The following is a 72,089-nucleotide window of genomic DNA, read 5'->3' as shown; positions in this document are numbered from 1 at the left end:
GAGAAACAGGTAATTAATTTTGCAACATACATATTTACTTATAAAAGAATTTTTCGAAGTTTAGAAAAAAATTTATTTAGTAGGAATTTATTGATATGTTTTTTGAATTACAGCTGATGCCATGGTGTCAACGGGTCTTGCGGATTTAGGGTACAAATATATCAATTTAGGTATGATAATGTAATTTGATAAATAATTAATTATTTAATTACGTTTTCTCTTTTACATAAAAAACAATTCTAATTGTTTTTTAATTTCAGATGATTGTTGGGCCGAACTAAATCGAGACTCTGATGTAGGCATACACACACACACACACGCATTGGCTTTTTTGTTATTTTTATTTTGAATTGTATTCATTATTTCCATTTGTTTGTTTATTTGTTGAAAATCTAAAATAAATATCCAAACTATGACAGGGAAATATGGCTCCTAAAGCTTCAAAATTTCCATCAGGAATTAAGGCTGTGGCTGATTATGTTCACAGCAAAGGATTGAAGTTTGGGATTTATTCTGATGCTGGGTATATCCACATTTTAATTACAATTCTATGACTTTGATCATTAATTATCATTAAATATTCATGGTACATATATGCACGCATGTTTTCTGCAGAGTTCAAACGTGCAGTAAGCAAATGCCTGGATCACTAGGACATGAAGAGCAAGATGCGATAACATTTGCTTCCTGGGTACATAGACACACGCGCGTATATATATATATTTACATTTATTTCAAACTCATTTGCCACTTGTGCAAAACTTGGTATCAAATTCTGACTATCTATGCTTTTTAAAATATTATTCAGGGTGTTGATTTCTTGAAGTATGATAATTGTGAGAATCTTAATATAAGGCCTTCAGAGAGGTAATCGCTAGCCTACAAGTCTCTAGCTGCTAATTATATCTAAAACTAAAAGTCAGAGATTGATATATTTAATTGTAACAAACATATATAAATATCCTGCAGGTACCCAAAAATGTCTGAAGCTTTATTAAATTCTGGAAGGCCAATTTTCTTTTCCATGTGTGAATGGTGAGTTTTTGCTCATATGCTCGTATATTGCTAATGAAGTAGTTATGTCTTTTTGCTAATTACCAGGTTTAGTGCATTTATCTTAATTAAAGACGTATTAAGAGCTAAATTGTTGATCATTACAGGGGACAAGAAGATCCAGCACTTTGGGCAAAAAGTGTAGCCAATAGTTGGAGAACAACAGGAGATATTGAAGATAAGTGGGAGAGGTATGGTATAGTATATAATCAACCTTAATATGAATATTTAATTATTGCCTGATTCATCGGATAAGGCTTGCTGTTATTGTTGTTGTTGTAGTAGTAGTAGTTGATTAGCATTAATGGATGGATTTATCGCAATATGATGAATTATATTACTTTCTTGTCAGTATTACAAGCATTGCAGATCAAAATGACAAATGGGCATCTTATGCAGGACCTGGAGGATGGAATGGTAATTAGCTTCCCTAGTAGTTAATAGTTAATTATCTCTTTTGTTAAATCATTAAGAGGAACCAATTGAGAATTGACATCGTCAAATTGTGAGAACAGATCCAGATATGCTGGAAGTTGGAAATGGAGGCATGACCACTGAAGAATATCGTTCTCATTACAGCATTTGGGCATTAGCTAAGGTACGTACCACGATAAAAAAGAAAAACAAAACATTACTTGACAATTAGATTCTTAACCGGCCTTGTGCTTCACACGATGTCTGAAGTAAGCCTCATTATTATTTGCTTATGAACAGTTCAGCCTCATATAGACTTTGTGTTTTTATTTGTACAAACGTTGTTATTTATGCGTGTTGTGTGTGTGCAGGCTCCTTTGCTTATTGGTTGTGACGTTCGGGCAATGGATAAGACAACATTCGAATTACTATCTAACAAGGAAGTTATTGCTGTCAACCAAGGCATGACACCATAACAACCACCTCTTCTACACTTATCAATTTCCTCATGTGTGTGAGTCTATATATATATATATATATGTTGTGATCTTGCAGACAGTCTAGGAGTTCAAGGAAGAAAGGTGAAAAGTGATGCTGGTTTGGAGGTAGCATCTTATTCCCCACTGCGACTATAAATAATAGTTAAATAATATATATGCTGGACGCATAAAGTTTTAATAACCCTATTGTACGTGATCTTTATGGCTGTAAACAAATGTACAACTTTCTCAAAGATGACTTGTTAATCGAGGAAGGAAAATTTTGGCAGGTATGGGCTGGTCCTCTAAGTGAAAATAGAGTTGCAGTGGTTCTGTGGAACAGAAGTTCCTCAAAAGCAACTGTGACAGCATCGTGGTCTGATCTAGGCTTGGAACAAGAAAAAGTTGTAGATGCACGAGATCTTTGGGAGGTGAGAGCGCACACACACATATATATATATAGTTCACGTTATAATCATTTCTATTATAAATATTTACTTGTTGCAGCACTCAACACAACCATCAGTTTCGGGACATATTTCTGCTGATTTGGATTCACATGCTTGCAAGATGTATGTTCTTACTCCCCGTTAAGCTTCAAATTTTCAAGGTCGATCAAAGAAGAAGAAGATGACGATAATGATGCACGAGAGTTAGATACCATATTCAAGGATTCCTAGGTAACAGAAGATAGCTAGGCTGGGAATTTATTTTACAATAAGAAATATACATATAAATACATACATACATACATATATATAGAAATACTTGAATAAGACTCAAGTTATCAAAGGTTTCTGATATTATTATTTTGTATTATTGAAGCATTGAAGTATGTCTGTTGATCAGTTCAATGCAATGATAATGGTTCCAACTGTTTCTCTATTTTTGGGTATTGCAGTATTAAATTATACTATTGTTCAATTTGCTTACGGATAATTTTTCTATCCATCTGGTTTAAATTAGTTTGGAATGTTTAATTATCTAGAACTAATTAGAAGTTTACGTTCGTACGTGCACTTCTAATCCTAAAAGGAAACAAAGAAACTAACACATCTACATAGTCACATCCAAACAAAGAAAGAATCACCAAACTATCACTCAAACTTTTCCTCTCTTGACTCAACTTAAGCACCGGTTATGAAAAATACATCAGTAATTTAAACTTGAATGAAGCTGATGACTCCGAAATAGCTACGAAAAACACACGAATTAATGCAAAATACGGTGACTTATCAGATATCTTGATTTATTGTATCTTTTTTATCCTAGAAATTAACCAGCTTTATAGGACCGATTAAGCCGCAGAAACCAAACCGATAGACTGGCTTGAGAGCGATACTTGTAGAATTCCGATGAACTATCGAGGCAAGGATTAAGCTAAAATAACTAAAATATAGGGAGAAAAAAATTGAAGAATAAGTTTTCTTACGTTGTCGGGATAAATCTGTTGAAACTCCTTCGCGAGGTGCAAGATGATGATTCGCTCTTGTGAATAAGCTAAGAAGTCCATCGTCCGTTGCTTGATGGCGGCGCTGATAAGCATGCTCCATTTTCTCTTCCCTCTCCCTTTCGTCTTCAAATCCCTAATGTTTATGTAAAATTTCAAAATATACAGCAGAAGTATCTTTTTATTATTTTTTTGATGAACCCCCTATTTGAAATTATTAACATGTCACCAAAATAATTTTTAAAAATAACCGATTTGATTTGATCAACATCTATTGTACTGTTATAAATGTATTAATTATCAAAAACTGCAAATTTAATTCATTTCATTTTTGAAAAGTTCATTATTTTCACATTAAGTAAACATATATTTAGTAATATGATATAATAATTTAATCAGAATGAATATGCTTAGGTACTATTTTTTTTTTTACTGCAAAAAGGGGTCATTTTAGGATATATATTAAGTTTAGTAGGGAAGAAATTAAGTTGTTTCCAGTTAACACAAATTTAAACAGATAAAGAACTAATTCAAGGATCATATAACAACTAATTATGGATGGTAATGAAAGTTTAGTGACTTGATTAATAAAGATTAAATGTTAAGAAATTGCAAGATCATTAATTAAGACAAATTTAATTTGACGGATGAGCTCACTGTACTTTCTACATATCAAATTAGAGGATATTTTTGGATAAAATTTTACAAATCAATAAAAATTATTAAATACATTTAGCAATTTTATTTTTTTAAAAAAATATAAACTTTAAAAGATAGAAGGACAAAAATTAAATAGAGAGAGAAATGATAATATTGAAATAAGCATAGTTAATGAAATCTTAATATTTTTAAAGCCTTTTAATTTTTGGGATGCCAAATTTTTCATAAAAGTGTTTTATAATTTGAGAACAAAAGGAATATATTTTAATAATAAAGGCCGAAAATTTCCTATTTCAAAATAAGAAGGATTTTTAAATTGAATCAAGTCTTAGCTTCCTATTTTCATAACTAAGCTGATGATCGATTCCGATTTCCATTAGGATATATTTCTTCAGTAATCAGTACATAAATACACACAGTGAAATCCTCCTATATTGCAACTTAATTACTTTAATTTTCCTTCGAGTTATATCAACCATGTCGACGACGTCGGAGCAGCAGCAAGATGATGATGCAGAAACTCAAGAGAAGCTGACAACGGAAGAATCAGAGATACTGAAAGATACCGATAAGGTTATGGATGAGAAGACGATCAATGAACTGTGTAAAACTCCAACAAGGCCAGAAAACCAGATACATCTTCGAGGCTGTCCACATGCACCCAGGACAGTAAGAAAAGACCAACTCGTTCTCCAACTTTGTCGTTGCACTCAATTAAGAGGTCCTTGATTACTGGCTCAGTATGATTAACTATCTCTGAACAGAAACGTATCAAAGTTTTGATCTTTCTGGTAATTATAATGCTTTCAGCTAGCTAGCGGTTTTGTGAAAGATATTATATTTTGTGTATTTCTTATCGGTTCCATGCATGTTATTTCTTTTAGTATTTTCGTGCTTCTACATGGTTGTTCCCTTATGTCATGTCTTGGGTTGAGTATGTTATTGATGTTGGTAATTAGTTGTGTTACAGTTTAGAGATTGTTTATTAAGAAATCTGCTGAGCTATATATGTGTATATATATATTACTCGTTTTCATCTACACGTCATTTTTTTTATTTTCTTTCATGAGACGACATGATCGATACACAATACGTTCGAGGTTATATATATATATATATATATATATAACCTCTTTTATTTTATATATATATAATTTTAGTTGGTAACTGATTCTGCAATTTGAGCCACTATTGTTGACTCTTTGATTCATGTTTTGGACTTCCTTCAAGTATCATTTTGTCTTTATATGTTTGGTACATTTTTTTTAAAAGAAATATATTTAGAAAAAAAATGAGACAAGTGTATTTATTATTTCTTTTTATGTATAAAAAATATTTTTCTACAAACTAAACATTGTAGAAATGCACACTGCAATCCGATCAACTATTTTTTTAAGACACTAGAATGATTCACTAAAATAATTATGAAATATCTCATTTTCGTCTAGAGATCAGAAATAAGGTTTTGCCCTTGTAGTTTTGAGCTAAAGATTGCAAAATAAGAAGCAGAATTACGTGGTAGGTGATGTTGTTTATCCTGATTCATTATAACATGCATGTTCCCAAAATCAAAATATATATGATAAGTTATGCATAATATTTCGAGAATAACATTATATAGTACTCTAGCTTTTTCATTAAAAGAAAGATATATTTTTGTGAAAAAACAATAATATACAATAATATCATGAACAACATGATCTATGTTTAATTTAATTGAAACATATATTTGTTGACATTTTCCTACTAATTGTCATATATTATTTTTTAGAAAAATCATAATTGACTTATATATTATTTTTAGATAAAAGTACATTTTTTCTTCTTTAATTTTACATTAAATTTTAATTTAAACCTGTAATATCATTAGGCTTTTTCTTAATCTCTTATTCTTTTATTCCTATTTATAAATCACTTCTAATATGTTTTATTAGAATAAAAAACCTTAAAATTCATTTATTTTGTCTAAAAATTTAATAAATTCTCAACTTTATTTCTATTAAATATATATACTTCAACAACCTATTTTCTTTCTCCAACATTTAAATGGGGGATAAAAATTTCTCTCTTTCTACCTTATAAATAGTATGAAATAGCAGTTTGAAAATTATTTTTACTTAAAAAAACTCATAGATAAAAATTAATTTATTTAAAATGAATTTAGTTTTCTCGTGCCAACAAAAAAAATAGAAAACTATAACATTTTTTCAACTATTGGATTTCTTCGTTGGCAAAAGAAAAAAAACTATTGGATTTTTTTCATGGTTAAATGATAAATTTATTCCTAAACTATAGGTTCAGGCATTCAGTAGCATTTGAAATCTTAAATTTATTTTTGATAAATGTTCCCCCTTGACATTTTAAAACAATGGAATCTTGCCCCTATTGTTAATAAATGTCAATTTTGACCATTTGTTGAAAAAAAAAACTACAAAAAAGAAGTTCAAAAATTACAAAAAAGAATTAAAAAATTACAGGCAATGAATCCAAAATATTATATAAAAGAATCTTTTATAAAAAAATTTTAGGTTCTTTTTGATAATTTTTTAATCAACTAATAATTAAAGTTAACTTTTATTAATGTATGATAGAGGCAACATTATACCATTTTTAAAAGTTAAAGAGAAATATTGCATAAAAAAATAAATTTAAAATCCAAGACACACTTTCACACTTATAATTTAAGGATGAACTTGCCCTTCAACCTTTCTTTAATTAGAAGAAAAAACTCAGGACGATTATGCATTTATGCTGAATCTAGTTCCACCTCAATCCGCAATTTAATCAATTTTTATACTATGAAAGTATACTCTTCCTTCCCCTATCCGAAAATTCAGGGAGAAAGTACATCACGTCTTTGATTCTATTTCAACCAAATCCTCCAACTTGAGTTTTCCTTTAAATTCGGAAAAGAATTAAAAATTGGACAAATATTGTGCAGACATCATATCATTCATATCGATTGTATTTCCTCCAAAATGATTTCATGTTTTTTTTTGTTGGAATACATATTAAATTTTATTTTTTCTTGATCGACAAGTTGTTGCGTATAAATAAGATACGGAGGGTGCCCTGCTTGAGAAATCAAAGTTGAGTTGTACTATTTACAATTTATAAAAAATTTCTCTTTATAAATTATATACATATTAAATTTATATTTGTCAAGACAGAAATTAATAATATTATTGATTTACATAACAGAAATAAACATTAAATATTCTCGATATATATATGTTCTGTTATATTGGATTTCAAAATATGCAAAAGTCTTTCTAAACCCATATGTTTATAGTTAGCATCTCTAAGTCAACACACAATCAAATTGGTGGTCATATTACAAGTGACATCAGTGAATTGCAAGTTTTATGAATCATTACGAGTTTCTACCTAAAAAAGGCTAACAAACGCAACTGATTCGTTTTTTTTTTTTTGAACAGGTTATGAAAGCAGCAAGTTGATGTTCAATTTAAAGTATGTTTTCTTAATAAAAAAAGGAGGAAAAAAGAAAAAGAGAGAAAGAACAGAGAAGAGAAGAGAAGAGAAGAGAAGAGTGTACATGCATGTGTATGTTGAATACATAGAAATGATTACGTAGGTCGACATGAACTATCTAACTAATTCGCCCATCCTTTGGGAAAAGCCATACAATCTTCTCTTTTGAAAACCCCTCTATAAATATCCCTCGAATCCTTTCTTTTATTCATCATTCACATCATATCTTGTTTCTAAACCTTACTCTCAATCTTTCTTCTTCTTCTTCTTCTTCTTCGTGAAGTACTACTTTGATTCTCTTGGACACAAATGGCACTTCAAGATTCTGCAACAAGAATGGTCACAGGGCTTGCCTTGTGCTTCATGTTTCTGCTATTCAATGCTTCTTCTTCATGTGCTGCTCGTTTCTTGAACACTAACATAGACACGCCAATCCAACATCACAAGCTCAGAAGACAGCTTGTTGAAAATGGTCTTGGTCGTACTCCTCCTATGGGGTAAGTTAATATTCATGCCCTAAACTCTTTCTTGTATTTGTAGCTAGTAAAGCACATGTTTATGAGTCATAAACAATGTAACTCGTTTTGGAAACACCATGTAATGCACGAGATACACATACCATTTGTGCTCATGACTATCAAATGTTAGAAATTTGTCTGATTCATCAAAGGATCGTGTATATATAATGCATTATTTGTGTTAGGTGGAATAGTTGGAACCATTTTCAGTGTGACCTTAATGAGGAGATGATTCGAGAAACAGGTAATTTTTTTCATATAAATACGTTACCAGAGATTAAAAAGAAATTATATTTCCTAGTCTTTAATGTGAATCTTACAAATAATTTTTTTTTTGAATTACAGCTGATGCAATGATATCAACTGGCCTTGCTGCTTTAGGGTACCAATATATTAATTTAGGTAAGTATATATAATTTTCTTATCACCAATTTATTCACTTTTCCGCATACAAATTTTCTGCAGACAAATTATTTTTCATTTTTAAGAATTAAATATTATTTGAACTTAATGTTAGATGACTGCTGGGCTGAACTTGATCGAGATTCTGAGGTATAGAAACTCCCTAGTACTCCTTTTTTTTCCTTTTCTTTTCACTTGAACTTAATATCTAGTTGAGCTAGTTATTTCATCATCTGATGAAAACTTAAATTGAAAACCAAATTTGTGGCAGGGAAATATGGTTCCGAAAGCTTCAAAATTTCCCTCAGGAATTAAGGCTCTGGCTGATTATGTACACAACAAAGGATTGAAGCTTGGGATTTATTCCGATGCTGGGTATCCAAATCTTAACCCTAACGCTTTGATTCATGTACAAAAAGTTCATCATCAATATTTTATATTGAAGTATTAATGATCTTTTGAATGATTTTTTCTGCAGAAATCAAACTTGCAGTAAGCAAATGCCTGGATCACTAGGACATGAAGAACAAGATGCAAAAACATTTGCTTCCTGGGTATACAAACGCCTACTAAAATATACATTTACTTCTAACTCATCTAGTGCACTAACGACGAAATTCTGACAATCTCATATTTAAAAATATGTCCCAGGGTATTGATTTCTTGAAGTATGATAACTGTGAGAACCTTAATATAAGCCCAAAAGAAAGGTATTTGTATCCTTCAAGTGATTTCTCTACTAGTAATCTAAAAATTAAAGACTGATAATACAACATACTGCTTATTGCATGAACACACAAACAGGTACCCTAAAATGTCTGAAGCATTATTGAACTCTGGAAGGCCAATCTTCTTCTCCATGTGTGAATGGTCAGTCCTCTCACTGGTTATTTTTCTGTCACATGGTATCTTATGCTTGCTTATGTTACTAATGGAGTCATATCCTTCTGTTCAAGGAGCTTAAATGTGCATTTTTATATGATGAGCTGGTTTATAAATTTACAGGGGGCAAGAAGACCCAGAACTTTGGGCCAAAAACGTAGGAAATAGTTGGAGAACAACAGGAGATATTGAAGATAAATGGGAAAGGTATGGAATGAACATTAAGAAATGATTACATATATCCATAAACATATATACATGTTACTAGAATTAATTAATAAAATAGCTCTCTTTGTATTCATGGATTATACTAATGATATGAATTACTCTGTTTCCAGCATGACAAATATTGCAGATGCAAATGACAGATGGGCTTCTTATGCTGGACCTGGAGGATGGAATGGTAATTAATTAACTTCACTTGTTGAGATATTACTTAGTTAAATAATTAATAAAAATTATATAATTAAGAGCTGGCATTCTCAAAATGTGAGAACAGATCCAGATATGCTTGAAGTTGGAAATGGAGGAATGACCACTGAAGAATATCGTTCCCATTACAGCATTTGGGCATTGGCTAAGGTACGTACCATGAGAAAACAAAAAAAGAACATTTACTCTCCCTTACCATATATATATATGGCAGTAAATTAATTAAGGAAGATGTGGTATATGCATATAAACAGGCTCCTTTGTTAATTGGTTGTGATGTTCGAGCAATGGATAACACAACATTCGAGCTACTAACAAACAAAGAAGTTATTGCTGTCAACCAAGGTATGATGCATATGTATAACAAACCGTCCCTCTTCTACATACCTTTGTTTGTCAAAAATGATGATGATGAATCTCTAACTTCTGCTAGAAATCTTCTTGTGATATTGCAGACAGCTTGGGAGTTCAGGGAAAGAAGGTGAAAAGTGAAGATGGTTTAGAAGTAGTATCTTCTTTCTCACTTTTTCTTCCTTTAGTCAGTAATTAATTTATGAAGTATATATATGTATACGGCCTCTTTAAATGGAGCCACATATCTTAAGTTATATATGTAGGCACTTTAAATTATCAATTTTTTATTTTTTGAGGGTGCAAAGTGTTAGCTTTCTGGAAGATAAATTATTGAAAAATAAAAAATGTGACAGGTTTGGGCAGGTCCTCTCAGTGATAACCGAGTGGCAGTAATTTTGTGGAACAGAAGTTCATCAAAAGCAAATGTGACTGCATCTTGGTCTGATGTTGGATTAGAATCAGAAAAAGTTGTAGATGCTCGAGATTTATGGGAGGTGAGATATTGTATATATAGTTCAAAAGTTAATTATTATCATTATTACTATTACTATTATTTTAGTTCAAAGACTCAAGTTATACTAATTAAAGAACTTCTCTTATGTTTCTATGAATTATTCAGCATTCTACGCAAGCTTCAGTTTCGGGACAAATTTCTGCTGAACTTGATTCACATGCTTGCAAGATGTTTGTTTTCACTCCCAATTAGGCATCAAATTTTCGAACAAGACGAGGAAGCGGATGCATAAGTTAGCTAACATTCAAGGATTCGAGCAGAAGAAAAATAATATGTGGCTTATTCTACAATAAAACTATTTATAGACATAATTGAATAAGACATAGATTTATCAAAATGTTTATGATACTATTTGTATTGTCCAACCATTGAGTTGTATCGGTTTTATACCATAAAATAATATAATGAAAATGATTTCAAATGCTTCCCTATTATTCAATTTACATGATACTCTATAAAACTGTGGATGAATTTGTGTATATATTTTTATGGCTCATGTGTGACTGTGAAAGAGAGAAATAGAAACAGCCAAGAGAATTCCTCATGTGTCCAGAGTGTAATTAGTTTCGTAGTTAGAGGTTGTGACACTTAGTTACAACTAATCATAACTACCTCAACATTCCTAAAAATGTTAATCGTGGACTTGGTTTTAAAACCATTGACTTATGTTTTCCTAAACGAAAAAAACTAAAACCATTGACTTATTCAACAAGGCTTTAATAGACTTGGAGTTTATTCATATATTGTGAACAATTCTTACAAAAATTCAAATGTCAGTCTACAAAAGGATGGGTAAATGGGAATAAGATTTTAAAAATAAATATTTGATAAGTTTGTGTACCCTAACTTTTGGCTTCGTGATAGGTTTATGTAAGCTTAAAAAAAAATGACAAGTAGAAGTATCTGTACATAAGGCAAGTTATAGGAGAGATATTTTATCCCATTTTAAATTACTAATATGTCACCAAAACAGTTTTAAAAATAACAATGATTTCATTTGACAATAATCATTTCTTTTATTTTTATTCATATTTATTAAATTTAACCTATTTCACAGAGAAGTTCATACTTTTCAAGTTAATTAATCATATATTTAGTACTATTATATAGTGCCTTGATCAAAATAAGTATGCTTAGATCATCTTACTTTTTTAATGCATTAAACAAGTTATTTTATAGCGCGCGCACTATATATATACATAGAGTTTTGATAAGGAAAAGAGTGTTGTATGCAAAATTAACGTAACTTAACGTGTAAACTGAAAGTCTGAAACAGATAAAATGACTCATCAAAAAAAGATAAAATGAATCGGTATATATTAATTATATGAAGTGTTGTTATAAGTTTTGTTGGGCCAAAATTGTTATAAGTTTTATACTATACAAATAATAATTGTTCATAAAACTTCAAATATTATAAAAGTTGTCTTTCTGAATAAATTTTGCATAAATTTCTATTTCAGAATATAACAAATTTTTACATTAAAGTATCAATAAAATTATTTAAAATTATAATATAATTTTTGGGCTTAAGGAAAATTTGTATATATTTTAGAAATAATAAATATATGTTATCATCATACATATAGATCTTTACTAGAAACAATTTCAAATAAAGTTTTGATATTTCCGTTAATTAATCATGCTAGCTTTTAGCTGCTTATGACGGACATCCTTTGTGTGTTTCTTTTCCATTCCATGTTATTTCTTCGTACTTTTCAGGTTCTATATATTGTGAAGTATATTCTACTCCGCTAATTAAACAATCGAAGGATGAACAGAGTGAAAAGTTTAGCATCTGAGATATTGTGTCTGTGTGTATTACATTGTCAACTGAGTCTGCAGTATGAGCCAATATTGTTGTCACTTTTTGAAAAAATGAACAGTTGGTGGATGTATTTTGGTTGCATTTTGTTCTTAGTTTCTACAGATTTTTATATATCGTTGTTCTTTATCTTCTTAATTTATATTATCTGCAAGATTAGTTCCTATTATTTTAAAAATGCACATAAGGACTTTGAGTGGATACCAGCAAAGTAATAGGGATGCAAAAGTGAAATCATGCTAGTTATGAATGGAATCCTGCAAAGCAAACACAAGAAACAAAAAGGAAAGAGACAAAATATGGAGGAAAAAGAATAAAGGAAGAAAACAAAGTAGCAAAGGAAAGATACAGATTAAGGAAAAGATTCTCTAAAAATCACATGCCTTTAGCAATCTTAACTTTACCACAAGAGTTAGTCAAGTTCTTGACCATGTCTATACTTATCATGAAACGCCACCATAAATATTAAGACTCACAAGAGTTATAAACTCTATCAATAAAAATAATCTTATTATTCAAATTTAACTTAAGTTACAAAATAGAAATCCACACCTATATATAGGCAACTCAAGAAGGCTCAAAAACCCTAATTCAAAAATCCTAATTTGGATGAAAATAATAATAAAATAATAAAATTCAGCCACATAATCTAAGGATTGTATCTCCTAAAATCATAGGATTACATTATTAGATAAAATCCTAATCTAGAAATAGGAAACAAAACTTAAATAAAATATTAAACTAATATCTAAATTATTAAGCTAATTAATTTGGAGCAATCAAGGGATGTGTCACCGTCCATGCAATCATTCATGTGATCTTTTTATGTTTTGGCCCACTAGTTGATTGTTGGCTTTTTGGCCTTATTTCAGCATTTTTGCATTGTAAGCCTCCTAGCCTTGTTGGACTCATTGGACATGCGGGACCCATACTCGATCATTCCTTTCCTCTTTGGAAAGATTCATCCTCAAATCTATACTTTATAAATTTTTTTTAATGTGCTTTGAATAAAAAATATTTTCTTTCTCACATGTACCCAAATATAAATAACAAATTTAATCCCTTAATTACCATTAAAATATTTCTCGATACTACTTGAAGAAGATAAATGCCCAATGATTCTTGAGGACAAAAATTCAATTGATGGCTCCTTAAAGTAGGATTCTCAAAAAACTTGCAACTTACTAGAAACGATAAGGAATGATTAAAATGGTTAACAATCAAAGATCCTTACAATCACTCTCAACCTCACTTTTATCACAATTCTTTTGATGATTCTTTTCTCTCTTTCCTTTTTGTACACTCAACTCAACGTTCTCATTTTTATTCTCAATATTTTCAATCTCATTTTTGAGTCTTGAGTTCTATAGCCAACCAAACAACAGCTAGAGAAATCAAGTTGTTCTTTAAAACCATAAATGATGGCATTTGAGCTGATTTGGAAGACCACCAAGAGCCAAGGACGTCTCTTCTTCAAGAAGGAGAGAATGATGAGAGCATAGGTGGTGTTGAATGTGGCATTCAACAAGGCTTTCAAGGTGGTATCCATGATGACATCAAGAGTGGCAGAGTCAAGAAGTTAAAGATGATGTTTGGGCTATTAGAATTCATTTAGTTTAATTTAGTCAAGATTTTTCATTTTTATTGAATTTTCATATTTAATTTTCAAGTATTTTATTTATTTATTATTTTTAAAGTTTAATAGCCTATTGTGGGCTTTTGGACTTAAGTTATCCATTAGGGTTTTCATATTAGGGTTTTTAGGGAGTCCTAGTTGAGTTATGAGTCTTTATATTTCTTCAAATACTACTCATGCAGACAGCATAAGGAGAGCATATAGAATAAAAAAGTTATATCTTTTTTTAACAAGCTTTGCTTGTTTATTGGTGTTCAAGGTTGAATACCATGTGGTTTTTTGAGTAATCATGGCGTTGAGAGTTCTTTGTTTGAAAGATCTTAGGCATGGTTCCAACTCTTCATTGGGTATTTCAATTAGTGTGTTCTTCATAAGATAACACATTGTAGGATTCAATTTATTGTGTGAGCTTCTGTATCACAAAGTTAATTTTATTGACATATACTTAACTCTATTAACTCTTAATTAATTGTGAGGGATAACTCTACCAAAGGTACTATGCTCACTTTCAAATCATGGATTCCTCCATCTTGAATTTTAGGATGTCGTGAGTCCTACACTCACTCCAAGGTGATTATGAGGAGTCACAAACACTAGGGCTACCCATGATACCGATAGTGACCACATGGATAATAATCATTAATCTCCCCTCACCCATCACTATGATCATGCCACATAGTCAATGCTCCTGTTAGAAACAATTTTCAATATCACATTTCCAAATCACAACGTTGAGTTAAGACAACCATTATCATCGTTACTCATAGCATATTCACAAGTTAATCCCACTTGCATATAATTTTCCAAAACACATAACATTTCATAGTTATATCAAAATACATTTCTAATTTCACAAAAGCTACAAATTAATCAAACAAAAGAAAATACAAGAAATATATAGTTTTCCCTAACTACCTCAAATCTTTAATTACCAAAAATTTACTCTTCAAATGATTTTCTTCCTCGAACTCAAATGGTGCATAACACTGTCAATATTTATAAAAGCTAGTGAAACATTTATGACGCTTTCTTTCTTTCTTTTTTTTCTAAAAAAAAGAAACAATCATATCTCTTTCACTTTTGGCTTAAATAATGGCCTTTCTACCGCCTCCTTCATCTTTTCAATAAATTACACCAATCAAAGGGTAAATTTAAAAAATGTGTAGTACAATTTTTTTTAACATTTAACTAATTTTAATTATTTTTTAAAAATGTCATTAAAGCAATTAATAATTAATAATACCTTATAAAAAATGTTAGAATATCTTATTTCAGTAAAATCATATATATTTGAAATTTTTTGAATTGATTTGTTACATTATTTTTAGTGAAAAAATTATATACTTAATGCGTGTTTGGTTTCACGATGAAAGTCTATATAATCTCGTTTATTCCATTATAAGTGATTATGAAGCCTATTTGCGCTGCTTGAATAATATTTTGAAAATCTTGATCAACCGTGGTACGAATTCTTTACTGCACGTTGAGTAAAAGTTACCAGGAGATACTTCTATGTTCAAAAAATTATGACTGGGCTTTTATTAAATTTACTTTAATTATAGAAAATTAAACAACTTTATCAAAATTACACCCTTTTAGATAATTATATATCCAAACATGATTTTGATTTTGATGAATACAATCTAAACAAATTTAACTTTCTCATTAATCACATATAAAAAAGTATTCAAACAAAAATCAAAACTTATGAACATCACTTTCGATTAATCTCACTTATTAAAATCATGATTATATGTAATCTCGTTTATTCAATTTCAATCGGAAAGGGCACTTAATGTGTTTCCTTTTAATTAAATCAAGACATGTTGATATTTTATTTATTATTTATTCTATAAATTTTTTTATTTATATTATTAATACATTAAAATCTGATTTAATTGAATAAAAATATATAAAATTAAATGCCTAAATCTTATCTTTTTAATTATCGCTTGTCAAACACGGATACCCGCCCCAAAAATTAATTAACTTTTGGATACTCTCCCCATGTCCCATAAGTCATGGGGAAAGTAATATCTTATCACGTCACGTCTTGCGATACTGTTTCATTCAAAATCCTACAACTTCATTTTTTTTTTCAATACAATAAAATAGGACTGTATAAAACTTTGATTATTCTATCCAACTTAATCTCTGAACAAACTCAGTTTGGTCCGGTCCAATGAAAAAATTAGTTTAAAGGACTAAAAAGATAAAAAAAAATCATCCTAACTTTTCAAATTAGATCAGACAGGAGACTAAGTTTTTAGATCACATAGTTCAATCTAGTCCGATCCCGTGAAATTATATCAATATAATTTTATTTGTTTTTAATATATTTAAATAGTTTAAAATTTAAACTCGACGCTTGCCCTTCTATTTAATATAATTTTAATTTAATTTGTTACCAAGTTGTTATTGTAATGTATATTAGACATATTGTTAAAATTTGTGAAATGCTATTGTTGTTGAAGTTATGAATTTAAATAATTTAGATTGTATTTGAAATATTTTGTTGTTGTTGCTAAGATTGTTATGAATTTTTTATGATTATAAATATTTTTATTATTTTAATTAAGTTTATCATGATAAAATAAATTGTTATCTCTCATACAGGAAAAAAGGAGAAAAAAAGCTAAATAAATATTGAACTATTGGGATTAGTCTCCTAATCTTATGAATCAAGTTTGATCCTGTTAATTTTTGAATTATAACTAAACCAGACTGAATTACAAATTGACTAACTTGATCCTTTTTTATGAAAGAGGTTAAATTTTATGTTAGATTTTAGTTCATTCTTATCCAATCATTTGTACAGCCTACCATAAAAAGAGTGAGAGGAAAAGTAGAACTATCCGATTTGAGTCGTGTGTGTGTATCCTTTAAATTTAAAAATGAATTTAAAATTGGACACATATTATGCTGGCATCATTTATATCTTTCGTCCTAAAAGATTTATGATATACCAAAGTTAATATAGGAGATAGAGAATATTGTCCTTATTTTAGTTGTAAGAGGTCTTCCTATGGCTCCTAGTCTCTTGTGAGAGCTAGCACTTAGCAGAGCCTACTTTTATTCTTAGAAAGTAAAAGAAGATTTATGGTAGTTAATTTGTTGAAATAGTACTTCATTTTTTCTTCTTGGTCCATTGTCACTTGTTATTTATAAATAATACAATGACAAGGTGCCATACTGTCATGCTTTGGATGAAATCCAAGTTGTATTATACTATTATTTATAATTGGATAATAACTTATCAAAATTGTTACTTTCGATAAATATTACATGTGTGTGTGTGTGTGTGTGTGTAATCTTAAAATTTATGTTTTAAGGAAAATATAGACATTAAAAAAAATATGAAACACGAAAATATATGTCAATATGCCAATTAATAAAACTAATTAATTTACATAACAGCAAAACGAAATATCAAATATCCTCGAAATATATTCTAATATATTTGACACTTAGAATATGCAATAATCTTTCTGAAATTATATGTTTATATACATAGTTAGCATGTCGAAGTCAACACAAACAAATTTACGTTCAACAAACGAGCGATGACATCAGTTCAATGCAATTTTTATGGGTTACATACTGAGTTCGGCTAAAAAATTAACTGATTTGCTTGTTTTTTAATACAAGTTGTGAAAGCAGCAAGTTGAAGTTCAATTTAAAATAATTTTTTTCTTGAAAAAAGGAAATAAATTAAGAATGAAGGAATAAAGAGAAGAGAACAGATTGGTAGGCACGTCCACACAGCTTCTGATCTATAAATACCCTTCAAATCCTTTCATTCATCACTCACATCGTATTCTTCTTCTTCTTCTTTACATATATATCATCAGTATTCGTAGCTTGCAATTCATCAGACTCACCACATGGCGCTTCTTGTGTTGTGTTTCATGTTTCTAATATTGAATGCTTCTTCTTCTTCCTCATGTGAAGCTCGTTTGTTGAGTACAAGCGGTGACATATCAACACAACACCACAAGTTCAGAAGATAGCTTCTTGAAAATGGACTTGGTCGCACTCCTCCCATGGGGTAAATTAATAACCTCACTTTTCAATTTTTTTACATGCACCATTTTCACTGGCAATTTAAAAAATGAAATATAATTATATATATATATATATATAAAGTATATTAAACTCATTTGTCTCTTCTTTACGTATAAGATTCATATTCATGACAAGTCATAAATAGTACTGTCACTCTTTTTTTTTTTCCATCTTTATGAATAAGACTCACATTAATTTTTGGCTTAAATACAGAAAACCTCTTTGAACTTTGAGACAGTTGCATATGATCTATCTCACTTTTAAAAGTTTAAAATTAACCCCCTAATCTTTAATTTTTTTTTTCCTTTAACTTTTAGACAAGCATTGATGATAAAAAAAATGTTATTATCACTATATAAAATTTTAAATATTTTAACCATGTGCATTATATTAATCTAACATGGAAAATAAATAAAAATTTATGTTTTAAAATAATAAAATCATACACCATTGATAACAAAAAAACCTGGATAAAACTAATATAAACATAAATATATAAAATTTTATACAATGATAATAACATTTTTTTTTTGTTATCAATGCCTCAACTATCCAAAAAATATAAGAAATTTAGTATCAATAGTTATACAATATAATATTTTTGTTTAATAATATTTTTTAATTGAATGAAATTTTAGCCCTCATGAAAAATAACATAATTAACAATAGGGGATTTTAAAAAATAAAATTAAAGGTTATGGGGGTTAATTTTAAACTTTTAAAGATGAGGAGGGATATATGCAATTGTCTCAAAGTTCAAGAGAGTTTTATACATTTTAGCCCTAGTTTTTATCTCATGAGTATTTTATGTTAGAAATTTGTTTAAATCATTAAATATGATATGTAAAATGAATTATTGATGTCAGGTGGAATAGTTGGAATCATTTTCAGTGTGACATTAATGAAGAGATTATACGAAAAACAGGTAGTTTTTCTTTTTAAACATGTTACTCATGATCGGAGGAGTTTGTGTCTCCAAGTGATCTTTAATATGTATGAATTTTATAATTAATGTTTTTTTTTGAAATTACAGCTGATGCAATGGTCTCAACCGGCCTTGCTGCTTTAGGGTACAAATATATCAATTTAGGTAATTAAATATTGTTTCCTTACCAATTAATTCATCATCATCAGTTTTATGAATACCAATTTTTTGCAAGCAAATTATTTTTCATCTTTGAGAATTAAATAATATTACTTGAATTTTAGATGACTGTTGGGCTGAACTTAATCGAGATTCCAAGGTATATAATGACTCTATATTTCTTTTGTCTTTTGTTAATTTCACTTTAAATTAAAATTTTGTGGATTTATTTACTTGTTTCTTTGTTTAAAATCTAAAATTAAAATTAAAATTGTGGCAGGGAAATATGGTTCCTGAAGCTTCAAAATTTCCATCAGGAATTAAGGCTCTAGCTCGCTATGTACACAGAAAAGGATTGAAGCTTGGAATTTATTCTGATGCTGGGTATCCAAATCATAACCCTAAATATAATTTGATCCATTGCACTGGAGTTCATCATCAATATTATGAAGCATCTATAATATCTTCAATATTTTTTCCTGCAGAAATCAAACATGTAGTAAGCAAATGCCTGGCTCACTAGGACATGAAGTTCAAGATGCCAAAACTTTTTCTTCTTGGGTATACACAATATGCCTTTAAGTTACATTTGCTTCAAACTCATTCAAAGAACTTTTAAAATCCGGCAACCTCATGTGTTTAAAAATATGTCGCAGGGTGTTGATTTCTTGAAGTATGACAATTGCGAGAATCTTAATATAAGCCCAAAAGAAAGGTATTTGTATCCTTCAAGTCTCTCCACTTGCAATCCAAAAATCAGAGACGGATAATATATACAACATATTATTTGTTGCATGAACACACAAATAGGTACCCTAAAATGTCTGAAGCTTTATTGAACTCTGGAAGGCCAATCTTCTTCTCCATGTGTGAATGGTGAGTCCTCTTGGTTATTATTTTTGTGACAGATAAAGTAGGTTTTTGATGCTCAACGGGATTCATATCCTTGTGTTTAAGGAGCTAGAATGTACACTTATTTATGAAGAGCTGGGTTTATGAGCTTACAGGGGACAAGAAGACCCAGAACTTTGGGCCAAAAACGTAGGGAATAGTTGGAGAACAACAGGAGATATTGAAGATAAATGGGAAAGGTATGGCATAGACATTAAGAAATGATTATATATATGTTACTGGCATTAATTAATAAAACAGGTCTTTATATTCGTCGGTTACTAATAACATGAATGATTTTGTTGCCAGCATGACAAATATTGCAGATGCAAATGACAGATGGGCATCTTATGCTGAACCTGGAGGATGGAATGGTAATTAATTACCTTCACTTGTTAAGATATTACTTAGTTAAATCATTACTACAGAGTATGTAATTAAGAGTTGACATTACTCAAATCCTCAAATGTGGGAACAGATCCAGATATGCTTGAAGTTGGAAATGGAGGCATGACCACAGAAGAATATCGTTCCCATTATAGCATTTGGGCATTGGCTAAGGTACGTACGTACAACGAGAGAAAACAAAAGAAAAATATTACTACACATTACCATATATATGTGTATATATTAATCAATTAATATGTGTTATGTATATGAACAGGCTCCTTTGTTGATTGGTTGTGATGTTCGAGCAATGGATAACATAACATTCGAACTACTAACAAACAAGGAAGTTATTGCTGTCAACCAAGGCATGACACACATACTTAAAAGCTATCTCTTCTATGTACCTGTCTTCATCGATCGACATAAAAAAAATATATATATATATCTCTAACTTTTGACATAAATCTTGTGATATATGTTGCAGACAGTTTAGGAGTTCAAGGAAGGAAGGTGAAAAGTGAAAATGACTTGGAAGTAATATCTTCTTTCCAACCTTTATATTCTGATGATAATTAATTTATGAAGCTACGTGAACTCTAAAATTAAATAAGTTGTGCCACATATAGATCTTAAATTATATATGTAGGCACTTTCAATTGTCACACTTTTTGTGCTCGCGCGCAAATGTTAGCTTTCTGGAAGACAATTTTATTGAAAAAGAAAAATAAATTGGCAGGTATGGGCAGGTCCTCTCAGTAATAATAGAGTGGCCGTGGTATTGTGGAATAGAAGTTCATCAAAGTCGAATGTGACTGCATCTTGGTCTGACATTGGTTTAGAATCAGAAAAAGTTGTAGATGCTCGAGATTTATGGGAGGTCAGAGATTAATTATATATAATCCAAGTTAATTATTATTATTATTTTAATGCAAATACTTATAGTTATATTAAATAATTTTTTTCTTATTTTTCTATGAATTATTCAGCATTCTACACAAGGTTCGGTTTCGGGACAAATTTCTGCAGAACTAGATTCACATGCTTGCAAGATGTATGTTCTCACTCCCAATTAAAGGACAAATTTTCCAAGAAGAAGATGACGAAGGGGATGCAGAAGAAGTTAGCTATAACATTCAAGGATTCGAGCAGAAGAAAATAATTTTACGATATTTTATAATAAAAAATATTTATAGACATCATCGAATAAAACAAATGGTCATATGTTTCTCATATTATTTGTATTATTGGAGCATTGAATTGTGTTGATTTTAGTACGATGTAATAATGATAATGGTTTCAAATGCTTCTCTGTTAATCAATTTATACACCCGATGTATAAAACTATAAATGATTTTATGAACTTAAGTTTTATGATTCGTGCATGTGAATGTGCAAATCATTTTGCCTCGTGAAATGTAAAGTAAATTAACTATGCAAGTATTAGATAGAGAACGAGAGAAACAAAAGCAGCCAAGAAGACTTAGCTTAATTGACAAGCTAGTATTAGTAGACTCAATTCTAATTAATTATACCTAATCCTAAGTATTCAATTCCAAGGCCTCTTGTACTCCTAGCCTTTTCTTAAAATCCAAGAAGACAGAGCTTGACACTAGTTGAAGGAATGTGCAAATTACTCCAATAATCTCTCTCTCTTGACAACTCCAAGTGCTTTGTTCTGTGGCCTGTAAAATTGGATAGTTTTCTGATTTCTCTTGACGCTACAAGGCATCATAAGAGGCCTTTCTCATTAATTGCTCGGATAACCAAATTCGGTCAAACCCAACCCTTCCGTTGACTTGGTCCAAACCTTTGTTTTTTTTTTTTAAGATGACAGTTTTTATAAAGCCCAATACTCGCAGGTCCAAAATTTTTTTGTTAATGGGTTATTGGGCATGCCAACCAAAACAAAAGCGCCTTTTTCTATTGCCCAGAACTAACAAAACTTCTTTTTTGTCTGGTTGGAATGACATTATTTTGAGTCATCTTCAACCTCTTGTTGGGCCATGTTGACCCGGTTGTTTGTCAGGTCAAGTCTACTGCACTTGAAATTTTGGAGAGACATCTTTTCCATCCAATGTCCTTTTCACACATCCTTGGTATCGTTTTATATATTAGAGTGAAAAAAGAATAGTAAATACACACACACACACTAGTACAGATGGGCTAGTCTATATCGACTAAAATTGATTCTCTAAATTGGTTTTATTATTGGTGTTGATAAGATCAATGTAAAAATCTTGTCATTATCTACACCGGTTATGTAACTTGTGTAGATATTGACTATTCTACACTAGTTATGGGAAAGTAATTAGTGTAGATATAGAGATAATATCATCTATTGATATTTAAAAATAAATTTCAATTTCAGGTATTTCATTATAAATATCAATTGGTTTGAGTTTCCCCCTTATTTTGTATATATTATATTATGTTTAGAATAGTGACATATTGATAATATTAAAAAGAAAGAAAAGGATAAGATGGCAAAGGACTACCAGGCAATTGGCAAAATAAGGGCATTGGTTTCTTGTGCCCTACCGTACATACACCGTCCGATAAACTGTCTCAATGTATATACTTTTTAAAAATATACAAAAAAATATTAATTTGTATAATTTATATTTTATAGGTCATGAACAATAGTTTTATTAATAAGAGGAAAACATGTTTTATTATATCAAAGTAAAATTGAAATAAATTGAAACTAGTTCATGTGATAAATTAAAGGACAGTAGCTAGAATTGGATAGGTTTCGAGCCGCATGAGACTTGTGGTATTAGAGCCAAGGGTATATTATTGATAGAAGTAGGATATTATTGATGAAAATAAGTAAAGAGAACCTATAAAGTATGAATGAAACACCAAAAACATTAGCTATCTTCTATAAACGTGTTCATCTTTCTTTAGCCTTATCTTTCAATCACCTTCCATCCTTTATAAAAAGAACTCTTTTTGATAAAATAGAGAACCTTATAGAATTCTCCACCCTACCAAAAAATGCTGCATTCAAAGCACAGACTTTCCTTTTCTCAATCCTTGCAAGCTATAACATAGAACCAATCCCTTTACTAGGGGTATCAGATCCTTGATTTCTACCCAACACCCTCTACCAAAAGAAGTGGTACAAACTTTTAAGCTCGACTAGTGTGGCCTCCCAGCCACAACTACTGAACAATATGTTTCCCTTGAAATTGCTCAATCATTGATAAATATTTAGATTAACCAAGGGTATACACATCTGTATGTCAAAGCTGTTCTCTTAATTTTGACCCTTTATTGGAGAAAATGTATTTCTACTATAGCTAAGATAGCTTTGCTAGATACCACTTACAAGTTATATAGTAATGTCTCAATTGGAACTCTGTTGACAAACCCTTAGTCAAGGGAGTGTGATTCTTACTAGAGCCCCTGATTTCAATTTCAAGCTCATAAACTCTACTCTTTTCACCAGACTAAAAGTTCATATCTAGATCTTTAGAGCTAAACAAGAACCTTCTGCCACCATGGCCACCCTTCACCACTAAATCATTTACAAACTTCAAGATCATTCACTTGAACTTATCTTCCCTAACTCAACCAGGGATTCCTTATACATGGTTACTGATAGACCTGGTGAATCTTCAATCATCTAGATCCCAAGACATCTACATAGAGAAGAACTTACCTAGTTAATGTCATTAGAATGGATCAATAACTATGAAAAGGAATTCCATAGTAACCAGAAAGCTATTCACACAATAAAATTCCTTATTCTATGCATACAGATTAGGAGATGGGACTATTAAATCAGTCTTTAAAAGACCTGAATCTTAATATCTAACCCATATCTCTAGTAGGATTTTAACAATTACACCAGCTTATATTTAGCACAAGAAGGACCCTCGTATTAAGTGGTTTACTAGGGAAGCCAAACCAATTTGTCTCCCATATCAATGATGACTTTATCTAGGATTGTACCCTAAAAATATGCAATCCCAATTGTGATGACGACTTTTGGGACAATTCTGATAGTAATGAGGGCATGTATGATTTCAGAAGGATTTTTAGGAAGCCTAAGAAACCTAGATCTCCCTGCAGACATAAGCATCCTTATAAGATGATCATCATCATCATGGCCCTAAATAAACTAAAAAAAGATAGGTAGGACTTTCAAATCCTCCTATTGAAAGAAGCAATTTCTTTAAACTTCTTAAAGAATTAGGCCATAATGACCTCCTTCTTTTAGAAAAACCTAAACCTATAATTCCAACATTCCTACCTTCTTAAACACAAGCTTTGCCTTGTATAGCTATAATAAGGCCATATGAAAAAGAGCTTCCTCCTTTAGAACTTATGACTGATGAAAGATCTAAGGTCACCAGTAGATCCTTTGTTGCAACAACAGAAGTATACCCTCAAAGGGCTCTTAAGCCTGTTTCTTCTACAAAAGAAGTTATCAACTGGTAGTTTGAAAATACTATCAGCCAAAACAAAGTTCTTTATATAATTGATTCCAAGTTCGACCATCTGACAAGTAGACTTTTCTCTCAAATAAGCCAGGTGGATGAGCAAGTGACAGGCTTGTATACTAAACTTTGTTAGATAGTCAAACTTAGAAATACGAAAAGTCTACTGGATGCAAGAATAACAACTGGATGCATATCTCAAAAGATATATCAATAAGAGATAGTGTGGGCCTAATTTCTACAAGAAAGAAAAATAAATTTTAGAAATACGAAAATAATTATAGCAAATAGAAGCAGATCTAGCAAAAGACCAATCCAGAGCCATTTATGAATCCTATCCCACCTATCCTACCATGACAAGATAATTTCCTTCATATACTTCTTTGCATCCTCTCTACCTAGTAGAAAGTGATTATAGTAAGGCATTTAAGATGTCTTACCTAGTTCTTAAACAAGCTTGAAAAAAACTAGTCTAGAAACCACCTTTGCCTCCTCCACATCTAGAACAACCACAGTTTGTCCAAAAGCCTACCCATACTAGACCTCAAGATTATTAAGCCTCACCTTCCTTTACTAAACCACCTAAAAAATCCTTAATAATCAAGACACCTCCTTATTCACTACCTAAATAAACACCTCTTCTACTTACTAGAAAAGCTAAATGCATAGAAGAGATAGATCCCTTAAAAACTATTACTTCTATCGCAAAAGTTGTTTTTGATCAAGCTCATATTGATGAAGATTTTGATTCAATTGAATTCCTAAAAGTGCAAACTTTAAGGATGATTAACATCTAGTTGATATAATCAAGATTGCAATGGTTCAACCTCATCCAGAACCAATTGTTGAAGACCCTGAAGATAACCTAAAAATCATTGGAGATGCATGGTTGTAACGTCATCCCTGACATTACCAAACATGAAAACACCGTTATGATAATTAGGATTAGTCTAATCTCAAGACAAATAGTCATCATAACACAAGGGTTAAAGAATATTTAAGAAAAATAGGATCTTGAGAAAAGTCTTTTAAAAGATCGTTTGAGCTCAAACTATGGTTTAAAATCAAGTAAATAAGACAATAGAAGCATAGCAAGTTTATCATGCTACAAAAAGAATACAACATAATATTTTTAGTCACATAGGCACAGTGTGCTATGGTTGACTGCATAGAGGGGAACACCTCCTCTCTGTGCCTCATGCCACGGCACAATGGACAATATGCCCCAACGTACATGCCCTATCATGACAACAAACTCCTGTCATGATAGCTTTCCAGGCCAACTTTTGGAGTATGCCATTTCACCGTCTGACATTCGATTCAAGCGATTCAAGCTTCAACACGTAGCTTTTAGTGCCACCTAGCTATTGGCACCAGTCTCATACCCAAACAATGAGTCAAATGAAATTCAAACACCTGAACCTAAAATGGCTCATTTTCTTTCAAAATCACAACCAAGGTGCCTAAAACCTCAAACCAAGTGCTAATAATAGTGAGATTACTTGAACCAACACAAATAAACCATAAACAACCTGTTCAAACAGTCAAATTATAACCACAACAATCCAGACAAGATTTAGCCATCAAAACTCCATTTTCAACATAAATTTCATAAGGGGTAATAATCTCTCATAAACTATCCAATGGCCAATCAAACACATAAATCAATACCAAACTAACATTTTCACTAGTATCTCGACCTCTCATAGCCTTTACAACACAGATATAACAAACCTAGGTTGAGATACCTATAGTCACAACAGAAATCACATAAGTGCGTCACAAAATTATATACATATATATATATATATATGTCCTAAGTTGGCATACGCATTCAATATTTGTTATAAACCAAAAAAAATAAATGAAAGAACTATACAATTGAGAGCTAGTCCCCTCGATGCTTGGTTGCATCTTCTTTTCCCTTGCCCTTATTGGAGCCTTCATTTATAAAATATAACCAAGAGGTGAGTTGATGACTCAATAACTAAATAGTCTAATCAACTACTCATGTGTGAAAATAGTTTGTGCATATGTAAAGTGGCATAGTAAATCATATAACATGTCTCATAAATTCACATATATAGTTATAGATGATATGCATGATCAACATATCACATTATACCCTCCTTATGTCTTCCAACTGAATTTGTGGGCTGACAATTTGATAGGATCAAATTCATATGACTGGACTGGCCCAAGCTCACTATTAGTAGGAGGTAACCCTAGCCAAAAGTGTCGTTGCCTACTATAGGCCACATTCCCCCTGTCCACAATTACTAAGGGTGTCGATGCCCAATCTACCACTTGTAATAATGAGACTTCTAAATAATATAATATTGAGCACCAAGCCTTCATAGTGCTACTATACCATATGAATTTTTAAAAAATGTCTCGATAATACACTAAGGTGAACTCCCACCCTCTCACAATGATCATGTTAAACATGCTTAATGCATCCAACATATATTCATAACAAGTCATTTAGCACAATTTCTCATTTTCACGTAAACTATAGAATTTCATAAGTAATTATACGTAAAAATAACCTTTAGCTTTCCAAATACAAAAGTATTAAAACATGTTTTTATTTCACTTCACATAACTTCCCAATCATAATTTCATATTATTACTATATTAATATTAAACCAAAACATTAACTTTAAAATTTACACACTACCATCTAAACACACAAAAAGAAAGATTAGACAATCTAGTTACCTCAACCCTTTTGTCACAAAAAGGGTTACTGTGGTCAACTAATGGCTCCACACGTCCACTAGCACCATAATGCTCGACCAAAGGTTAATCTACAGAATTAAACCCTTAATTGTCAAATCCTCTCACTAATCACCCAATTTAATAGTACAACTAAGGTTACTCATTATGCTCAAAACCTCAATTTAGCCCCAATAATCCTTCCATCACACTACATTAACCCTATTTAACATTCCAACACATAAACAATACCATTACATTACCCACATTACTTTTAATCATCTAATTTCTACCTAGGGTTCGTCCAAACCCTAATCAAAAAATCCAAATCACTATAAAACCTATAAAATTAGAGTTAAAGGCTTGATTTAACTCCCCAAGGCCTTAACTGAGGCAATAGGTTCAGTCATTACCCAAGAAAACACAAAATCATAACCCTAAAATACCCAAATCATCAAAAAACTTGCATAAAGGGAGAGGGAGAAGTGAAGGAAGCTTACCTAAATCTAAATCTTGCTCCAAATGCTTCCAAAGTGTTCCCAAGGTTGTGCCCTAGCAGACCACGAGCTCCCTTTGTCACCCTCTCAATATCTATCTTTCTTTCTTTGATTTTTTTCCATTTCATCACATATATGATAAATGCAAAAATTTATAAATGTGTCACAACGCATGGCACAGAGAACTCCATACTTGTTTTGAATCTCTCTCCATGCCATAACTCGCTTGTACTTCAATCTAGCCCTCTTTTAAGACTATCCAAGGATCCATTAGCTACATTAATCTCCTTAAAACATTATTAACTAAAAATCCACTCAATTTAACTAAAATACCCTTATAAATAGTAGAAATTTCTAAAGTTCAAATCCAGGATGTTACAATGGTTTAATTATACCAAACAACTATAGTTCCAAACCATCTTCTGGACTATGATTCACTTTTGATGATCTACCTCTATATAAGTGGAGGGATAAATTTCATGAATTTGGTGCATGGATTGATCTACAGGTGACAAGACCAGAGGTAACACTATAGGAAGTACTTCTAGAATTTCTCTCAAGAATGATTGGAAATTTGAAAGAATGGTTTTAAAACCTTAGTGAGTACGAGAAGATTTAAGTGGCATAACTTCTTAATGCATCACCATTCCTTGAAATGATTCACAAATAATTCCTTGAAGACTTTAGTCTCATTGATAAAGAAATAAATAGGAGTTCTTTGAGATGAAGTGTTGTTCACTTAATAGAAAAGATTTACAGAAGTTTCCAATGGATGTCTTCTAAATACTACATGATGAATGGTCTTAATGATGTTAATCTTAGGCATATGTACATTGTTGCTTCACCAGATGAGTTATAACTAAAGTTACATAGAAATATTAATGCCTTATGAAGAGATTGTCACAAATATCACTTGGAGAAATCTATCAGTTGGCTTTATCTACCTTAGATAAGCTCTGTGAACAACAAGAGCTTCTTAAGTCCATGCTCAAAGGAAAAATAAAGTTACAGTCTGTTGGATTAAGAGGCATAGTGAAAGATTATAATTTTAAATCCCTATCCCAATATGGACCGAACTAACTCATTTAAGTCAAGGTAGATAGAAAAGTTACCTTTTGAATTTTTAATTCTCACGTGCGTTCTCTTCAAAAGTTTGGATCTTAGGAGCTAACAATGTAGATCTTCTCCCTCTATTGGTATCCACATGAATAACTCTCTAAGTTAAATAACGTGCTAGTGCTCCCAACGTCCGTTCTTTTTTTAATGTTAGTTTACTTTTCTTTAAGGTGTTTCATAGCTCTCAAAGTGTTTGGCCGTCAGAACTTTTTTAACTCCTAAAAAACCCATCAAGCAAATCCTTTTTCTATCTTATTTATAGATTAAGGTTTTTCTTTCCTTTAATGAGCTAACAAAAATATTAGATTAAATTTATCTTATAAATAAAATCTATAATATCATATCTAATTTGAATTTATCTCATAAATTCAAATTATAAAACTGACATGATAGTTTCTCATATCATGTTAGTTATTTAATTTAATCTATCATATAAAATTAAATTTAAAACTAACACAATATAATATAATATAATATATATATATATATCACATATACATATTATATTATATATATACATGAATATATATTCATATATATTTCAAAAATACAAACACACATATATAATTATATTTTGAATTTTATATTTCATATATATATATATATTTATCAAATATATTCAAACTGGTCACAACTTTCTGGGAGTGAGTTCAATATCAAATCTGTAGCTAACTTCTAGCTTAGGGGAAATTCGAGCCTCTCACGGTGATCAATATAAATCTTCATCTCTAAAACATGAGTGTTAACTGATGTACCCTCAACCATCTTACAAGAGTGTAAGATCTTTGTGGTCTCATACCGCTCTTACCTTGCCTGTTGCTGGAATATTTCCTTAAAATATACAATCATCTCATAAGCCTCTATGTGTTCTAAATCTCTTTGAAGTTCTGAAACCATGATAGCTAGCATTAGCCATCCTACATCCACTGAGTCATTGGTGTGGTTCGCACAAGCATCCCTTTGAGCTCTTGGAGCATTGGCCGCAAGCTCCTCAAGAATGGGTTCATCCAAGATATATGCCTTTCTTTCTTGCTTGAGAACAATTCTTAAGTTCCAGAACTAGTTAAGAAAGTTTATCCTATTGAGTTTGTCCTTCTCAAGGACCAATCATAATGATAGTGTAGCAGTGTTATTAGTTGACATGATTTTACAATAAAATATACAAAGTTAATTTTATATCTCCCACTAAAGCTAACAACCTCAAATTTAATTAGTGGGCTAAGACCCATATTTTACTTAAATTTAAGTTTGCTTTAGCAAGATGCTTAAAAATTAAGTTATGTAGGTAGGTAATATATTTACCAATTACATCATATGTAACTCTTAGATCCTTATGGGATTTAATTATCATATGTTTTGACATGTTCAATCCCATCTAATGCCTTGAGATCCAAAATCATTTTGATGATCTCAATTAAGTCAAACACTAATGAATCTTTGTGAGTAGCACTATTACTCATGCTTGTCTCACCAAGATAACCTAGATGTATCCACTTTGATGGAACCTACATTTAAGTAATCTAGGTTTTGACAAGTATTCATTAATTGATGGCATTATGACTTAAGATTTTGATTAGAGGGTTTGATTTATCAATTTAATAACTGTGTAAAGAGAAAGCAATTGTATCTCATATAAAATCATGCATATTATGATCTAATCAAAAACATAATTAAATGTGACACAATATGGCTCACCTAACCTATGTCCTTCTTAAGCCAATGAGAGGACCGCTCTAAGAAAATAAATTACATCAAGAAACCTTGTTTATACATACGAGGGGATTGAGATGGGATGAGAATGTACATTCAGAGTTTGTAAAGAGAAGCACAACATGCAGATCATATTTAAAAATTACAATCCTTGTAAAACTAGAGCTATATTTGTCACATACCCAAACAAATTCATGTAAAGGAAAGCATAATTAAAAAATCATATAAAATATGAAGAGTTACAAATTGTGGATTAAGTTGAATGAGTTGCTGCCTCGGACCCTTCAGATTCATCAAACATATTGATAATCTAGCTAAATGGTTTACATATCAAATGCACATCATATGTACAAAAATATGCATCACAATAAACTCAATTATATTCGTACAAATTTTGAATGTATAAAACGAGTTTATATATATATATAAATGTTTTGAAAACATCACATGAAAAACATATATAGATTTCAAAAAATATCACATATTAATTTTGAAAATACATGTTCACCTAAAGAAGTTCATCACATGAAGATTCAAGAACGTATTCAACCAAAACTCAACGTAAATGAAAATTTAACCTAGCTATGATACCACTGTTAAATAGGAAGGCATAATAGAAGATTAAAATTTTAAATCCCTATCTTAATGTAGACTGAATGAACTCATTTAAGTCATGGTAGATATAAAGGTTATCTTTTGAATTTCAAATTCTCACGTGCGTTCTCTTCAAAAGTTTAGATCTCAATAGCTGACAATTTAGATTTGCTCCCTCTACCAATATCTACACGAATAACTCTCTAACTTGAACAGAGTACTAGTGCTCCCAACATCTGTTCTTTTTTAAATGTTAGTTTACTTTTCTTCAGGGTGTTTTGTGACTCTCAAAGTGTTTGGCTATCAGAACTTTTTTAACTCTCTAAAAACCCATCAAGCACATCCCTTTTCTATCCTATTTATAGATGAGGATCTTACTTTCCTTTAATGAGTCAACGAAAATATTAGATTAAATTTATCTCATAAATAAAATATATAATATCATATCTAATTTGAATTTATCTTATAAATTCAAATTATAAAACTAACATGATATTCTCTCATATCATGTTAGTTATTAAATTTAATCTATCACATAAAATTAAATTTAAAAATAACATGATATAATATAATATAATATAATATAATATATATCACATATACATATTATATGTATGCATGAATATACATATATATTTGAATATTTATTTGATATATATATATATATATAATTATATTTAGAATTTTATGTTTCATATAAATATATATATATATATATATCAAATAAATATTCAAATATATATATAATTCATTCACCCTATATTACATTCATTGAATCTAGACATATTCCAGATTCAATGAACTTAGATATTATAACTCAAGTTGAGCTATTCTTGTGCATGACCCTGTAGGCCTATATGAAGTTGGATATAAGCTAATTATGCTATTAGTCCATATGTCACAAGTGGCCTCTAGATAAATATTGCAACTATCCAATTTATATAGGGATCGATGATCCAATACAACTTATCATATAACTATATTACATCCCTTTTATCACACAATATTTCGGTCAAGTGTGAGATATAAAATTGTCATTCTCCTTTACCTAACTATTACTTTCTCGATCTTTAAGTAAACTAACATAATAATGAAAAAACCCTTTCCACTGTACTATGGCCATGCATTTTCTCAGTCTTACTCATCAAGGAGCCTAGTAATATCTCTCAATTAACATGAAGGACAAATTTCATCTTGACCACTTATATTTCTCTACATGAATATCACTAAACTCAACCTTAGCCTTTATGATCACCTAGTCAAAGGTGACTTTTGACTAGGTCAAAGTTCAGTGGTCATCATGTAGGAATCTATAATGATCTTAGGTTAAAGAGCTTTAGTGATATGATTACATATGAGATAAGCTTATGACTTGTACTATGCAGCTTTCTCATAGCGGGTCAATCCAACACCTTGTTCTCTTTCAAGTGCCTATGACTTTGATTTATATATCTATAATTAAACAAAGTCATACTAGTCTTGTTTCATTTATGATCCCTCATAGATGATCGACTAGGGACATTTAAGACAATCATTATAGTTTGTCTAAAGATACAGTTATCATAGTGAACATGCAGTTGATATGATAATAAAAAAAATTCATTAAATAACAATGTGCATAATATAATGATTGGACCTAGGGCATAATTTCCAACACATTCAACCTATAAGAAGCTGTTTCTAAAGATTAAATGCAAGGACCATGATCACTATTCTTATAAAAAGAAGAATCATTTTCACAAATACAAGCATAAATCTTTTAGCAAGAGAAAGAAACCTCCTCTGTTTTACTTTAAGAGAAGAACTTCAAAGTTAAAGAAATTAGACAAATGCTTCATTTGTGGACAAAAAGGGCATTTTGCAAAGAGGTGTCTCAACAAGTCCAAGAAAGATATGAAACAACTTCAATCCCTTAAGACTGTTGTTTCTTTTGATGATGACTGAGATGTTGAATATGTCCTTGAAGAACAATATGAAAGAGATGAAGAGAGGCAATATCTCCTTCCCATATCAAGTTTTAATGATGAACAGTATCCATAATAATATCCATGGCTCTATACTATTGGACCCCCTACGTAGGCCAATCTAGAGCCTTAGTCCATCTCCTTCTAGGCTTATAAATCTCAAACAAACTAACGACCTACAGATAAGCCCAAAAGGGTATCAAATTCAAACATTTTTTTAAAGAATACATTGATATCCCAAGCATCATGGAAATTCAATAAGCTCATCTAGGATATGAGCAAATCAGAGATCATCTCCTTCAATTTTGTTGTGAAAGTTATAATCAATTCTAGCATCCATTTCCTCTATGGAAAAATAAAGAGTTCTTCCTCAAGCTTCCCTTCAAGAAGAATAAAGATATCAATCCAACAAAAGCATCCCGCTCTAGGATGAATCTTGAAGACCTTGTGTTAGCAAGAGAAGAATGTGCAGCTCTGCTTAAATAAGTACTTATTGAATCCACTAAATTAGATTGAGCTTGCCAAGCATTTTATATTGAGAAAGATCATAGAAATAAAGAAGAAAGAAGAGATTGGTAATTAATTATAAGCCTCTTAATACCTTTCTACAAGATGACAAATTTGCTCTTCCAAAAATCAACACTCAACTATTCCATCTCAAGAGGGCCAATATATTTTCCAAGTTTGATCTCAAAGTAGGATTTTGGAAATTAGGAATTGATCCAACAGAATGTTAAAAGATAGCCTTTTGCATTCCTAATGTTCAATATCAGTAGATAGTTATGCCCTTTAAGCTTAAGACAGCTCCATTACTATTTCAAAAAGTCATCATTCATATCTTTGAGCCTATCATCAACAACACTTTGGTCTACATTGATAATACACTACTATTCTTAGAATCTAAGCAAGAATATAAAGGCCTTTTGGACCAATTCTTCAGGATAATTCAACAATATGAGATTATGCTCTCAGCTCGTAAAGGTCATATTAGTGTAACCTAGATAGAAAATGAGATTATGCTCTCAGCCCGTAAAGGTCATATTGGTATAACCTAGATAGAATTTCTGGAAATCATTATCCAAGATGGACAATACCACCCTTACCCATATATTGCTTAGGAACTATTAAACTTTCCAAATAAGACCTTATCCAGAATTTAAATTCAACAATTCTTTAGAATTGTGAACTATATAATAGACTTTATCCCTCAGGTGTCAAATCATACTAGCCAGTTGTCTAAATTATTATGGAAAAATACGCCATCGTAGAGAATCAATCAAACTAAAGCTATCCAATACCAAAAGCAAATTTGTCAACATCATCCACCACTAAGGATTCCTAATAAAAGATAAAGGATTTTACAAACCAATGCAAGAGAAGATTATTAGGGAGTGGTACTTATTAAAGAAGAGAATAGGAAAAGATATTATTGTGGTCATATTAGAGAAGAATTCAAACCCTTTGAAGATCGTTATCACTTAGCTTATAAAGAAGTTATAACTGTGAAACGTGGCATTGAAAAGTTCAGCTTTTATCTCAGCCTTTACTACTTTATGGTAGAAATGGACAACATGTCTTTCCTAAAGATTCTTGATCAAAACAAAAACAACACTCTCTAAAGCTCAACTTCTATGATGGAAAGGTTGGTTTTCTAGATGTAAATTTACAATCTGTCACATTAAAAGAAATCAAAACACTATTGCAAACTACCTTACCAGGCCTAAAAAAAGATCAACTTCATAACACCCTCATGCAATCAACCTCTCTTCATTCTTAACATCATGCTCAGACAACTAGTTTTTCCACCTATATTTAGTCCTAATATTGTCCCTAAAGTCCACTAACTAGCTAAAAGAAGTTTGTTCTTTTGGATCCACCTTCTCTTTCTAAAAAAAACCTAAATTCAACCATAGCTTAAATTCTTTAATATTCAAACCTCATACTTAGCCATACCTTACATTAGAGACCTCATACCAGATAAAGCCATATGGTATCTCTAGTCCCTCTTAACTCTTTATGCATGTGCATTAGCTTTCCCACATTTAATCATTTATCATTACTTTTGTGACTCTGTTAATGAAGGTATTAATCTTTAGAATTTTCTTAAATAGTTTTCACCACTATCTCGTTAGTGCAAGGAACTCTTTAAGGTAATTGAAAACTATGGCTTATGGAAGATACCTTTGAATTAAAAGAAGGCTTACTCCTTTTTTGTTGTTTATCACCCTTATCATTTAGACAGCCATGGAAATCTTTATGTTGCCAGCCAAGCTTACTTGTAAAAAACCTTAACTAACTGGCCATCACATAAAGACTTAGTTTTATCTGAGTTAAAAGATTTTTTATGTGAGATGAACAATTTCTCAAGCATAGATCCTAACATCATATGCACATATCTTGGTCCTATTCCTCATCAACTTGTTATTCCTGATGATCCATCACCATTTGTATAATACTAGTATTCATAATGGCTTGCCAGCATTGCTGTTCAACATGGTTATTCAACATGGATGGATTCATATGGAACACCATCTTCCCAAAATCAAGAAACTCCTTGAAGACTCCCTCCTCCATACAATATCAAGACCTTTATGAGCTTGAGTCCCAGTACTATCAATAAAGACAAAAGACTTTCTTACCCTTAGACCATCTGAGCAACAAGAGGATATAGATGAAGACTTTGATAAAGAACAAGTAGAAAGTCTTTTAGCCTAGTGGTTTAGAAAAGAAGAAAAGAGATGCCTCAATTGTCTTCTGATGAAGAGTACATACATAAAAGTTTGAGGTGATTGAAATCCTATCATCAATCACATGGGGAATATGCTTTTGCTTTAATAAAGTTTATCTTTGTGTCATGAGTAGGGAATCTATTAATGTCATCTTTACTTTTGAGTCACACAAAAGTAACTTTTTCTTTTTGACAAAGTAGTCTTTTACTTTTTCTTTTAGTCATGTCTATCTTTACTTTTTAAAAAACATGTACTAGTGTCATGATGTAAAGATTACTAGTATGCCCCTCCCTTCTCCTATAAAAGGGAGTGTCATTTGTATTGTAAGGTAGAACTAATTAAGAACTTGTTTAGTACTCATTTGAAGTAATAAGAGTGTGTTCTATGTCATTTCTTTCTAAACTCTCTCCTTTCTACTGAGAGTTTAATTTAATAATACCTTGCTTCTGTTATACCAAGATTTAAATATGCTTTGCACTTACCTCTCTGAGGAGCCTGTGTACCAAAATGAATATGATCATGATCCATAAGTGTGAGCCCATGTTACTATACTTAGAAATCCAGGGGTTGAAGTGTTAAGGGGTTGAGGATCCTAAAGTGGCCCAGTTTGTCTAGGAGAGACATTGAGAAGCCGTACTTGAATCAATGTGCCCTGAGATACATAGACACAAGGATCTATAAGTCTAGTTGTGCATGAAACCCATCCCTGTATAGTAGCATTGATAATTATTTTATAGTTTTATAAGTTTTTTAATAATGATATTTCAAATTTCAATGCACTAGTTTTTCAAAAAAAAAATAAATAGAGTAAGAGAATAGTCGAAAAATAATTATAAAAATTATCTAAAGTTTTATATTTTAAAGTACATCGAGCTTTTAAGAAAATGTTCTATATATATTATAGTTGGGAGGGAGTATTTAGAATTAAAGCCTTCTAATAATATTTAGAATTAAAAGAGAGAGAAAAACAGAAGAATAACTGCCAACTGGTACACTAAATGGGGTGTTTGAAATTTTTTCTTTTAAATGAAAAGGGACATTACAAAGGTAAACATTTTATAAAACCCAATAATACCAATAGCACATAACATGAAAATGAATTCAAATCATCTAATAAAACAGGGAAAATAAATCCTCTCTTAATAGACCGACCTCAATCTTATTAGTAAATATCATCTTAAACTTCATTGCAAGTATACCAGACACACCATTTAATTATATCCATCAGATAATAGTAATAGATCAACGTGATATATGTAGAAATTAAAAACTTTTAAATAGGACAAACCAAAAGGTTATAAAAAGACAAATGAGAAATAGTCTGGAAGATTTAGGCAATATGCCAATCAATGTAACACTAATAAATTAGATAATTACAAATAAGTGAAGAAAATAAGAAAATTCATTGAAGGTTATGATAGACAGTGATTCTGATTCAGAAGAAAAATATTCTTCTAAAAAAAGAATGAGATTAGAGCAAGTTTTTTATATACATGAAGAAATTAATAGTAAAAGTCAATAGAAGAAGAATGTCTATATGTACGAGAATATGTAATTGCGAAAGATGTGTAATAAAGAAAGAAATAAACACTAAACACCATAGAATATATATATATCAAATAATCAATATAGACATGTTAAATCTTGCAAGAAAAACAATGTTAATTAAATCTTGGAAGAAATCAAATAATCAACATTAAATCTTGCAAGAAAAACAATGTTAATTAGAATGACAGACAACACGAAGTTCCTACCTATATAAAACAAAATAACATTTCATCAAAATAAAATAACACGGAAATATATGAAACATTTAGATCCAAATGTCAAACAATTAAGATAACAAAGTATCCTTATAACATACACTAAGGCAGCTGTAGATAAAATATATGATGCATTTCAAGAAGACAAACTTTCACAAACGTACACAAAATAGTAGACTAATTTTGGTTTTATCTTTCTTCTAGCACAATACTACAAGACGATCGAGAGAAAGAGATATATAGAACCATTCACCTCATGTATATCTATCTCTTTTCTTAAGATCTAAATCTTCGAAAATTGATATTCATGAATTTATATGTAAATTTTTTTTTTGTATTTTTCCACATTTTATTATTTTTATAAAACATAAAATATTCTCACTTTTCTTTTTAAAAGGTAAACTTCATGAGATTTACGAATTCTCAATTTCAGGTATTCCCCTTTTAGCCTTTCTTAATGCATCATGCTACTATAATAGAGAATTAGCGTTTATAGATTTCATGTCATCTACACAAAATCTATATTATTTTTTTATAAAGCACAAAATCTATATTATAATTCTTGATCAATGATAGAGAATCAGGGTTTATAGATTTCATGCCATCTACGCAAAATACATATTAATTAATTAATTCTTGATCGATGATAGAGAATTAGGATTTATAGATTTCACGCCATCTATGCAAAATACGTATTATTAATTCTTGATCAATGATAGAGAATTAGGGTTTATAGATTTTATGCCATTCACACAAAATAAGTATTACTACATGTAGATGAATTTTTCTTTGCGCCAAACATGTGATCTCAAGTATCTCGGAAGTATTGTAAGATTATCTAATTAGCAACATTGTTAAATAAAAAAAATATTTAGACATAAGTGCACCCTCAAGCATACATAAAATGAATGGGAAAATATATCAACTAAAGTTGGCTTAAGTAGTGAGGGTTCTCATCACTTAAACAAGTAGTGACTGGAGGTTTGAATCCCAACTCTTGTATATATAGCAATTTAGTTGGGAGAGATCTACCTTTCTCCTTCCATACCTCGAGGGAGATATATTAAACTATGTATTTTGATGATAACAAAACTAAAAGAAAGGTGTTTGTTTTTTGTACATATCATACATATTAATAAAGTAACAAAACCTCTAAAAGCATGAAGATCAATATAAGATTTAGTGTTCTTCTAAATTCAAACGTGAAGACTAATAAGAGCTACGCCACATGTTTTGAAAATGGTAAGAATGCATCATATTATAACTATCCTTAGGCTCATAAGTCATTTGAACTTAAGTGTCAAATTCTTAGAATGCACCCTTGTTTGTTTATTCAATCCACGCTTGATTTGCCATAGGTCCACACATGTTTTGGCAATCCCTTGTGCATGTTAGGACTTAGTGTATCCAATTTAAGCTTGAACTAAAACTGAAACTTACTTGAATTAGACTTCAAAAGTGAAGTTCAACATTATGGTCCAATCCACGCTTGATCCAAAAATAGTTCATGTGTGTTTTGGCAATCAGTGTAACTAGGCAAATGTCTTGGACATGCTTCTGTATTTTGATTCATACTTGAGTACATTTAGTGTCCACTCTTGAATTGTCCCTATGTGTCAACTTAAAGTGTTCTTTAGTTCCCATCCATGCGTGACTCTGGATTGAATCACGCTTGAATGGGTTTTACACTTGGAAACTTTAAAGCTTGACTTAGAGAGCCTTAAACTGAACAAGCTAGATCAATCTTGTTTCAAAAGTGAGTTAAGCATGTTTTAGCCAATAGAGAAGCAAGGTTCTTCTACAATCCTTTCCATGCTTGATCCCTTAGTGTACCCATACTTGTTTTGAGTCACATAGAAGCTAAGTGCTTTTGTCTTCCAAAAAGCGCTTGAACTCATTATAGCCTCACGCTTGATTTAGCTAAAGTGAATCAAAACCTTTGCCTTAATGTCATTCCATGAGTGACACCTTCCAAATCACACTTGATTTGGCCTCTCACAAGCATTTAATTGAACACGAAAAAAGTGGCTTTTTTATTTTTCACTTCTGTACGTCTTCAATAGCTATAAACATTTCCCTAATGTTCCTAATTATCTTAACAAACTTAAAACTATATATAGGACCTTATTTAAGAGAGTGGTAACACATTCATTGAGAATTAAAGTGATTTGCATTCAATTCTCACTAATTTTCTGTTAAATTTAGTGAAAAAGCTCTCAAAAGTTTATAACTTTTTATTGTTATTACATCTACTCTTTCATAATGTTATTATTGTGGAAGGCTTTTTCATTTATTGATTGAAATTGTAGAAAGCAATTTTCTAAGTATCTCGTAACAGCTTACTGGTTTAGTAAGAGGTGTTGTGTTAAATTAAAATCAATGTAATCTTATAAGTTGTACTGTGGTGGCTAATACTCACTTAAACTTGTGTTTTTAGTGATAAATCTCAAAGGTGATTTTGAAAACTAGATGTAAGCCGAGTGGTTGAGCTTAACTAGAATAAATATCTTGTGTCAAGCTTTTCAACTATTATTCTTCTTAGTTTTCAAGAGTTTTTTGCATTAAAAATTTTCTTATGTGTTTTGTATCTTTTTGGTTGGGAAAAATATTTGTGAAATTTTCGAACATCCAGAGATGAATCTATATCCCCATAATCAAATGGTCTCAAATCACAAATCATGATCAGGAGTGACAAAACGTGATAAAATATAAAATCATTGTTGTCAAATCTTTGAGTTAACTCTCTCAATTTCCTATTTTATATTTTCAGCTTACAAAATCATGCAACGTGCTCATAAACTTAAACCAAATACAAACTCATTAATTTTTTACCAGTTAAGTGAGTTAGACATATACTGTATAGAACTCAGTTTATCGAAACAGTAGGACCTGATTCAAAGAAAAAAAAATTCAAGAAAGCAAAACTTGAATATTAATAAAAAAGAAAAAAAGAAATACAAAAAATAATGGCTTGTTTGGTTTCATTTCTCATTTTTTATTTTTAAAAAATTGTTTTGTAATATAGTTTTCAAAATTATTTTTAAAACAAAATAAAATGAAAATTTGTTTCATTATGCCAATTAAAAAATAGTTTAAAATTAAAAAATAGACTAATAGTGATTGTTATAGAAATTTAATGGTGGTGATTTATGATAGAATTAATTAAGGTAACTATAATTTTTAATAATTAAATGTAGTGTATTTTAAAAATAAAAAATAAAATGAAAACAACTTGAAGTTGCTTCTATTTTTTTGTTTTTCAAAGCAAAAAATGAAAGCAGTTTTGGAAATAACCAAATGAAAAACACTTATTCAAAAAAAAATTAAAATTTTCTATTTTCAAAAACAAAAAACAGATTTTAAAAACAGAAAACAAACATGCTCTAAGTTTCCTGATTTTAAAATTTGTGTGTTAAGTATGATAAATCTATCAATTATATATGGATTTAATTTCAATGATTTATATTTAAAATATATTTAAATCAAATTATGTCCATATTTTATATTTTAAATATAAATTTTTAATAGATATTCATTAATAGAGGTAAACTCTTACAACTTTACAATCCAAATTTACGATTCAAATTTACATTCTCATTATGAGTTTGCTTAAATTTATGAGTTTGACAACTTTATATAAAACATTTCACTAGCATTCAAATTCACAATATATTTTCATTAATTTTCACCCTCAACATCCATCTTAAATGCCCTAGAAGTTTCTAACAAATCTAACTTCTGTATTAAAACAACTATTCACCATAATAGAATGATTACCAATGGAGGTGACAAAGTACCCTAATTTCTTTCATTAATTGGGATTGAAGATAGCATACAATAATTTGAATGGAAGAAAACAAAATAAAATTAAACTTCCACTTGTCTCCTTACTATATAACTACGGACAAGATTTGGACACTTAACCTTATATACTTAATATATTTTTATTTAATCAAATCAAGATAAGTAAATTTAATGTGTTGATTAAATTAATAATAAGAGTTTGTTATAGAATAAATAATATATAAAAAGATTCACATGTTTTAATTTAATTTAATTTAAAATAAGTACTTTAAGTATATAAGTTTTTTCTATTTACTGATACTAATTATTAAGCCATTTTATATGAGACAATATATAAAAAGCGTGGGTGTTGCAGTGCCCTAATTCCAGAGAGTTACGATCAATTATGAGAATATAATCTCACTTTTTTCTATTTGAAACTAAACCATTAGAAACCTTTCGGAACATTCATGGTCATGATGTCAAACCATTAAAACAATTTCGAGGCCATTAGTTATGTATGTATCAGTATAATATCCTTATATACTAAAATCCAACCAGCTGTACTTTGCATGCCTTATTATACTTGCTGTAAATGCAGCTAGTGCAGAAATTCAATTTGAAAAATAAATAGGGAAAGAAAGAAAGAAAATAACTCAGCTTTTGTCTGTTGACATAAATCGATGTTGATGAGGATAGAAATAGATTAAATATGTGCGTCAACAAAAACTATCAAACCGCTAGCTGCTTCTACGTACGTATACACATACACATATACATTATGCATGTACATGTACATACAAACATATGTACATACATACATACATACGTATATGTGTGTATATATACATGTGTGTGTGTGTGTGTGAGAGAGATCCTAAACCTAATACTTATAGCTATCTCCCAACCTTTCTTCTTCTTCTTAGATCTTCTGAACACATAGATCAGACAGAAATGGAAGGGCTTAGCCTGTGCTTCTTCATGTTTGTGGTATTGAACGCCTCTTGTTCATGTGGCGGTCGTTTGTTGGACACAAACAGAGAAGAAGAAATAATACTTTTTGAAAATGGAGCTGGTCAGGCTCCTCCTATGGGGTAAGTTATATTATTGATGTATAATAATTATAAGTCTCTCTTTCCGTTTTCTTCAATTATAATTAATCTCAACCCAAACTTCTCTTCTTCATCCATCAATATATCTCTTCTCTGATTTCATTTTCAGGAATCTATTGATAATCTAGTGGCCTGTCAATATTAATAATTGATGATAATATCACTGTTTTTATTTTGCTCTCTCTCTCTCCCCCTATATATATATATATCAACTGTTTATATTAAGGTTGATGCAGATGCAAGGGGCTTATTTCTAGTTGATACTTAGTTATTTTGCTTTTTTAATGTTAGTATTATATCTAATATATTATTAATTTCTTAAATCAATATATAATCATATTAGATAGAACTAGACTGGGTTTTATGTGTTTGGATGAAGTTTAAGAAATGAGCCTATTATTGATGAATTATAAATAACGCAATTTTCTTTATATTCTACATGTTGATTTATAATAATTTGATATGTAATTTATGAACAATATGAGTCTCTGTGTGTGTGTGTGTGGAAAAATTAAAGCTCGTTTCATGGGAGAAAACATGTATTGTGGCGAGTTTTGATTAACTCTTCATTTCAATTTTGAACATGAAAATAAAAATTAATTAAAGCCCTCGGGTTTTGCCACGTACTTACTGAATATAGCATGACATGCCCCATGTGGTGGCATTTGTCTGTATGTGTATAAACTACATGAACAGACAAATTAAACTACACGCATTACGCAAATGAATGCATTTTCGTCCCAAGTTGGACGTCCACCGATTAATTTCTTTATATATACATACATACATATATATATATATATATATAACTATATAATTTTTTATTGACAAAAGGAAGAACCCAAAAAATAAGGAACTAGCCACCTACGGGCATGTATGAGGCAGACGCACTCTGAATTTTATTGCAAAATTCAACGAACTAAATTAATTACCTTCAAGCAAAGACATTTGAATATTGCATGCTTTTTGAAATTGATCTAACCGTTGAAAATTACTTAATTATTTGATATCATTTTACTTTCTCTCTTTAATTGTATTGTAAATCTTTAGTTTTATAACTTTAATTTTGTCTTAATATAAAAGAAAGTGATATATTTGAGACTCTTAGTAATCATATTCCAAGACTATATATATTGATATATTATTTTGCGGATGTATAAATAAGCAAAATGGTTTACCCCCCAATATTTCAAAAAAAAAATTATGTACTCCTCTAATCCTAGTTGTAGAACAGAGAAAAAAATTAATTTTAATTCTATTTATAAGAAATTTCATTATTTTTCTATGTTCATTTTTACATTTCTATGTACCCTTATTAAATGCTATAGGAAAAGGTATTAAAAATAATTATTTTTGTTCTTATTAGAGTAAAAGTATAAACTTATTAAAGTTTATTAAGACAGAGTTAACAATATTTAAGAATTTTTTTTAATTTCAATGAAATATACTATAATTAATTTATAAAATAGGACCGGAGGGAGTATGTGTGTGTGACTGTTAATCAACAATTATTCAACTTTTATATATCAGTCCTCTTACATTATCAAAAGATGATATACACAACAAATAATTAATGAATTAATGGTGATCAGATGGAATAGCTGGAACCATTTTCAGTGTGACATTAACGAGGAGATGGTTAGAGAAACAGGTAAGTAATTTTGTAATATAAATATTTACGCAAAAAAATATTCAAAGTTTAGACCAAAAAAAAATTGTACTACGATGTTTTCTGAATTACAGCTGATGCAGTGGTGTCAACGGGCCTTGCAGATTTAGGATACCAATATATTAATTTAGGTATGGTAATATAAGTTTCTAAATAATTAATTACATAATTACATTATCTGAATGCAAATATGACATTTTTATTGATACAAAACTATTTCTAAATATCTTTTTCTTGTTGGACTTCAGATGATTGCTGGGCTGAACTACATCGAGACTCGGAGGTATAAGTACATTGACTTTTTTTTTTGTTAGCTTAAATTTTATTTTATTTTATATATTTTTTTGTTTATTTATTATATCTAAAATTAAAATTAAAATATGGCAGGGAAATATGGTTCCAAAAGCTTCAAAATTTCCATCCGGAATTAAGGCTTTGGCTGATTATGTTCATAGCAAAGGACTGAAGTTTGGCATTTATTCAGACGCTGGGTATCTGCATTTAATTATAACCTTAAAATAACTTTGGTCCATAATTGCAAGCAAGTTCATCATCATTAGTGTTGCTAAATATCTATAATATATATCTAAAAATAATTAACTTTTCTGCAGCACTCAAACGTGTAGTAAGCAAATGCCTGGATCACTAGGACATGAAGAGCAAGATGCAAAAACATTTGCTTCCTGGGTATTCACACACACAAAAACAGCACATGACCTAAATATAATATATAGAGATATATATATATATATATATGCACTTCCTCAAATCCTATTTATAAAACTTGTTAGTTCTCTTTAATAAGTTTTCAACTTTACCCCTATTAAATATACAAACTTTAATAGCTTACTCCATCCGTTTCTATTTGTAGAAGAAAAAAACTGTATCACACAATTTAAGAACATCAGTTAACTATGTTAATTATGTCTAAAAATAAAAGAATTGGACTACAATATCCTTTATTAATTGTGTTAATTAGGTCTTCATTAATTATTTCTTTATTAAATTATGAGAGATAATTAAAAAAGTTTCTAATAAGTGCCTATTGAAAAATGTGATTTTGCTTATAAAAAAACAGACTAAAAGTGATATTTTCTCCTATGAATAAAAACGGGAGTATTTTTTTCCTCACTAACATTTAATAGGGGTAAAAGAAGATATTTGTAATAAAAAGTTAATGACATTTCTTAAAATAAACCAAAAAAAAAATTCTTATATACCTTATAAATAGATATATAGTTTCGAACTCTTTTATTTAATCAGCTTCTTGTTTAAATATATAAAAATTTAAGTAGATTCTCTTTGAATGTTTTTTAGGGTGTGGATTTCTTGAAGTACGACAATTGTGAGAATAGTAATATAACAGCAAAAGAGAGGTGTATATTTTTGGCCATCAAATCCATACATGTTTCTCTTGACACTATCTATGAATCTGAGACTCAGGAAATTATTGTATGGATGAACATAACACATATACAGGTACCCTAAAATGTCTGAAGCTTTATTAAACTCTGGGAGGAGGCAAATCTACTTCTCCATGTGTGAATGGTAAGTCCATTAATCAGTGACTATGTTTCTGACAGACAAACAAGCTAGTACTGGTTTTCATATGTTGACATATATAATGTCACTCTTCTGAAATAACTTTCAGGACAAGCATGTCTAGAATTTAAAATAATATATATTAGAGCAAGTTTAAGAATGTGCATTATTTATTTATCTATGATAAGCTTGTTTTTTATGAACTTGCAGGGGATCAGAGGGCCCAGCACTTTGGGCCAAAAGTGTAGGCAATAGCTGGAGAACAACAGGAGATATTGAAGATAAATGGGAAAGGCACAATATTAACATTAGTAAATATTCATTTTAAATTAATTTTTTTCATAGATAATTAAAAATATAAATTACTTTCTTGCCAGTATGACAACTATTGCGGATGCAAATGACAAATGGGCATCTTATGCTGGACCTAGAGGTTGGAATGGTAATTAACCTCAATTATTAATTATATGTTGTTGTTGTTGTTGTTGTTAAATCAATAAGAGTAAATATATAATTAAGAGGTGACATTATATCTACAAAATATGGGAACAGATCCAGATATGCTAGAAGTTGGAAATGGAGGAATGACAACTGAAGAATATCGATCTCATTACAGCATTTGGGCATTAGCTAAAGTAAGCAAAATACAATATTAGATATTAAGACATATTACCAATCATTATAGTCTTACATTCAAGAGAGAATGTGTTTTCTAGTATAAACATCCTTGTTAATGCATGTTTTTATGTCTATATATATGAAGGCTCCTTTGTTGATTGGCTGTGACGTTCGAACTATGGATTCTACAACATTGGAACTGCTATCCAATAAGGAAGTTATTGCTGTCAACCAAGGCATGAAGCCATATGACAACCTACCTTTCTTCATAAGCCCAATAAAAAAGCTCAAAAACTTACACATATCTTCTTGTGATATTGCAGACAACCTAGGAGTTCAAGGAAGGAAAATAAAAAGTGAAGCTGGTTTGGAGGTAACATCTTTTTGTTTATCTTAAATATAATATAATTATATGTACACACTTCAAGTTTTGGCATATTGTAGATTCAACTGAACTAGGAAAAATGTGATGATAGGTTTGGGCTGGTCCTCTCAGTAATAACAAAATAGCAGTGGTTTTATGGAACAGAAGTTCATCAAAAGCAACTGTGACTGCATATTGGTCTGACTTAAGCTTGGAACCACAAAAAGTTGTAGATGCTCGAGATTTATGGCAGGTCAGAGATGTATGGCTCATGGTTAATTTTTATTATAATTAGACTGAATGCTTTGCTTTTTGTATGGAACTTAACAGTAAGTCGTAATTTTGCTCGTTGAATATATATATATATATATATATTTATTTATATTAGTATTGATGATTTTAGGTCTATTATATAGGTAGATTGTGATTTTCCCTGTTTTGTTATGAATATGTTGCAGCACTCAACACAAACATCAGTTTCTGGACAAATTTCTGCTGAATTGGATTCACATGCTTGCAAGATGTATGTTCTTACTCCCAGCTAATTAACCCATTTCCAAAGCAATGAAGGAGATGCACAAGTTAGCTGGCATTCAAGGGTTCAAGAAGAAGAAAATAAACTGGAATTTATTTTACAAGAAAAAAAATATACATATATAGAAATACATGAATAAAAAAGACATTATCATATGTTTCTGTATTATTTGTATCATCTGAACATCGAAATCTCTTGAATATTTCAATACAATAATGATTTCAAATGTTTCTCTATTTTCCATGATTCTATAGATTTATAATTTTCAGTTCACTGAATCAGCATGATCCCCAATGTTTGAATCAACTTGAATCCTTTGATGCAGCTGGTTAACTATAAATTCAGACCTATAAACAAATGAAATCCTCAAGGGGAAGATAACAGTTATATTCACATTAAAAACCAAAGAGCAGACAAGAGGAGAAATTTTCGTAAAATAGGCTATAGACATTAATTAGAATACGACTAATACAACAACAACAACAAGCCTTTATCCCACTAGGTGAGGTTGGCTACATAGATTGCAAGACGCCATTGTGCTCTATCATTTATTAAGCTTTTAGGAATATTATTAATTAAGAGATCGTGTTCAATAATTTTTAAAAGTGTTTTCTTAGACCTTCCTCTACCTCTCTTAATCGGACTCAAAGTTATATGTTCCACTCTTCTCACTGGTGCCTCCCTTGGTCTTTTTTATACATGCCCAAACTATCTCAACCGATTTTCTACCATTTTTTCCTCAATAGGTGCCACCCTCACTTTTTCGCGTACGTACTCATTTCGAATTTTATCTTTACATGTATGTCCGCACATTCAATTTTTGAACTGGATTCAAAGTCAAGTTAAAAACATGTAAGATCTACCCAAGTGTTTCACAATCAAGAAATGAATCCAAAAGACAAAAAGTCAGCCGATGATCCTTTGTCAATAGTTGTTGTTTATGAAAGTCTACATTAATTTTGAATTAAATAAAATTTAAGTTGCTCACAGTGCTGACGTATACACAAATCTGAGAAACTAAGTTTCAAGATTTTGTATCTTGACTGTAATTAACAGAATTTGACTGCATACAGTACTTAGACTTCGAATTTTTGAAGATTCCAATTTAAGTCAGCAAAATTCACAGAACATAAACCCACAAAAGCGACAACTGCTTGTATGGTCCTTATAGCTGCTAAATAAAAAATGAAAGTGAATATGAAAGCTAACGTGCTGAACATATATCATATCATCTCTAAGCACACATGAAATTCAATATGACTTCTCTGGCATTTCCAGGGTCAAGAATATTGTATAGTCAATAAATGAACATATAATGCGAAATTTATTTAATGTTTTCTAAGCACCTAGAAATATACAGCTTAGCAATGAAATTCATCATGATCTATCTGAGCATAAACACGTATACGCATTCTGTTCATGGGATCAATATCAATATCTCTCACGCTCCCGCATCTTGTCGACAAAGTTCCGACCCTTCTCTTCAATATGACGCTTCTTTTCTTCAAATTTCTCACTCATCTTCTTCCTCAAATCAAGCATCTTTTCTCGTGTCCCCATTTTCTTTCGCCTTGAGTCATCCCGCTCAATGGCATGGGATACTCCTTCCACATTCCTTGCTAGCTGGGGATCTTCCCCACCCTGTTCACTAGTTTCACGGGGTTTGTAATCATCCCCCAACAAAGGTGTTGTCAAATCATCTAAACTTCTGCTTCTTGGTAAATTAGTGGAACTGGATGGAATTGTTAAAGAATCTGCTGATTTCCGACATGGCACTTCAATGCTATCTGGTTTTTTCTGTTTGTGCTCTGAACTATCACTTGCATTATCCGGATGCTGAGTTGGGGCATCACTTGAAGTGGAAGTCTCCTTTCTGGATTCTTGGTTAACCCATTTGAATGGAGCAACCTCCTGGGGTACCCAATCATCTTTTTCTGCAAGCATCCACGAAACGCATATGCTTTCACAATTTGGAAGCACTAAAGTTTCCCGAATTAGTGCCTGCAACGGCGGATAAGACTTCAGTTTGCAAGGGTCACTGGAATTGAAAGTTAAAATTCTCCCTTTGCAATTCCAGAGAAAAATTCCTCCCTGCACATCCTTATAGATACTTTTGCAACATGTGATGTTTTTGTAAAGAGATCAAATGCAAAGGACATGGCAATGAGCAAAACATGTACACCCTGAATAAAAACTAAATAAAAGTCGCAAGAGTGATATTTAACTTAGAACCGTGTCATATGTTATAAAAAAAATGGGAAGATCCATCATACCTTAATTCGATTGATCAGGAACAAAGCTAAATGTCCAGTAGTTATCTTATGTTCTCCAATAGATGACTCCAAGTTAAATTCTATGTCTGGCATAGACGTGAAACTATACCACAATTGATCAGAGGGAGGAGGCTTTATTTGTAGACGTAGGGTTCCCCTGAGTGATGTTATTCTTATTGTCAAAGAGAAAGGAACCTTTCAACAAGAAACAGTTGAAGGAAAAAAGTTAGACTCGAAAAAGAAAAAAAAAAACTAATTCTCCTATATTTACTTCCCTTAGACTACAAAAGCCATTAAGAAAAAGTTAACATGAACAAACTGATTACAACCAATAGAGGCTTGTTCAGCTCCATATTTGATTGGAAAGGACAAGAGCTTAACTGAACTATCATCACATAACGGGGTTGGACAGTTCAAGTATGTAATGTATGCAATTTAACTAATGTGAGAGGGAAAAGGAGAGAGATCAGAGTGGAGCCATTTCAAACAACCAAATTACAATGTTAAGGAGTCTTGACTATTATAGTTAATGGTGAACCTAAACCGTGGTTTTGACTATCAACCATTCTTCTTGGAATTTTCTGTATGTCCTCTTTGTTGGTTTCTGCAAATGGCTTTTCTAGGCGAGTATCAAACTTTGTTAGAAGCATGACTCTGAAAAAGTTTTTCTAAAGATCAACAAATTCTGTTACAGACTTCATAAATGGCTTTTCTAGGCAATTATCAAACTTTGGATTCCTTGTCTTTTGTTTTCTAACTTTGTTCTATCCTCTCTTCTAATCAATAATTTTTTTTATTGAAAGAAAAAACAAGAGACTGATGAAAATAAGGACGGGAAAAAACTAAAAAAGAAAGACAGTACCTGTGAAACCTGTCTGGCAATGGAATTTACTATAGATTTCCACCGAGATCCATAGGTTGAGCAAGCTGTGGTGCTCTTAACATTCTTAGAAATATCTGCAGAGGAAAAATACATAGAACAAGTTCACGTTGTCAAGCTACATGTTTTGTTCCATGCTCTTGGATATAAAAAATACTCATTCTCTTGGAAACTTGATTAGAAAGAGAAGCAAAAAGCAGCACTGGGAAGTGGAACAGTTGACGAGACATCCCCCTGGATAAACAAGAAAAAGAAAATCTATAGCAAAAACCCCAAAACTATCTTTTCCATAAAAAGCGTGACCTAAATAAGCACCTAAGTTAGAGATGAGTGGAGTTTGAACTTGGAACCAGGTGTTTTTAATTATAAAAAAAATGCTATCTCAAATTTCAAGGAGAACAAATCACATAAACAACCTTTATTTGTTATTGCAATTTGCTGTAAAAAGCTTGACAATAATGATTGAATAAGTAATCATGTGTAGCCACAATGGTACAAGTTAAAACACAATGGTTGCTGTACTTAAATACTGATCATCATTAAGAAAATGATGAAGAGCATACTGAATTTCATAATTTGTATATTTCCTCACTGAATTGTCAAGAAAACTACACCTTAGTTGAAGCTTGAAATCAACATATCAGATCCAAAATAGCCAAGTTTAATTGCATGGAAAGGTGTTCTTAAAGCTACCACTCTGGTATCCATTAATCCCCATTTTCATGGCAAAACTACATCCAAGAGTCAAGAAAATTGACAGGCCATCAGATGAATAGAAAATTCATTGGAGAAAAGTTATATAAGGACACATACTAACCAGTGTTAAATTCATCATCTCCTTTTGGATCTTGTGCATCACCCATTCCATCTGAAAGATTTAAATGTTTTCCAAGATCCTCAAGACCTTGAAGAAGATCTGATGAGACATCTACAGAATCAGGCGAGTCTCGATCTGAGTCTCCTACCCCTGAAGCATTATCTAGTTCACCAACTTCAAGCCTTGATTCAATATCTAATAATGCACCACCAGGGTATTCAATGTCAACTTCAAAGCCCCATACCTCACTCATTTCCATAGGAAGAACCCTCATCCCAACAATACAAGGTGGAAGGCTTCCAGTATGGACGCCTGTACAGATGATTTCACCAACATAACTGGGAGTTCTCATTGAGGCCAATGCATTCTGCAAACCAATAGAAAGGCAAACATTTATCTTACAATAACAATACGAAATAAAGTTTTAAAAATACAATTCAAAAGATCATTTCTCCGACATTTCTGATGTGTTAAGCTTAAGAAACATGCTCTGTCATGTACACATCAACTTGTTTCTAAAAACAATACAGTGCAATAAATAAATAAAGTGTCCAGTTCGGTGACTACTTGCTCCAGGGATAAAATATCCTTCACTGATGCTTCCAGTAAGAATCAGTAACTAATCAATTAAAAAACAAAAGTAGAAAAGGTCACAGAGATCGATACTTAAACAAGACCATCTCCATCTTCCTCAAGCATACGTCAACTAACTCAAACTCACATAATATAGTATCATCTAGGAAAATCTTAAACCTGAATTTTTGCTTCCATGAATGCCTTCAGCTTAGCATTGCTTCTGGCATCAAAAAAGAATCGAGAAATCAACAAATTCCAACATAATGTTCCCTCATCTATACCAAACTTCTCATCAGAATCAACGTCAGAGCTAATAGAAGCATGACTCTGGCTTCTTGAATGAGATAACGTAGATGATGACAGTGGAGCATTGTCTTCCACAGGATGCCTAAGACTCTTTGCCATTGAAGCATTCTTCAATAAGATATCTGCATTCTTTCTTTCATCACGGCCTGACAATGAAGACCAAGATGATTTATTATCCAAACCAACTCTGGAAGACTTTTTTGCAATTTTTTTCAGAAATTTTTGAACCTTGGAGGAAGCACCATCAGGTTTGATAGCCCTATTTTCCAACTCAACACTAGACCCTACCGTTGGTTTAAAAAATGTATTATATTCAGCATTGAGAGATGCTAGATAACTACGGAACTCTTCATGCAACTGAGCAAACCATTCAACCTTCTGTTCTTTATCACACGAAGCCAAACGGAGTGCCTTACACCATGCTTCCTTATCCCAGGAAGTTTCAAGATATACATAAAAGGATTTTCTTCCATTGTATACTGCAGAGGTCTTGCTTTCCACCTTAATGGGAAACTTTTTTGCCCTGCAGGATCCATTACAATCAGATAAGAAATTAGAGCACATATTCTCAATAAATTTACAATAGAAGAAGTGAGATGAATCATTTCACTATCATTGAACCCATAATACTTATAATCACATCTATGACCAGTATATTTAAGGTAACTAACATGTAACTAGACACATGGTAACAATCATTTCTCCACGTAAAATTAAGCATCATAGGAAGTTTGGACAGAAACCCATTTCCAAAATGTGATAATGGTAAATCATTTGTTGAATCAAAATGATACCCACAATATTTATCCTTCTGAAAAGAACAGAAGCTCCTGGAATTAATTATACAAGGAAAAACTATTCTCTAAGTCTAGCATAATTAATTGCAAAACAGGTTTTGTACAAATTGAAATTCCGCTCAAGGTTGATGGCATTGCATGTAATACGTGCTAGGGTTCAAAGAAATGCCATTTTTTGCTGGGTAATAACTACAGTTATAATATTCATTTAACAATTGACAGTTTATACTCCGTAAAAGACATAATTAAAAAATAATAAATGTGGAAAATATTCACATCACCCAAAGGCCCCACAAAGATAATATTACTGCATTTAAAGTGGAAAGTAAGCCACATGATGTCAATCATGGATTCAAATGATAAAATATCACCTAATAAAATAAGGCATCCAGATCACAATACCATTTTTTTGAAGATAGGTTTGTTGCTGAAACAGCTTCCACTATGCATCCCTTCAGCGGAACTTGTGTGTGCAAACCATCAGGGTCTGTCAGAATCAGTGATTGACCCTTAATTTTTCCATACTTTTTAACAGGAGAAACCTCCAAGATTTCATTTTTTCTTCTTTTATCCTTTGATGGTTTGTTCTGTGGGATTTCTGGAATTTTGTCAGATTCAAGAACCCAAATCAGACCCTGAAAGATAAAGGTCGTGGTTAGGTTTAGAGAAGTATGATTTCAAAGAGATGCCTTCTGCATAGTATACGTGGGATCATGTCACAAACAAAAAGCAATGTCCATTGAAAATTAAAGAGGAAGAAGGAGAATTAATATAACCTACAAAAAATTAGCTTGGTTCAGAAATGAGTCAGTAAGGAACCAGCATGACTAAAACTAGAACCCTAAACCACAACCTGAAAGATAAAGCTAATGTTAGTTAGAAAAGAACAATTTAAGAGATTCCTACAACAGTCTATGTGGGAGTACGTCACAAGCTAAAATAAATAGTATTAAAAATTCAAACAAAAATTATCAAGGTTAACAAATGAATGAGTAAAAAATCAGCATGATAGATTTTTTTTTTTTAATTAAAACACACTCACACACAGAGAGAAGAAACCAGCATATTTGGAAATGTGCCAGATAGCTGTAATCCAGTACTAGGGCAAGCTCCTGCGCTAGCAATAAGGACATCAAGCAGCTCACACAGAAAGAAATTAAAGGAAGCAGGATGTTGCTGGTGTCCTGAATGACATTCCTCAGAAACAGATGCAAGGGGTCCCAAGTGCCTGTTTGGTTTACTGAATTTTTGGGAATCTAATGCAATGGGGATCACATAAACTTGTTTGGTATGATATTTAGATACATGGGAATCAAATTTATTATTTATATTTTATTAAATTAACATAAAAAGAAAAAACGCACAAACATCCTCCTCACAAAAATTCATATCCCCTCTTGGTCCTCACCATTTTCAGCTTCTCCAAGTATTGAAGAGCCAATATACATTAAAAAAAAATTATTTCCCATTTTCTTCCACTGCAGCAAAGTCAACCTTCAAATCCAAAAGACTACAAAATTTCAGAGCCAACATTAAAGCCCAGAAAAATCAACCAGCATCGTCATCAATTTAGATCTTGATAACGAGATTGATGGAAACCACAACGATCGAAGCAGGTGGCATGAAATGGACAAAGGTGGAGGTGAGATCATCATTGGCAATCTAGATTTGTGCTGTGCTGGCATTGAAGGAGGGATACGGATGAGAGAAAGAAGTCAGTGGGTGAGGACGGTGGCTGAAGGAGGATATGGAGCCCGAACCCAAATTTGTTCCATGGGAAGATGGTGACTAAAAGGAGGATGGGAGGTGGGAAGATGCCGTTGATGAGAAGGGTGAGGGTGGGATGCTATTGATGGAGAAGGAGGGTGAGTGAAAATCTAATGTTAGAAGAAACCATAAAGTGGGGGTATTTTGGTATAAAAGTGGATTGAAGGTAGTAGAAATGGAGATTACAGAGGTCGAGTAATGTAATCCCCAGTATACCATTTGAGGTAATCCTCTTTGCATGACGTAATCTCCTTTACATTACAATGGACCAACCAAACAACATGAATGGGAGCAGTGCATCAGGATTACATGTAATCCTCTTGCACTAAATCAAACCAAACAGGCCACAAGTCTTCATAATAATAGTGCAACGGTGTGAAGATGGATTTCAGGATGCTTAATGCATCAAACAAAAGTTCAAGGACTTGCTCTCAACAAGAAGCAATAGTTTCACTGAATGCAATTGAGCGAACCAAAAGTCACTCAACAAAGAATGTGGAAGGTAAAGAGAAATAGCTGTCAGTGGTAACATTGAAGGATACTGGCGGCAGACAACTTTATTTGATGTGTCATCAGACATATAAACTGAAACTTAAGATGCAAAAAGCTGAAGGTGCAAGAGTGACCTAGGAAATGAGCAAAAAATCGAGGTAGAGGAAAAGTTTGAAGAGACTAAGCAGTCTGTGCAAAAGTAACTATTTCAAGGTTGACTTCTTCCTCATGGAGTTAGGAAAATACAATATGATACTGAGCATGAAGTGGTTGTCTATTTTTGGGAAAATTATATGGGCCTTGAAACAAGAAGTAATGACTTCCATGTTGAATGACAGGTGGAAAGAAATTACAGGAGTCAATCAATCCAAACCACCGTTCAAAGAGCAGAAATTTAAAGAAGACTAGATAGTGCTAGTGCAGCAAGCTTTGCTCATTCAAGTCAACCCTCAGCCATCAAGAGAAAGGGCTGACATTAGCACAAGAAATGGGGGAACTTGAAGGCCGGCAACAGGAAGTTTCATTAGAATATAATGATGTTCTTTAGGAGCCTATGCGTAATTGGATCATCAAACATAGTGGAGAGTCAATCAAATACACTTTAAGGTCCAATTTGGAAAACTAAAATTGAAAAACACGTTAAAAAGATGTTGGATGGCATGATTTGAGACAACTGCAGTGCCTGTGCCTCACTTTTAATCTTTGTAAAGAAAAAAGATGGATCATAAACGTTTTTGCATTCACTACAGGAAGTTAAATGACTATGCAATAAAAAAATAAACTTCCCATGCCAGTTATGAGGAGTTGTGGAATGAGTTACATTGAAATAAGTTCTTTCCGAATTTGGACTTTAAGGCTGTGTACGACCAAATTATAATGAGACCTCAGGATGTTCACAAGACATACTTTCATGCTTATGAAAACATTGGAGATGCCATTTGGGCGAACAAACGGCCCAGAAATATTTCAAAGACTAACAAAAGTTGTTTTAAGAGTTTCATGAGAAGACTTACTTTGTTATCTTTTTTATAGCACATTTTAGTACAGTAGATCACGAGAGAATGATTTGAGGCATTTGAAGATCGCCCTTCAGACAATGAGAGAAAATACAGTAAGCCTGTATTTTTTGTTGTAGCTGAAATGGTGAAAAAGGCTACTCATTTGATGGCTGTCCAACAACCTCATTCGGCAGTAGATGTAGCCCAGATTTTCATGGAATCTACTGTCATGGATACGGACCCAATCTGTTGTGGTGAGTCTTGGAAGGAATTACTACAGTTTTACAAGGTTGAAATTGCATACCCTTCGGCCTAATCCTTAATTAAATGAACAAGAAGTAGTGTTAAATAGAAGTTTGGAGTGCCACCTTCATTCCATGACTGGGAACCACCCAAAACAGTGGTTGAGGTGGATGCCATTGGCTGAGTTGTGGAATAATACTACTTTTTCCATTAGGCCATTCGAATGACTTGCTTCCAAGCTGTTTTTGGCAAACTCCCGCCAATATATTTGCCTTGTCTTGGGGGGAATTACTCTAGAAATGTGGTAGATCAAAATTATCAAGAAAGGAAAATTAGTGTATTGTCAGAGTTAGCACCTGTTTCTGTTCGTAGTTAATGAAGTCAATTAGTAGTCAACAACTATCTGACCGGTGTTATTACATTGTAAGCAACTACTATTTCTCTCTATCGCCACTATATCCTTTTGTTCCATCTTCTCTGGTGCAAAACGTTCTATCACCGAACTCTTGTTCTATTTTTTATTACCGGGAAATACAAAACTCAACCGGTCAGAAAGAAACGCAAAAAGCAAAATGTCAAAGCAGTTTCACGGAACTTGATGCATTATGCCATTATCTGCTTTGAGACGATGATGGTAATGTCGAAATAAACTTACGTGAAATAATTGCTTATCAGCTAAAGAAGCAAACCACCACCACCACCACCAACAACAACAACAACAAAAAAGGTAAAATAAAAACCTAAGCACATAATCTCTCATTTGAATTCACTGTCTTAGCAATTAAGTTGACCATAATTGGCTTAAGAATCAAGACAAACCCGATTTTCATTTTATTTTTCTTTCTACTTCTGATCAGGACAAACACATGACGACAAAAATCTTTAGCAAAGCCGGCCATAAAAAAGAACTAACCTGCTTATTCTTTGCAAAACTTAACGATTGCTGGAGATCAAGCTCTGCAATACCCTCGTGTGATTTCGATGTTGATACTGTTACAGTTTCGTCTCGTTTAGCCTTGGTGCCCAACCATATAATGATCAGGTACAATCCAAAAGCTTCAGCAGCAACGACGGCCACCACCCCAAGAACAAATCCAAAGAGAATCAAACCTATAACTAAACCCATTTCACTTCGAAGAACTCGAATCCCACAAGCTCTTCGCCACCAATGAGATAAACGAGACAGTTACACAAAATAGAATGATAATAGAGTGGCCGTAGTGAGAGCTAGAAGGGAAAAAAGAAGGCAAGAAAAAGGAAATTTCCGAATTCGAATGAGGTCCTCACAGTGCCCATTACTTGGTTCATTGCAAAGGACACGATATCCCCACAGAAAGGACGAAGAATCAAGAAAGCGCGTGGAGGGATTTTTATTTCTAGTAAAACAAAACTCACAGCACTTAATTTTGGTCAGCATAAAGGAGTATTCCATAGGACCATAACCAATTAGCTCAACGGTCAACGAAAATTTTCAAACTCATTTTATTTTATTTTATTTTTCTTACATTTTTTAACAGAACTTTAATTTTTTTCCCCACAGATCTATGGGAATTTTGCAATTGCCAAACATCATCTGTAATAATTTTAGAAAATTAGAAAAAATATTAGAAAATAATAGTGAAAGTGGCCTTCACCGATTTTTTTTGTTTTTTGGTTGAAAAAAATCACATTTAGATCCCATAGAATAAATATAAATACAACCAAATTCCACTAAAGAGAGAGAATCTTCTGCAGTTTCTTAGTCCTTTAGTGTGAATAATTCAATCAGCAAAATTACACATTTGCCTTGACTAAAACAAAAGGAAAGAACGAAAAAAGAAAAACAATTTTTCGCACAGTTGAGATAACGAACTGAGCTCTCGTGATCGTCTTTAAAAAAGTAAGCCAGGTAAGATCATTTTGTTGCTAAAATATGAATCCACTATTATCCTCCCATCCCATATTGCTGCATCTTCGATCTTTTAAGTGTGTTTGGTGTTTACAATTGTAAGAGTTCATCAAGGAAGAAAAGCCGAGCTTCAACCTTCAATTTGGTGTTATTGTGACCGCACCGAACAAGGTACATGATGAGATTGATTTGCATATGTTCTTTGCTAATCATTTAATCTAGTCTTGTATTGTTTGTTAGTCAAATAAAACTACATGGGTTGTCTCTTTCTCTCTTTATGAGTATATTAGTTTAGGGGTCTCTCTTTCTCTCTTTATGTGGTATATTTGTGTTGAGCAATCACAGGCCTTCCATTTATAATGGTGTATTCGAGATTATAGTTCTACTTGGTTGAGTTGATAAATTTATTATGGAATGGCAAGATGTGTTGTTAATAGCCTAAGCATAAGTTGTCAACATGCTATGGGTAATTGTCAATATGCTCTGTGTAATTCAAGTTGAGCTGATAAATTTGTTATAAAATGACAAGAAGTGATGTTAAAAGCCTAAGCATAAGTTATCAATATATTATGGATAGTTGTCAATATGTTGCATATAGTGCAAGTTGAGTTGATAATTCTATTATAAAATGCCAAGATATATTGTTAATAGCTTAAGTATAAGTTGTTAATATATTACAGATAGTTGTTAATATATTGTGGTGCAAGTTAAGCTAGAATGCATCCAAGTGGAGTGTTATTTGAATATGACAACATGTTATTCGAATAATGTTGATGCTTCTTGCATATTGTTGAAGAATAGCTGCACATAGTGAAAGACCACATGCATATAGAGAAAACCCCATGCATCAAATGTTTCAGATCAAATCCAAGTGTCTTGTGATTCGAATATCACATGTTATTTGAGTAAAGTGGAATATAACATGTGAATATCAAAATTTCTTATTCGAATAACACAAGGTTACTAATTGCTACAGAGACTCCAAGTTGTGTATTTTTAGAATATCAGTTTATCATATTCAAATATAATTGGTTCATTCAGCCTTTGTGACTTTAGTTTTCAAAACATCAATTTATCATATTGAAACAAAAGTGGTTCACTCAATGACTTCAATTTTTAAATTATCAGTTTATTATATTCTAATAAAAGTGGTCTATTCAACCTCTATGACTTCAATTTTTAAAATATTAATTTATCATATTCAGATAAAAATGATCCACTTAGCCTCTGTGACTTAATTTTTCAGAATATCCGTATGCATTATTTGAATAATGCAAGATTCATTAGGGAAGCACAGCCTCTGTGACCATCATTATTCAAATAAATGAGATGAACTGTGCATGTTTTTAGGATATGGGGAAATAATATTTAAATAATTGTTTCTAAATTTGGTTTACAACAACAAGATAATATCATTTCATTAATGTGATCAAAGTACATTCACTAATTTTGACATTTACAATCATTTTACAAAAATAATATATATCAAATGGCCATGCCAACTATCAAAAAATAACATGAATGTTCATGTACAATATCATACACAATATATACAAAATGTCATCTCCTACTTCCCCATTATCCAAAAAAAAAAACATTGATAAGGGTAGAACTATGTACAATAACACAAAAATAACATTAACAGAATAGACCATCAAGTGCACCAAGACCCAAAACAAGATCTTGTATACTAGAAGAATGGGTGTTCATTCAAGATTGGAATTCCTACACCTTTTTAAGTATGCCCTTCCAATGGCACCTTGAACATTTGTGCACTTTAAACATTTGTACACTTTCTTGCTTTGATATTGCGACCCTCTTCTAATTATATGAGGTCTTTCAAGATGACAACTTGTTGTCAAGGGTCACAAGAAAGTCACATTGTCATAATTATTCCACTACAAGTCACTTAGCTTTAGCATGTCATCAATGTCAATTAGCATCATAGTTCTATTATATGTTTTCTCTTATGAACTAGCTTTATAACACTCTTTAACATTCGTGTATGTATTACCTCTAACATATTTGATAGCTAAACATGCATGTGGGCATAATATACTAGACATTTGTCATGCCTTGCAAGTGCACTCCCTGGTGCGAGATTAACAGACATATGAACTTCTCTAAATACAATCTCGAACATATGGTTTGAATATTATCCAATCACCATCTTTTTTGCAGGCAATACATGCTCCAATTTAGCTTCTATGTTAAGGAAATCTCCATTACTCCAAAACTTAATTGCTTCCTTGCTAGCAAACATCCTTTTAGCGAGCTTCTCTCTATGCTCATTTAATAATGTAACCACTTGATGTTTTCTCTCAGTCACAAGACATGTATGGTAGGACTCAACAAGATGTAAGGTTAAATTGTCTTCCTCTAAAATGAAAACCTTGACAATACCCAATGATCAATCTCACCATAATCTTCAATCCACTTGCTCAATTGAAAACAAAAGAAATGCATATTTGCCATTGCTCTATCATATTCACCATCAAGTCTAGCATATGCAATTGCATCTAACAATTTCAATGCATTCTCCTTCCTCATACGAGTATTACATCTAGCATCTTGAAAAAATTTTCCATACCCTGTATTAAAGTTCTCTTTAATGTGCCTATAGTAAGAAGCATGCCTCTCATGCTGAAAGATAGCTGTCACAGCATGCATTATTGCATTATGCCTATCCAATACTATTGTAACTTCCAGAATGCCTACAATGCCTTTAATATTCTACATAAACCAAGTTTCATTCCTCACTGGTCTCTCCACTCGTGACAACATATGTGATATGAAAAAGCTCATTATCAGCATGATGTGCAAAAGCAACCAACATAATACCCCGACATGGATCACTTAAGTGACATCCATCAATGTATAATATAAGCCAAAAACCATTCAAGAACCCTTATATATAACATCCATATAATATAAACAACCTTTGAAATTTGTGGTCAATTGATGATGCCCATTTAGACATAGTTGCTGGGTCGGCTTCCACTAATTTTTAGCAAAATCAAGGAATCAACAGGTAAGATTAGATAAGAGATCCTTGCATATCTACCAATGATCGCTCTTTTCCTTTCCATACTTGGTCATAAGACAATGAAAGACCATAGTCCTTATACATGTCTCACTTCATCTCATTTTGTGCTTTATCCAATGAACACCTCAAGCCATCTTTGAAGGAAAATGAGGCCAACATAAAGGTGAATTTTTGACAAACTATGAGATTATCCTGAGCTGAGTAAATGTTCTCATTCTTCAAGGAATACACATAAAAGAACTTTAAATCATAACTCATTGCATAAGCAGTTATCTTCCATGGACACCCATTAAATATACACTTTACTATTATACTTCTTACATTATTCTTCACATACTTGCGCACAAACTTGTGTACCAAACTATACTTGTACAATGATTCCTTGAATATGTCTATATTATTGAATGTTTGTCTAGGGTCCAAAAGCAAGTCCTTCCACTTGGCTGCACCATGCTCAGGAAAAGGAGCAGGTGTACTTTGAATTAAACATGGGAGTTCTTCATTTCTCTTATTTGACATAGATCTAACAACAGATAATCTAAATAATGTTTTTATATAATCTAACCCTTGACGAATTAGTATAGGTTCAATTTCATTTCTACACATATTTACACATTTAACTATATAAACAGGTGCAAATTTTTCATTAAATTCAACTAGTGTTGAGCTCCTCTATCATCTTTCAAGTCTATTAGGGTGGTTTCATTTAATTCTTATAGTGTGCACTTCAATTCCAATCCTTTAAGTTCATACTCAATAAATGATCATATTTTACTTCTTAATTCATCAATTGACATCAAAGTACTTACTATCCTTCCATTTGCTCTACCACTAGTGTATTATACCCTCCCTTCATTAATAACAATCCTTTCTCTTACATAAAAGTAGCAAAATATTTCTTTCCATTCCTTTCTCTTAAGGCTTATAAGGATATTATATAAACCTGCAATTTTCAAATGTCAAAGGAAAAAACCATCCTTCAACAAAAAATTATAACATCATTCCATTGAAGTCTATATGAAGTGTCACCAACCTCTGCAATGTGAGGAAATACACTTATGGGAGGAGCAAGTAGTAACGCAGATACTTCACTCAACTTCTTTCAAACTCTTTGAGCAAAAATCTAAAACTCAAATTGAAATTCAACTATCACTAAATAAATACTAAAAAACAAAGAATAACTTACCTAATAAAGTCAAAAATGCAAGGAGCCTACCTAACAAAGTTTTCAACTTGGTGATCAGTCTTGAAGCTTCACCAAACAAAATTGAATGTTGGATTGCAAAGGATCGCACACCTGAGAGGAGCTTCGTATACGCCTTTTTTTTCAAATACTATAAGGGCAAAATGGTCATTACGCATGTGAGAATTAGAGCCAAAGAAGGACCAAGTTTCAAAATATATCCTAGGTCCTTATTAGCAAATAAATTGCTGGTGAGGTATTTTTGGGCAATTCTTCCTAAAAAATAAAAATAGATAAAAATTATGTATATAAGAAATAATGGTTTAAAATCAAACAAATAGCATAATTGATATTAGGTATTATTTATTAATCACATGTATGTGCATGACTATAAAAACAATAATGAAGAAAAGTTTAGAAAATATACAATGAAAAATACATTCATTAACATTATATAATTATCTTTAAGATACATAATTGCAAGAATTTTTCCATAGATTTCCAAACCATAGGCTTCTTTTATATATTAATAATATATATTCTACCTAGTCCATGTAAAAAATATGAATAATAACTTGTTTTATTCCCACAAAAATTATTTTATGATATGTTGCCCTTGCATATAATAAAAATAAAAAAAGTTTGTTGTCCCAGGCTTAGTCATCCTTACGAAAATTAAAATTTTAACATGTTTTATTTTATAATTTATTATTTTAAAATAAAATTATATTTTATTTTTGATACAATTACACATTACTTATGAGTGAAGTCAAGTAAGACCACAATCACTATAAAAACTTTTTTCATTTTATATTTTTTTATCCTTGTGCATATTGAAAACATAAATAACATATCATTCTATATTAAAAATATAAACACCAACTCACTTTATTTTACACAAATTACTTTAAATTTGTATGAAAAATAGTACAAAGAATAATGTATTCTTTTAGGATGTGTTATTTTAGGTCTCACTTATTAATTCATAATTATCTCTAAAATCAAAATACTCACGGAGCTAACCCAAAAGATTATTAAGTTTGTCAAATTACATAAATGAAATCCTAAATTTTCAAACTTATAAAATACTTAAATATCATTTCATAAACTAAAAATTAGAGTAAAACATAATTGCAGAAGTATAAGGTACTAAAAAGGTTCAAAGCATTTGCATTTTTATTAAAACTAACCTTTCAACACAAAAACAAGGGGTGCATCATGGCATACTTCATACTGTACACCACAGTGCATTGCATAGATAATGATAGTATAAGTGCTGTTAAATGATAGCTCCTGAGGTGAACTTTTGGTGCATTCTATTTCTTTATCCAACATCTAATTAAGGTGATCTATATATCTATAGAGAACTCTTTCAGAGTAGTAAATAATGGCACTAGTTTCATTCACATATCATTTTTCATTCAATATTTGGACACCTATTTGTAAACTCACTATTTTCAAATTCAAAAATAAATCTAGGGTGTCCAATTTCATTTCTAAGTACCAAAGCTCATAAAAGCCCTTATATCACCCTCAATAGGTTACAAAGGACCTATACAACACACCATGACAACTCAATAACACATAAGACACGATTTCAATACTCAATTGCTTAATCACAAAATACAAAGGAGAGCCTATCTGGATATTTAGATTAAATGTACAAATAAACTAGAGCTCAAAATACACAATTTAACTTAAATCATCTCATATAGTGTAAGTAATCAAAACAATACAACTCCTAGTTGGCAATTTCATTAAAATTATACACATAAAATCTCAAAATAAATGAGACCTACTAGTTAGGATAATTAAATCCTATAACTCATGCTGTTTCTCTCTGTCCTTACTTGATGAGCTAGTACTTGTAATATCAAAGAGAGAATGGTGAGTACAACCATGCAATAACTAAGGTGCATCTAACTCATACTCATGCATGTTAAATAATTTTAAAATGCAAGTGGCATAATATTTCATGCTCGAGTCAAATTATCTTTCACAAATTCATTTTTATATTTACAATGTTAATTACATACTTTCACATGATTTCATCACAAGAGTAACAGTACAAACAACCATGCACTGTTAATAACAATATATATGATTACACTCTCTTATATCCTTCTTATACTTCCAACATGAAACCGTGGGTTATTACACAATAGGCTCGTCTATGTGAGGAGACTACCCTAGCCTTTCATGCATGAGAAGCTGTAACATTTGAGAAAATTTAATCATGATTAGTTAACCTAATGAGTATGATTATTGAGTTAATGAGATGTGTAGCTAGAAGGGCCTAGTTTATGTAAATTGTTATGATTTTGGCCCTAGAAGTGGGTCTGAATCGATAGTAGGCCACCCGGGTAAGGAAAGAGGAAGAAAAAGTAAGGTGAAACCCTTTATGCCACATGTCGCAATGTGTGGTCAATCCGTTGTGACACATAAAGGAAGATTTTAAATGCAATGGCGTCTCTACACTATGTGTGGTAGCAAAGGGTAGCATATGCCCTGACACGCAGCCAAAAATCTAATAAATCAGATACAATTCTACGTGCAAAGAATAGAAAAGAGGAAAGAGAAAATGAAGAGCATAACTTTGGCTTTGCTAGAGCATGTTGTTGAAGCATATTGGTGATAGATTGAAGCTTTTAACACCTAAAGTAAGTAATCTATGCCCTCTTCTCTCTTCCTCATTTATGAAAGTTTAGGTTAGAGTTTAAGCATTAATCGTGATTTTTGGTCTATGAGAGTTATGAGTCTGAACCCATTAGTTAAAATAGATATATTTAGAGTTGTTTGTAGTAGATAAATCTTATATTGATGATTTTATCAAGAGTTTGTTGAGTGAAGCACTTAATATCCAAAAATTTATCATTAATGAGATAGTTAGGATACTTTTATGTCAATTAATACTGGTTTGAAGATTTATAAATGACAATGAGTCCATTGGGTATTAATGGATAGTGATTTATAAATTGATAGAATAAAGTGGGTGGACAGTAATGTTAGAAAATTCACAAAATAGGATAATAATGATATCCTTGTATTGTGTTTATGCTGTGATTTAATTTGGCACCATTCAAGCTTGGGAGAAGCTTTGGAAATATTTTGTGTTAAGGGTAAATCTTTGATCTCTTAAAAGTTTGAGGTAATCAGGAAAAATCTAATTTTTGTACTTGAATATTAATTGCGCTTGTGAAACGTGGTTGATGATTTAAATTAATGATGAAATTTGACAATGTGCTTTTATTTTTAAAATGGTTTTAGATAGGAAAAACCTTTATCATGCCACCCATTTGTGATTTATGAATTTGATTATAGTATGTTAATATAAGTAGGAAATTGTGATGTGTAATGTGTTAAGCATATGGAGTATTTGAGTATGAGTATGTGATTTTACATGCCATGAATTGATTGTTTGGAATGCATATTATGTGAGAAATGTGCATAGCATGATCATTTGTAGGAGTTCGCCTAAGGAGAGGAGTAGTTGCGGAAAATTCATGTGGTATTGGCAGTGACTACTAGAATTAAGAATTTTCCTTGGCACCAACCATTGGAATCGAGAGGTAAACCTTATCCTATAATTGATTTAGGATTGTCCCACTTGTTTTATGAGAGACTCGAACCTAATTAGTCTCCATTGGTTCATAAGAAGGCTAGATTAGGGGTACGACACGCCATGTTTATTAATATTAGAGAAAACCAGATTACATAAGTGAGTGAGTTAACCTTGACCCAGTAGCTCCTCACAAGTAGAAGGCTAGGTTAGTCCGTGAAGGACGTAGCCACATGATAGCCATTAGTTTCATGTTAGAGGTAACAAGAGGGTATAAGGTTGGCATTTGATCATGCATTTAAATTCGACTATATAGTTATTAGTATTATAGTTCGACAAGTGTTAGGGACACATGGTTGGTATTATTGCGACCCCAGGATGTGCATTTATATATTTTGTGTGGATATATGTGTGTGTATGTGTGTGTTTTTTTGGGCCCAATCACGTGGTTATTAGTATTGTGTACCATGGCCAAGTTCCTCACATGTGTTGTAATTGTGTTTGCCTATTTACATCTTTTATAATTGATATGCAACTGTATAGGTTATGTGAAACTTGATTATTGAGTGATTGTACTCACCCTTCAATTCTCAATAATTTTAGGGCCTGGCTCATTAGATTCGAGTCAGGGAAAAACACTTTGAGGCATAGGATTACGGTGAAGCTTTGGAAGCTTGAGAGACACTTTGAAAGTATTTTGTGTGAGGAGTAAATCTTTGACCTTTTAAATGTTTGAGGCAACCAGGGAAAACCTAATTTTTATAGTTGAATATTAATTTTGTTTATGAAACGTGGTTGATGATTTAAATTAATGATGTAATTTGGAAATGTGCTTTTATTTGTGAAATGGTTTTGCATAAGGACAACCTTTATCATGCCACCCATTTGTGATTTATAAAGTTGATTATGGCATGTTAATGTAGGTGGCAAATTGTGATGTGTAATGTGTTAAGCATATGGAGTATTTGAGTATGAGTATGTGAGTTTATATGCCATGAATTGGTTGTTTGGAATGCATATTATGTGAGAAATGTACATAGCATGATTATTTACAGAAGTTCGCCTAAGGAGAGGAGTAGTTGCATAAAATTCATGTGGTATTGGCAGTGACCATTAGAATCAAGAATTTTCCTTGGCACCGACCGTTGGAATTGAGAGGTAACCCTTATCCTATGATTAATTTGGGACTTTTCCACTTGTTTTATGAAGGACTCGAACCTAATTAGTCTCTACTGGTTCATGAGAAGTCTAGATCAAGGGTTCGACATCCCATTATTATTAGTATTAAGAGAAACCACATTACATAAGTGAGTGAATTAACCCTGGCCTGGTAGCTCATCACAAGTAAAAGGCTGGGTTGGTCTGTGAAGGACGTAGCCACGTGATAGCCATCAACTTCATGTCGGAGGTAATATGAGGGTATAAGGTTGACATTTAATCATGCATTTAAATCTGACTATATAGTTGTTAGTATTATGGTTCGGTAAGTGTTAGGAATGCATGGTTGGTATTATTGTAACCCCAGGATATACATTTATATATTTTGTATGGATATATATATATATATATATATCTCTGTGTGTGTGTGTTTTTAGGCCCAATCACATGGTTTTTGGTACTATACCGTGGTCAAGTTCCTCACATATGTTGTAATTATGTTTTCCTATTTACATCTATTATAATTGATATGCAACTATATAGATTATGTGAAACTTGATTATTGAGTAGTTGTACTTACCTCTCAATTTTCAATATTTTCAGGACCTGGCTCATTGAATTCGAGTCAAGGAAAAATACTTTGAGGCGTAAGATTGTGGTGAAATCCCACCTTTATGCCTCTTTACTTTATTTTTGTGTATTAATGTTGTACAATTGCCAACTAGGATCACACGTCATTATTTTGTATTACTTGCATTAACTTAATGTTCAACTTGTGTATTTTGTGCTCGGGTTAGTGAGTTTTGGTTGTAAACCCATGGATAGGGCCAAAATACTTATACAAGTAGAAACATGTTTATTTTGAATGATTTAAAATGAAAATGATGGTTTTATGCATGATTTCCTCCCCCTTATGTTTTTGTGAAAATTAGGTTTGAGTGGTGATTTTAAAAAATATGTATTTTTGGTTGGGTATGATGTGTTGCATGGGTCCGCTAAAAGTCCATTAAGTGTGGTCCGATAGTCGGTGTAAGCTTTTGGCACTTATAGTTGAGTTGGGACACCAAGGTTTTGTGTTTTGTGTGAAAAGTGGTAAAAATAGGTTTTGATATCTAACTTTTTATAAAAAAAGAATTTGAGTATGAAATTGGTGCCATTAACTAGAACTAAGAGAAAGCTTTATATAGACACTGAAACCACCTTAGTCGGATGTCAGATGAAGATTTGTGATGCATCAGAAGTTCACTCCCACTATTGTCAAATGACAGCAGCTGTTGCTGTTAAATTCATGCATTGCACCGCGATGCATGGCGCCTCATGCTGTAACGCATGGCGTAGAGAAGGGTGAATCGTGGCATATATGTCACAAACAGCAGCGCATGTCACTTTTTTTGCACAAAATTTAGTTTTGAGTTTTAAAACTCATTGGTTCGGGTCCCATTTATTTTTCAAGCTTTTGCATCATTTTCAAACTCAGATTTGAGCATAATAAGTATTGGTTGAGATTTGAAATGTTAAATTTAGGATCCCATTATATATGATTTGAAAATTCTTCTCTTTTATGAAATTTTACAACTTTGGTAATCCATTGAGGGTTAATCCCTTAATTACCTTGATTATGGAGTTAAATGTGATTAAGTAAGGGAAACCTTACAGAAGCTATTTAGCCAAGGTTACTTAACTCACTTGCGAGTTATGGTTTCCTTTAAATCTCACACTATGGATGTTGTTTTCCTTAAACTAACTTCCTCATCGAATAAGTGAAAACTAAATTAATTAGGTTTAAGTCTCTAAATACCTATAAGATAGTCCCTTGTGGAACAAGTGAGACAAGTAATATATAAATGTATTAAGGCAAGCCATCGAGCTATGAATGGCGGCCATACCACATAGATTTCAGCTCTCTACTCCTTTATATAGGTGAACTCTCACCTCACATAATCATGCAATACACAAGTGCAACAAATTCATAGCATGCATATAACTTAACATATTTACATGGTAAATAACATCATAGTACTCCATGCATATTTATTTCACAATACATCACATGACTTCACTTCACACTTATCACGAAAACTTTATATCACATTATATCATTAAACTCCATGTTGTCATACAATCACAATTAATCACAAATCTCTTAATTTTCACAAAACATACATGTATATTTTATTTTTCAATTTATTAAATCGCCATTGCAATTTGTTGTTTGTCATACCGTTATAACGCCCTAAATCATATGTTCATAATACAATCACTTGCAAAAAAATTCATCAATCATTATCATTACATGATTATTTAAATATCACATGCTACACTTGCATTACAAACAATATTACAAGTAACAATAATGGTTTAATAATCAAAGTAACTAATTAACACATAAAAGTATAAGAAAATTTTTTACCAAAAAAAAAAGCATAAGAAAATTTTCCTTCGATTATCTCAAACCTTTAAGAAATTAAAGGTTTACCTGTCAATAAAATGGTTCCAAAGCTTCACAAAGCTTGAATGGTGCCAGTATGAAATTTAATCTAGAAATTATCATACCAAAAATTATCAATACCATGATTTCAATAACTCATACTCCTCAATTCAACACTTTAAACCTATTAAAACTATAATCTTTTCACTTTTACACATACTTATTGGGTTCATCAACTCTTTTTAAGTCACATTAACTTCATTAAACTCCCAATCGACCATTAATGACATTAATAACCTTCAACTACTTCATTTATGAGAAATTTTTAGACAGTTATGATCCCCAACCTATAAAAATGCATTTATTACTCATACTAGTATTTAAATACCTTAAACAACTCATATTAACTATATTTAAATTAATGGGTTTAAACCCATAGCCCCATAAGTCTAAAAATCAACTTCTCTAGCAAACCCTGACTTTTAAACTTAAGAAAAATGGAAGAGGAAGAAAGATAAATGCTTAGAGAACTTATTAGTAAAGGTTGGGAACATCAAATAATTTTCAAATGGTGTTCTAATCCATGCCCTAGCAGAGCTCTCCTTGTGCTCTTCTCATTTCTTGTTCAAACACTATCTTTTCTCTCATATTTGTATTAGGATCGTGTTTGATACATTTAAAATTCTGGTGTTCTAAACCATTTCACTATGCTTTGCGATACACGCTCCTTGGACCATGACATGTGATATAGAGGACTCTACCTCCTGTGAACTTGAGCCATATGATATGGCACACGCTCCTTGCGCCGTAACATGTGGCATAGAAACCTCCTTCCTAATATTTTCTTTCCTTTTTAGGGCTTAAATAGCCCATTATCATTCCAGACTTGATACCAAGGTTGTAGCCACAACCCAATAGGCCCGTTGGCCCTCTTAAATCACACACCATGCTAATTAATTCAATTAACCTCAATCACTAACTTATACTCATATGGTTTAACTAATTTGAGGTTAAGATTTTTGAGATGTTATATGTTCTCCCTATATATTTAAAATTAAAATTTAAACAATAAAAACATCATTTTATAATTTGTTAATTAGATTTATATTTTTTATTACATACAAGTATATTCTCCTATAAGAAAAAATCATATTCAAGATACAATCAGATATTAAATTTTAGCACCTTTCCTTGTAGGAACTCAAATGTTAGCTTGTCTCTACTGATTTTTTTCTTTTTGCTACATCCAACCCCGTTGGTAACTTTAAAAAATATATAGCAGTAAAATATACAAACATTATCTCTATAATTTTACCATAATTACATATACTTCTTTTCAATTTTTAAAAGTATGCAAACCCCCTTGAAACTATTAGTCATTGTATTGTATCCCAAATAAAAAGAATAATTTATTATTTTAGAAAGTGTTATCACTACATAATTAAAAATTTAAATTGCCAAAAAAAGTCATTCAGCTAAATGCATATTTTTTTCACTCTTTATTTTAATTAAATTTGTAATTTCATTGCATATCCTGCACTTAATATTTTTACCATAAGTCTTATATCCATAATCATTTTCTATTATATATCTTACAACTATTATTTTCACAATGAATCTTGCATAATTTTTTAAAATATAACAAATTTATATTTTTTATTTTTTAAATTAAATTTATAATCATATTGCAAACTTCATATTTATCATGTTCATTGGATATAATTTGTATCATTATTTTTTATTACGAGCCTTACACCTATTTCTTTTAATGTGGGTCCTACAAATATGATTTAAAACTAAAAAATAGTTTAATATTATACGAACTGTAGATGAATAGTGTTTTGATGCAGTAAGATAAGACTAGCTTTGATCTCGCGCAGTGCAGGGAATTATTTTAATATTTAAAAAAATAAAAGTAAAATAAAAATTTTAAAAAAAATTTATTTTAATATATTTAGAACTAGGCAATTCATTTTAT

The 72,089-nt window shown here is 31.4% G+C and overlaps 4 protein-coding genes and 1 pseudogene across 5 annotated transcripts in view; 4 read left to right on the top strand and 1 right to left on the bottom strand.

The window, feature by feature from the left end:
* The window catches only part of LOC129319284 (alpha-galactosidase-like), a 4,037-nt gene extending 1,206 nt beyond the window's left edge, over positions 1-2,831 (top strand). Inside the window, exons 2-15 of one of the 2 annotated variants that reach the window (XM_054964304.1) lie at positions 1-9; positions 114-170; positions 261-295; positions 420-523; positions 616-691; positions 809-867; positions 970-1,035; positions 1,161-1,244; positions 1,406-1,470; positions 1,569-1,651; positions 1,839-1,929; positions 2,023-2,072; positions 2,237-2,377; positions 2,473-2,831. The exon at positions 1-9 is cut by the window's left edge and continues 50 nt beyond it. In XM_054964304.1, the coding sequence (XP_054820279.1) occupies positions 1-9; positions 114-170; positions 261-295; positions 420-523; positions 616-691; positions 809-867; positions 970-1,035; positions 1,161-1,244; positions 1,406-1,470; positions 1,569-1,651; positions 1,839-1,929; positions 2,023-2,072; positions 2,237-2,377; positions 2,473-2,580 (1,028 nt within the window). In that variant the 3' untranslated portion in view covers positions 2,581-2,831. Of the gene's footprint in view, positions 10-113; positions 171-260; positions 296-419; positions 524-615; positions 692-808; positions 868-969; positions 1,036-1,160; positions 1,245-1,405; positions 1,471-1,568; positions 1,652-1,838; positions 1,930-2,022; positions 2,073-2,236; positions 2,378-2,453 lie in introns of both variants that reach the window. The other variant, XM_054964309.1, reaches the window with a different exon arrangement.
* A 5,026-nt stretch (positions 2,832-7,857) lies between these two features.
* LOC129291643 (alpha-galactosidase-like) lies at positions 7,858-10,856 on the top strand. Its single transcript, XM_054929150.1, has 15 exons — positions 7,858-8,045; positions 8,252-8,310; positions 8,412-8,468; positions 8,584-8,618; positions 8,740-8,843; positions 8,947-9,022; positions 9,120-9,178; positions 9,273-9,338; positions 9,474-9,557; positions 9,689-9,753; positions 9,850-9,932; positions 10,037-10,127; positions 10,238-10,287; positions 10,490-10,630; positions 10,756-10,856. Exons 1-15 carry the CDS (start codon positions 7,858-7,860, stop codon positions 10,840-10,842), a joined length of 1,245 nt encoding a protein of 414 aa, XP_054785125.1. The 3' UTR covers positions 10,843-10,856.
* A 7,139-nt stretch (positions 10,857-17,995) lies between these two features.
* LOC129319297 (alpha-galactosidase-like) lies at positions 17,996-21,643 on the top strand (annotated as a pseudogene).
* Positions 21,644-42,814: 21,171 nt separating this feature from the next.
* On the top strand, positions 42,815-47,710 carry LOC129291503 (alpha-galactosidase-like). Its single transcript, XM_054928930.1, has 15 exons — positions 42,815-42,954; positions 44,565-44,623; positions 44,716-44,772; positions 44,890-44,924; positions 45,029-45,132; positions 45,253-45,328; positions 45,959-46,017; positions 46,121-46,189; positions 46,394-46,477; positions 46,561-46,625; positions 46,736-46,818; positions 46,947-47,037; positions 47,125-47,174; positions 47,278-47,418; positions 47,624-47,710. The coding sequence occupies exons 1-15, from the start codon at positions 42,815-42,817 to the stop codon at positions 47,708-47,710; spliced, it is 1,200 nt and encodes a 399-aa protein (XP_054784905.1).
* Positions 47,711-48,898: 1,188 nt separating this feature from the next.
* On the bottom strand, positions 48,899-58,211 carry LOC129320334 (uncharacterized). The gene is made up of 7 exons (XM_054965742.1): positions 57,763-58,211; positions 53,752-53,984; positions 52,424-53,075; positions 51,671-52,037; positions 50,836-50,930; positions 49,974-50,168; positions 48,899-49,701 (listed from the first exon to the last, which is right to left on the bottom strand). The coding sequence occupies exons 1-7, from the start codon at positions 57,973-57,975 to the stop codon at positions 49,132-49,134; spliced, it is 2,325 nt and encodes a 774-aa protein (XP_054821717.1). The 5' UTR covers positions 57,976-58,211; the 3' UTR covers positions 48,899-49,131.
* Between the last annotated feature and the right edge of the window lie 13,878 nt (positions 58,212-72,089).

The sequence above is a fragment of the Prosopis cineraria genome, unplaced genomic scaffold, assembly GCF_029017545.1.
Source record: "Prosopis cineraria cultivar Desert tree isolate PC_DT_omini unplaced genomic scaffold, ASM2901754v1 PC1, whole genome shotgun sequence".
Lineage (NCBI taxonomy): Eukaryota > Viridiplantae > Streptophyta > Magnoliopsida > Fabales > Fabaceae > Prosopis > Prosopis cineraria.
The sequence above is the reverse complement of the archived record's forward strand: the minus strand, read 5'-3'. Positions and strand labels throughout refer to the sequence as shown.

Bases quoted from the DNA above. Each gene is read 5' to 3' on its own strand.
- LOC129291643 (XM_054929150.1), top strand. From the start codon at position 7,858: ATGGCACTTCAAGATTCTGCAACAAGAATGGTCACAGGGCTTGCCTTG. The intron at 9,179-9,272 runs GTATTTGTATCC...ACACACAAACAG, and splicing joins AATATAAGCCCAAAAGAAAG to GTACCCTAAAATGTCTGAAG. The intron at 9,339-9,473 runs GTCAGTCCTCTC...ATAAATTTACAG, and splicing joins TTCTTCTCCATGTGTGAATG to GGGGCAAGAAGACCCAGAAC.
- LOC129291503 (XM_054928930.1), top strand. From the start codon at position 42,815: ATGGAAGGGCTTAGCCTGTGCTTCTTCATGTTTGTGGTATTGAACGCC. The intron at 44,773-44,889 runs GTATGGTAATAT...GTTGGACTTCAG, and splicing joins ATACCAATATATTAATTTAG to ATGATTGCTGGGCTGAACTA. The intron at 46,190-46,393 runs GTAAGTCCATTA...ATGAACTTGCAG, and splicing joins TACTTCTCCATGTGTGAATG to GGGATCAGAGGGCCCAGCAC.
- LOC129320334 (XM_054965742.1), bottom strand. From the start codon at position 57,975: ATGGGTTTAGTTATAGGTTTGATTCTCTTTGGATTTGTTCTTGGGGTG. The intron at 53,076-53,751 runs GTATTGTGATCT...TGGATCCTGCAG, and splicing joins AACCTATCTTCAAAAAAATG to GGCAAAAAAGTTTCCCATTA. The intron at 52,038-52,423 runs GTTTAAGATTTT...ATTGGTTTGCAG, and splicing joins TCATGGAAGCAAAAATTCAG to AATGCATTGGCCTCAATGAG.